Below are 72,089 nucleotides of genomic sequence, written 5' to 3'. Positions count from 1 at the left end.
AATTATAAGATGACCCAAACGGACAGAAGATATGCGTTTCATTATACGCACAAATACTGCGAAACTCCTGAGTAGGTCAATAATATCCCCACCATAAAATATCCATGCCCTGTTTCGAATACAAACCAAGCGCAATAAAATACCTAAATTCGGCAAATTCTAATTTTGAATTCTGTCCCGTCGAAGCAACATAAAGCCAGCTATAGACGGCACTGCGGTAGTAAGTATTAAGGCGTTTTATGAATTTTGCCCCGCTAGGTTGGTACACATGCGTTTGCCTGGCCAGATGTCGCACAGTTAAACCGTTTCCTTATTAAATTTAGGGGCATTTAACGTCCCGCTTAATATAAGACATTTTGGGTTATTAAGACTTCCGCGAAATCTTCCGCTTTTCCTTGAGAGTAATCGTGCGTATAAGGCTCAAGAGTTTCTTTGAAGTTAGAAATGAGAAAAAAACCTTAAGAATTGGTGCAAATCGTGATTTAACTATATTTTATATTCAGTATAGTTAGTACTGGGCTTATTAAACATTTTAACATGTTAATCTTTAACTTAAACAGTGCTACTTAGCAAATTACTAATTTTAAAAGAAAACGCGTTTCCGTAGAGATAACTGTGGGACTGTAAGTAAGTAAGTAAGTAAATATTCTTTATTGTGTACCATACATTTAAAAATAGACAAGAAATGAAAAAACACGTAAAAGTTAGGTAACAACAGGCGGTCTTATCGCTAAGAAGCGATCTCTTCTGGAACCTGAAGACAACCTTTGGGTAGCAGGAAACAATGAACTTACAACATTGAACGGGTAGTGCCGATATACATATAATTCAACAAAATGAAGACGCAAACAATATAATACATACCTACATACTAATAAAATAAATACATATATACATACATACATTATATTATTATACAATCATAAATAAAGGCAAGTTAAGGCAGCGAAAGGTAGTGAGTCTTCAAAAGATTTTTGAAAACGGGAAGGGATTTAGCACGTCTAATGTCTAATGGCAAAGCATTCCACAACCGAACAGCACGAAAAGAAAAAGAGTTGCTATAAAATTTAGATGATGAAGGTGGTGGAGCAAGGAGATGCATCTCCGCACAGCGGACCGAGGAAAGATAGTTGAAACGCTTTTTAAGATATAGAGGGGTGGAGGGGTTGAAAAGAATGTTATAAAGAAGTACAAGAATATGAGAGTTACGGCGATGACGAATAGGGAGCCACTTGAGCTGGGTACGAAATTCAGAGACGTGGTCATATTTGCGTAATCCAAATATGAATCTTATACAGACGTTTTGAAGGCGCTCAAGTTTATTTAGCTGGTCCTCTGTAAGATCAAGATAGCAAATATCGGCATAATCCAATATAGGGAGAAGAAGAGATTGAGCAAGCGCAATTCTGGTAGCGAGCGGCAAGAAGCTACGAAGCCTGCGAAGTGACCCCAGAGAAGCAAACATCTTCCTACTGATCTCACTTATCTGTGGTACCCAAGACAGTGTGCGATCAAATATAACTCCAAGATTTTTTACCTGGCTCGATAATGGAACCGGGACACCATCAAACACTATGAAAGGTAAGTTAAGAAAGTCAATCCGAGAAATGAGTTGAGAGCTGCCTAAAATTATAGCTTGCGACTTACACGGATTAACTTTCAGCCCATAGCGTTTGCTCCAACTGGAAATGTGTTCCAAGTCCCGATTTATGGAGCCGATACTCTTAGGTAGATCGTTAATTACGCATTGAGAGTAAATTTGGAGGTCGTCGGCATAGAGGTGGTAAGAAGAAGAAATATTAGTAGTAATGGAGTTGATGAAGATGGAAAATAATAGAGGAGACAGCACACCGCCTTGCGGAACGCCGGCCAGGGTGCTGCTCCAAGAAGAAATGGAAGAATCTACCTTTACTCGCTGCCGACGACATTCCAAATAACTACGGAACCAGCCAATTGTCACGGGAGATATGTTAATAGCACGCATTAAACTGAGTAAAACATCGAAATCTACAGTGTTAAATGCATTGCTGAAGTCTAACAACGTCAGTACGGTGAGCTTACGGTTATCCATACCGGCACGAACATCATCGCTAATTTTTACTAAAGCTGTAACCGTACTGTGACCGGAGCGGAAGCCAGATTGTAAAGGATTCATGAGCTCATGCCTGTTTAAAAAGGATGTAAGCTGGTGATGTACAAGGCGCTCAAGGACCTTTGAAAGGAATGGGAGGATAGAAATAGGTCGATAGTCGGAAAAAGTGGTAGGATTTGACTTTTTGGGTAAGGGAACAACGTCTGCATCTTTCCAGAGGGAAGTACTGTCATTTTGTATAATGATATTCTTTAATATTTATTTGTTAAGTGTTAAAAAAAACTAGTTTTCTGTAACGCCTCGGTGATAACGCGTTTTTACTAGTTAAAACTAGTTTTTACGTCAGTCCGCCAGAGTCAAGAGTTAGGCTTAGCTGACAGTCTGAACCGACTATTTAGTATTTTATAATTTTAACTTAAAAATATAATCTTTTTGTAGATAAAAAGAAGTTATCAGTTAAATAAGATTTTTTGAAATTAGTTGAAACTAGTCTTCACCAGTGCACTTTGCGTGCGTCAGGACGTTTCGAAAAACTAGTTACATGAAAACGCATTTTCATCTTGACTTTAAGGAAAACCAGTTTTAACAAGGCAAAATGCGTTTTCACTAAATACAGGTTATTAAGATTACATACGAACATTTCTTTATTCAGTAGAAAAGATAAATTTACCACCTATACTATAGCTACCGCTGAACTAGGGGTTCTGCCGCTAAAGCCATTTATTCAGACTTAAATCATATTAATTCAAAAAAGATGATAAATAACCAGAAATGCCAAAGAAAATTAACGGTCCCAATGCCTTCGGTAATAAAAGTAGCCCAATCTTCAAATTTTACATTGTAAATGGCTGTAAATAATTTCCTGACAGAGAATATCACGTTGCCATCGAGAAACAATCGGGAATGTTAAGAAAATTCCAAGGAAATTCAATTTCCTTTCCAAAATAGATATTTGCCGTTGATGCAGGTTGCTTTTAAAATGATTTCGTTTCAAAAATTTACTTTCCCGGCGTATTTAATTTGAAGAAAGCGTTTAAAATAAGATGTTAGGGAACGCTGGAAATTGCAAGTTGGGAGACGTTGAAAAATTTTCGTTGCATTTAATAGTTTTTGCATTTTAGCATCACAGTACAATATTGTTCAACACGATGCAAGGTAAGGCCATACAAATCTGTAAAATACCCTGCTTTTATATAATGCGTCTGGTAGCTTTTATTTATCAATACTTTCAATATACTAAGATGGAAGGTTACTTTTTTAAATTAGGTAAATAGTTTAAAATATATTATTACTGCCTCATAGTAGGCAGGTGCTCATGAAATAAAACATAACGCTCTACCCTTAGGGTCTGTTTCAAAAAGTGAAGTATTGGATAGCTCATTAAGAAATAAATTAATCGTTAAGCTTTATTTGAAGATTGGAAAACGTCGACGATGACTTTATTGGTCAGATAAGCGGCAAGCAGCTTGTTCAGGATTTTACTTGGACATTATGAAACAGATCCTTATTATTTACGTGCCCATTTATGAAAAATTATAATGCCAACTTTAGAAAGTAACAGAACAATATTGAAAAATTCGAAAAAGGAACGTTCGAATTAATCAATGTTTGCGCTCGCGACGTACTACCACAGTTTTCCATTAGGTTCTTTTTGGTGTAGTGCGAGGAAGGGAAGTTACACAATTTTGACCTACTCTGTCTGGCAGAGACTAGTGCACTATAAATATACTCAGTTGAGTGGCTCTTGAACGGAAGATCGATTTGGCGCGTACTCGCAGACACGATTTCATTTCAAACAAAATGTTTTGATGGCTCTTTTATACGGGAATACTATTCGCTTCCGAGAGGTTTTGGAAAATGGGTTTTGCTTTAGGTGGGAACATGTTTCCTTGAAGTACGTTTGGAGGAGGAAATAAATGGAATCTTGTAGTTTTACTGCGTTTATCTAGAAATATTTGCAGGCACATTAGGCAAAATGTCATAACCCATTCTGAGGGCTTACCACGAAACACGACAATCGAAATTTCGTTATCTACCCCTCCGAAACTGCCAGATATCATGTCATAGTAAAAACTTCTCAAAAAACTATTTAAGGTCTATGCCACATACACTATACATACTATTATGTATAAGTTACTCTATGGTTTATGTGATGTGATAGTGCTGCTCTCTGGTGGCAGAACATAGCAGTAATACTCCCAATTAAATGTAAAAATAATAATTATTATTACTAAACATACAGTACAAAATGGTATCTTATTCGTAACGCAACTTCGAAAATATTTTGTCCGCTGTTACATTTTACAATTTCTGAAAGCAAACTTGTTTTTTTTTTAAACCAGTCTACTCTTTTAAAGGGATCCCGTAGAAGCTAGTACGTTTGGCTTGGTTAGATTCTGAAAAACCAACTGTTTTTGGAAAAAAATGCGTTCGGTCTAAAATGACATCGGATTTTTTTTCCAAAATTAACAACTTATAAAATCCCTAGTAATAATCTTAAACAATCCAACTCAACTTGGTAGTTCTGATGGATTCTTCTCTAATTCAATAGGTCTTTAACCTGCCTTAAAAAATTAAGACATTTTTAATTTTGCCTGTACAATAAATAATTTAAATACCTCCCGCTCAATTCCGCTGTTGACTGTACATTGAAGAGAATGCTATCCACGCTGCACTGCACGCTCTGCCCTTCTGTCACTCCCCCAACGGGAATCGTAGGTAGTTAGAATCTAATTGTACAACGACAGATCGCCACTATTTGTACACGGAGCGCACGAAACATTACCGTTCCTGTACCGTATACAAAACTGTCTCCGATTCGTAATTAGTTTGTAAATACATACGTACACAACCCTAATTACAGTATAGCTACTTTATATTCACATCTGCGAGGCTTGAATTGCCGAACGGAAGGGGTTGGACCCCTATGCTAATTGCTAAGGGTTGTGACTAAAATAAGAAGTAGGTGCCAGTCCTAATGGCCTTTCATTTCTGTTATTTAATATTTCATAGGAAAAAGTGGATTTGAATGGAGGGTAGTTAATGATAGGAAGGGTTAAAAAAGAGGTCGCCGAAGCGAATTCTATATTTCCTCCTTAGTAATTAACGGTAAAAATGCTGGTGCCTCCAGCTCAGCGGGCTAACTTCGTTCATACTTTGCCAAATAACGGGCCCAAAATGTACCTACTGGTCAATATTATTTAAATAGATTTAGATTAAACATCATTTATTATACAACATACGATTGAAGTACAAATTACATACGTGTTATTTTATAAGTACTATATCGACAGTGGAAAGACAAGAACCCTTGAAGCGACATTTTGGTCTTAATTGAGTTATGTTACATATAGTTGGGATCGGTGTTTTTTTCTGCGTTGAATGAGGCTTTCATAGCGATCTAATGACTAAAATATCGCTTCAAGTAAAATGAAAACATGCCTCAATTTACAAACTTTTGCGTGAAGCGACACACAATTTCATAAAAAAATCACCCATTTCATAGGATTTCAATAAATAAGAAGTAAGTACTTAAGTTACACGTATTTTTACGTAATGGCGCTAAAGTGGTTTTGCTAGTTATATATTTTATTAAATATGGCACTTAAATGTTTCTCCCGGGATGCTTTTATCCGACAGCAATTTCAACGTGGCAGGGATAGCCCAAATTTTGAGGTGTCGCTTAAAGGGTTCTTTCGAGAGCATCGGTGAGTATTCAACGAAGCGACAATTATTTCAGATGTTTCTTTGTTTTAGAGAATAACAATATTTTAAATAAAAAGCTATTATTATATCATATGATTCGTCCTTAAAACGCATCTCTCTAAATATGATAGAAATAAAGTTACGTTTTTTTTGCTCGAAACAAAACTTTAAATCACTTTTCTTTAAAATTCGCAAAATGTCGCTAATATGGTTCTGCCAAGCCAAACATAACACAAAATAAATAATAACAAGATAATTCAGATAGTAAAAGTACATGGATGCTTGGCCAATATGTTCTACTAATATTCTATGTGCTAATAAACATATACTTACAAAATATTACCTACTTATATTTTTATAATGTCAAAATTTTTAAAAAGCCATTGCATAATAACTCAACTTCGAGTCCCTTACTATTTTTAGTCTTATTCCCTTATTATTTTTATGAATTGGGTAATAAACCATAGTCGCTGTACAATCAGGGTTCCGAAACCAGGATAGAACGACACTAACTCATGTCTCACAGGTCCCAACTTCGCCTAGTTGGGTTTCAACTTACCTACTGTTACTCGTCTAATTTCCATGGACCAACTGCCCGGTCTGCTGCCAATTAGTAAGTTTCGAATGTCCTCGATACAAATTGTTAATTGATACAGCCCGAAGAAACATTGCAAAACTGTTCGCCAATTAATGGCTGATGTTTGACAGAATCGAAAAACGGCAACTTGATATCCGATACGAGTATGCGATTTTGTTTCAAGTTTTTAAGCAAATTTGGGATTAAAAATAAACTGGGAAATAGCTGCAGAATCCGCTATGTATTGAAAAATGGCTTATGATTTTTTACACTGCAAATATCACAAACAGGCTAAGTAAAAGTATTAAATCAGTGATAAACTTGACTCGCTGACGTTGCAAATGCATTGGGTAAAGTAGGTCACAGCAGAATCAGAAAAGGTGTACCTTCTTTTGAAGAAGCTCGTCTTGAACACCTGTACCAAAACGTCTTTTACGGAAACTCGATCTAAGCTGTCTTGTATTTATTTACTTTAAGGAGAAATTTATATACGTGCAAGCCATGCCTATGATATTTTACAAGTTAATATTGCTATTAATAATAATACACGAAAACTCTGTCATGGAGGCCAATTCAGACTTATATTTTGATGTCAAAATTATATATTTTTTATTATTAGTCGCGGGTGCATTTCACTTATCCGTACATATTTTTAATACCGTGCGTGCGAGATGCACGGGCGATTTATAACAAAATGACATAAATTTTGACATTAAAAATATAAGCTTTGACTGGCCTTCATGTTTTGTTATTTATATGATTTGACTTTGACACGAATTATAAAGTTTTTATTTTTTCTGTAGTTTGGGGGTAATGCGTCTCAAATCTCACTCAGCATGCGATACCCGCGACTCCCTATCTCAAGTTTCTAGTAAATCACCTATATTTTAAATTACAATATCCAAATACTAACTTGCAAACAATTACCGAGGCAAATTTATGTTCCTCAATACAAAGCAAATCGTTTACTTACAAAAGTCACTAAAATATGTCTTTATTACTTTAATAATAAGTTCCATTTTGATGCGAACTAATAAAACGGAAGCCTTGGTGCATTAAGTGAATTTGCACATAAATCTCCCGCGTCATTGCCACCGAGTGTCACCGGAACTAAGAAAGAGATGGGTGGAGGAGAAGTTACCAAACTGCGCTGGGGTGTTCTATTTATAAGGTAAACTAGAAATACCACTAATGAAGAATTCTCAAAAAAAAACCCATATAAAAGAAAATAAAAATACTATTATATTGAAACAACTCGACGAAGTTTAAAGTTAAGGTTAAACTCGAATTCTTTTTTAGAAACATCTCGTGATCTGTGAAACTCTTGTTGTATTAAACTAAATATTATGTTATAATATAAATATAGTATTATAAACATGTCTGGATGATCAAGAGAATATTTACATTTTATAACATATCTCTTCCCTCTTGGAGTCACGTCTTTCAAGTATCTGCTGCAGTGTTATTCTTGAATACTTTAAACAAAAAACTTGTATGCAAATGCATTAACACATATAAGTACAATTTTTGTCCATTTCTGTAATTTCCGCGTTTCTAACTATGAAATGTAACAAAATTATCCTGGGTCATTTTGAATTCTGTTTTCTCAGGAGAGCAAATTAAATGTTATCAAGTTATGAATATTTTATAGATAGATTTGGGGATAACCTCGTGAGCTTATGGTTAGTGTTGCGGTTTTGAATTTGGAACTTTCTTTAATTTCTATAAGAGTTCAAAACTCAAATTAGATTTGAACTTATACACGTATGCGGGGACTTCGAGGATACAACCTTATCCAAAACCATGTTCTTTATACATACATGAAGCTGCATGCGACGGAGTAACGGATTAACTTCTAAGAAAAGTTGGCAAAATCCATACCTGAATCGTAAATCACGACGACGGAGCTGAAATTAAACTTCAAGCCAACTTATAGGATTTTCCTAAGTGCTCCTAAACTACTTGATTTTATTATATACAATCACAATACCCTGCAATGAAAATGATTTGATTTGTATTCATTTCTCCAACACTTATTATTGCAATTAGTGTGAAACTTCAATTATTTCTCAATATAAAAAATACCTTTTAGCCAATATAATTCTAATAATTCTGACCGCAACTTGCCCTAATTAACAAAATATCCTCGTCGTAACCAAAAAAAACGCCGACTAAAAACGCTGAATGGTCTACTAAATAATTGGAAAAATCTGATTTATTTGCTGCTAACAGAACAATGGTTTTTGTGTTAAATTTTGATTGCGGTAAACCAAAACCCTGTAAGTGATTAACTTTCACCAAATGACTGTATGTACCTGTCCAAAAAATGTTGAGATGGTCTGATACTAATAGTATATTTATATATTCATAAAACGTACTGTACCCATTTATACCCAAAGAATACAAACGACGGTATTCCATTGTTAAGTCTACGCCGTCCATTTGTCAGTCCTGTTTTTATAAGGCTGGACTTTTGTAATCTTAATAAATACCTACATAGTTTTTATCAGTCACTGATTTAGCAAGAGCTAAATGTACCCCTGCATACTCGACTACTCGTATGACATATTATGTACCTACAAATTAAGGTACTTATGTAACATATATGCCTATTAATTAATTGCCTTTGTCTTTGAATTTTATTTAGCTTAAATAATTATTTAAAAGATGACGAAGCGTGTTGCAGATATCATCGTTGGTTTGTTTGGGACGAAGCATGATGCTGAGTTGCGAATATCTCACATCCAAATTGGATTATATTTAAGGTATTGTTTTGCTTATTGAAATTTTGAATTGAGTTTATGCAATAAATTATTATTGATATTTATTAAGAACTAAATAAATAACCTTTAATAATAATACAAAATATTGACATATATGTCACATACCAGGTTTTAAACTGCACAGAATCGTGTTGAACAAATTAGCGGAAAGCAAACTGTGCTTTATCTGCTATTTGGGTACCATAAACGAATATTAGCAAACAGCCGAAAAGGCTTTCCGCCGGATTTTCGCACGCATTTTTGAGAGCTTTCGTTTTTGTTTTAAGGATTTTGTTTTTATTGAAAGCAGTGATTGCGGCAGATGTTTGCGTCACTATTTGTTATGGGTTTTACTCACTTGTTTTATTTAGAATTAAAATGTTTAGGTATTTTTGCGAGGCCTATTTTTTTCAAACGCCTGCTGGTTGCTGATTCATCGGAATTATATATTATATACACTTCGGTTTTGGTAATCGATTTTAGTCCGTTTTTTTTTTTTCAAATAGTACCTCAAAAGTAGAGACAATTTGTTTCCTTCAATATTATATCTGAGTAACTATGCACTGAATTATAGTGACTTGAGACACGGTGAAACTTTCAAAGCAAAAGAAATATGATATTACGTACAAGTAAAAATCCTGTTTTTGAATTGAGGAACTGTTGAAAAATTCATTTTATAATGGTGTATTGAAATGAATGATTGATTCCCATCTGTCCTCGGCGAGAACAGATAGGAATAGTTTATTCCCATCTGTCCCCGGCGGGTACAAATAGGAAGGCTCCATTTCCATCCGTGGCCGGCGGGGAGTAATACGACGGTGACCGCCTCGGTTTCTTCCTGTCTTTGTTATTACACACATGTCGATTTTGATAGTTGATATTTGAACAATTACAATTCCAATTCGTGAAATATAAATCATATATGTCATGTAGGTAATCAAAATTATATATGTCAAAATATAATCAAACTTGCTTCAATGAGACTTGACGCAGTTCAGCATAAATAATTTACCTCATAAATGTGAAAAATGTTTACAGGTTTCATAATAACAATTACCTATAGTATACAAGTATAGAGTTATGTAGCAGATTTGATCAGTATTTTAGTATTAAAAGTAAAAGTATTTCATAAATTGAAATTGATAATTCTTGTATCAAAGTCGACATTTGTATAATTTAAAAGACAGGAAGAAACCGAGATGGGCATAGATGGGAAGGATTCATTCCCCTTTGTCTCCGCCGGCCAAAGATGGGGATACACCTTTTGAAACAGTTAATAAAATAATTAGCTTTGTCACCACTGTTACCAGCTACCATTAAAGTAATGGTGTTTTTCTTACTAAACAAATTGCTTTACATCAGGAGAATATCAAGATAGAGAACAGAGGTACCATCAAAGAGGCGTAACAGAGCGCAAGCCATATCAATACATCACACAAATTAGCTGACTCCCTTATCAATGCGGAGCTCACACATAGCCAAGAGCCAAAAAATGAAATAACACAGGGAAAGTCAACAAAGCACAAAATTAGTTTTATACGAAATAGAAGGAAAAAAGCAACGGAGCGAATTGCGGCAGAAATGGGAAATGTAGAGGCCTGCGGTTTTGTGCCGGTTGATGCGGACGCGTTGGACGCTAATTATCGCGTTTTGGATTTTATTTTATATTTTGTGGCAGTAGCACCGGTTGGTTGGATGGATATATTATGTTTATATAAGTCGACAAAGCGCAAGCAAGCGACTGTTTGTAACGTTCACCGTACCAAAACTGCGAAGTTATATTTTTTTATTAAGTGAGTATGCATCCAAAAGTTATGGTTTTAAGATAAAGTACATTGTCTGACGAAGCTATGTGTATAAATTGGGCTGGAAATTACAGTCGATTTGACGCCGACTGGAACTAGTTTATTAACGTGGATGTATATTTATGCTGAAATATATTATAATCGGCCCGTTTCGAAGAATAATTATAACACGTTTAAGATTTTGGAAAGATCTTTGAAATATCGATAACTAAACGACATGTCAAAATTGACGTTTATTTTGATTCCGCTGTGATCCCAATAACATCTATCCACGATATTTCTAACGTCAAAGTGACATTGGTTGCCCGAATCGATCTGCTTCTGTCAATTATACGACATGCAAACGATATCTAAATGAGAACTTGGGCCCGATTCGAAAAATGATTAAGAGATGCTTAAGATCTTGGAAAGATTGAAAAGATCGATAACCAAACGATATGTCAAAATTGTCGTTTATTTCGATTCTGCTGTGATCTCAATAAGATCTATTTACGATATTTCTAACGTTAAAGTGACACTAGTTGCCCGTGCTGCTTCTGTCAATTATACGACATACAAACGATATCTAATTGAGAACTTATCTAAACCAGAACTTATCGTTATCGTATTTCATTATTCGAATCGGGCCGAATGTTTTGAGTACACGACAAAATTTGAATCAAAAGTGAAGTGAACTGAACTGAAGTATAGTTAGTTACGAGTATAAGTAGGTTAGGCCGAACACAGAGTCATGATCGCGAGTACCCATCATAAGGTCGCGATGCGCGGCCCTCCGTCATCTCAATTTGACGCGACGGAACAACCGTCTTCGTATATAGTTTTAAGGTTCCGCGGAAATTACATTACTGAACCACGATTTGTCTTTGTGACGTTTCGGGGAATTTTACGCGTGAAAGGGCTTGGGTTGTTGGAATCTTAACGAGGTGAGGTGTGTGCGACTACATTAGGGTTATGATACGTTTTTAAATGTAGAGGAGAGGGCTGAAAACAAAGGTAAACTTTTTATCTGGGGTAAATAATCAGTGAATTTAATCTGACGCATTTTTATACAAAGCTGATTAGCAATATTCCTTCTAAATTATTTTAACATTCTTTAATTTTCTCATAAGATGTTCTTTTAAAACCGCGTCGGTGTCAACTATCTACAATCAGCCTAATGCTAAACAGATGCCGGATCCTTTTAATGTTTGCAAATCTAGAAGTGTCGCATGAGCGCCATCTGTTTATAACCTATATATATATATTTTTTTTCACTCTTCGTATTCCGTCTCGCTTTTCACCGTTATGCGGCGTCGACTTTCCCAATCATGCGACGGCATTTATTCCTTTCTTGGGTGTCTTGTTCATAGATTCCCAACACCTTCATGTTCTTTCGGACATTCGTCATCCAAGTTATTTGGGGCCTTACTTTCCCTCTTTTTTGGAGCGATGGAAAGTCACTTTTTAACCACGTTTTTTTTTCATTACGATAGAGTAAAGCTGGTCTCAATTCCTTCACTGTCTTCAATAATTTCATCATACAAATGAGATGATTTTTCTGCTGATAGGTAAATAAAAAAATATATATAGGCAAATATATGAAGGCATCTCTATTAGAGGTGGTGTAAAAATTAGACTGTATGTGAATTAGTTATAGGATTGAACTGGCCGCGTGCCATCGCGCACTTGCCAACTCCAAATTAAACACGTGAATTTACATGTAAATATTTAAAACCACAGACCTTTTGTTATCATTTGCATGCCTAAAAACAAATACAACAAGCACAATGAGGTACATCATTTTGCTATTTTATCTTGCTACACGGCCCGATTCGAAGAATGAGATACGATAACGATAAGTTCTGGTTTAGATATGTAAATTCTCATTTAGATATCGTTTGTATGTCATATAATTGACAGAAGCAGCTCGAGTCGGGCAACCAATGTCACTTTGACGTTAGGAATATCGTAAATAGATCTTATTGGGGTCACAACGGAATTGTAATAAACATCAATTTTGACATGTCGTTTAGCTATCGACTTTTGAAGATCTTTCCAAAATCTTAAGCGTGTCTTAATCATTCTTCGAATCGGGCCGACATTTTCAACAACACCACCAATCTTGTACAATTCTAAAACTTGATAACCATCAGCAATCTCCGTTACTCCCAAAGTAACGGTAAATACGTACCTTTTGTTCGACTATAAGAAAATGAGTGAGTTTTTAAGAATCTGAAAATAACTTACTTATATAGCATACATATAAGAAAGCGTTCACATAATGTTAAATTGTGTAGTGTACTAAGTATCTACGTTTGTGGGCGCCGTTATTAAAATTAAATTAATTGCGATATTATCTTTTTAGAACTTATGAGCGCTTGCAGATTCAATACAATTTTACATGTTTCAGGTAATGACGAACTCCTAAATTAAAAGTGCATTCTTAGTAATGAAGAATTTTAATTTGACTTCAATTCATTGGACCGACCTAAGTATAAAATATAGTTTTTTTATGTGGTTTAAGGATCATCGGGTTATAAGGATCTTGAACTGGGTCAAACTACTTAAAAAGCAAACTATATCCATTGACCGACCTTGCCATGAATCTAACACACGTGGGTTGTCATGCATGCAAAGATGATAGAGTTTGTCAGTAAAACTTATCACTTGTTCGAAGGAAACCGGTAGTTTCCCGCCAGGATGCGTGTGAGGGTTTCTTCCGGTGGTTTAATCAAACTTGCTTCAATGAAGACTGAGAGATTTTCAATGAGAATGAGACTTAAACTTTCTAGATGAGCCGGGGGATAAACAATGAGTATATTGCGACAACTGGAAGGTTAGGTAAGGATATATGGGCTTTTAATTGTGTCTGATCTCGTCCTCCTGCAGAAGAAGTAAGTTTAGCTATGAATATAAAACCACTTGATATTTGGTCAATCTGAAATAAATTAGGAACACAAATATTTAAATCATAAGTTAATAACAATAATTTTTATATTACCGTTTTCATGTTATCGGTTTTGACAATATAACTTTGAATTGCTTCCTGTGCAATAAATTAAATCAAACTCCTTTTATGTGGGTACCTATATATTATTTTAACTACGTGAGGCCCTATGATAAAAACATAATATATTACATAGGGTCTGGACTTTGTATACAGAGTGCTAAAGTTTGAAAAAAAATGACGTCACCACGCCCTAGGAGTTTAATCCCAAAAAAAGTTTTGTGGAAATTGTGATTGAAACACAATTACCAGATTATTGAAAATTAAAAGAGTTCGAAATGACTTTCACTAGAAGTCAAGGTCTATTTCGTTTTGTGTTATTACATGAAATCCTTTGAAGCAGTAAAGGTACTAGTCGTTCTTCGTCAGATACGTATATGGAAGCTTCTCTATTTAAAGACATTTATTATAAGTTTTTGTTCATCCCATGTATTTTTTTGTGTTATCTCCTCAATAAATAAATAAATAGACGTAGTTTTAGTAGCTCTATATCTGCGTTGCGTTAATCGGCTCTTAGCGAGGATCAAGTGATCACACGATCAAAAGCTGCCGACGTCGCGGCTTAGGGCAACCACCTGCTTACAGCACAACAGTTTACGGTGTGTCGCCAATTGAGCACGTGCGGTGTAAACAGTTTAACGCCTTCTTTGACAGAGACAACTTTGTTGGTATCATTTATGATTCGATAAAAAGAGTGAACGTTATGTTTACGAGTATTTCGACTTGATAGTCAAGTGACCAAAAATGCTATCACTATTACTAATAAATGTCATACTGAACGTTAGTTAGCAAGCAAGTTATCTACGCAATGCACGTTACTACATAAGTATACTCGTATACAATTATAGTGATAAAAGTGTTAACACAATTCTACTTCACCACATACAGCAATTATTTAACTTACGGGTAGGTATTCTCGCACAACGCTAAATTTAATGGCTGATACCGCTGTTATGTGTGCTGGGACAAAATTTACGGTACTTTTAGAGACTGATTACATTTTTAATTCAGTTTAAACTTATGTTATTAAATGGGTTCAAATTATTTAAATTTTCTGTTGGTGTTTTATGGAATTCTCAGTGCTGCTGAGTGAAAAATAAAACGAATTTTAGTTGATATTATTACTAATTTAAGTGACTAGGCAAAATTTTACAAAATACATATTTTATATTCCTCACATATCGTAAAAAAATACAACAGTCAAAAATCCTCCTAACAATCTATACATAAAAATGCAAATCACAAGTCTACAAAGCGCTGAACCAATGAAATCTCTAAAAATATTCGAAAACGTCGTAATCTTGGCGATAAAGGGTGTAACCGACAACAAGACATAAAGTACATAAGTTCTTTTTATATTAAGGTCACACGGATCTGAAAAACAATTGAGATAAGTTAATTCGAGACACGTACGGCTCCTGCGACAAATCTAAAAGGCCGAACGCTTAGAATTAAAATTCTGCGTGCGGGGGTTTTACCTATTGTCTACGCAAAATATCCTTTAATTATGTCGACCGTTTTGTTCTAAAGTGGGCTGAAGACACAGGCTGTGGCGGATTTGTTTATCAGCATGAAGATCGGCCTAAAAACCTTGTATATTATTTTATTTGATTTGTTAACAAATTGACGTAGGGACACCTTATGATGACTATTTGGTTTACTCTGCGGTTTGTCACCGTCATTACAGACATCATTCGAATAATGAGTTGAATTTCGGTCTTATATCCATGTATCAAATATCCGAATAGGTAGAATGATGTTTACTACTGAGTAAGTTATAAAGGCATATTTTTGCCTCGTGATCTCGTGTTAGGCCATTCTAAATTGTTTGGACGGTCAAAGTACTCTATTAAAGGGAGAGCCTATGATGATGGTCAAATCTAGTTTACGAAAATGGAACGTAATGTCACGATACGCTCAGAAGCACGATCGATTTATAATTTTATATCATGACTCGTACCTATAGTTGTATGCTGACATTCTTATATTATTCTTATTCTTTTATTCTTATTCTTATATTATTTTCTTAGCGCTGGTGGCCTAGCGGTAAGAGCGTGCGATTTGCAATCCGGAGGTCGCGGGTTCAAACCCCGGCTTGTACCAATGAGTTTTTCGGAACTTATGTACGAAATATCATTTGATATTTACCAGTCGCTTTTCGGTGAAGGAAAACATCGTGAGGAAACCGGATTAATCCCAACAAGGCCTAGTTTACCCTCTGGGTTGGAAGGGCAGATGGCAGTCGCTTTCGTAAAAACTAGTGCCTACGCCAAATCTTGGGATTAGTTGTCAAGCGGACCCCAGGCTCCCATGAGCCGTGGCAAAATGCCAGGACAACGCGAGGAAGAAGATTCGTATATTATATTACAACTTATATTACAAAGTTGTTGGTGACAGCTGTTCGAAATGAGATGATATTAATTTGTCATTTCGAATCCTCCTAAGCACGGTCGCATTTTTAAAGCCTGTTACCATGCTTGTCACGTTCTAACAAGTATATAAGTGCGACCACCGCTGGACTAATTGAAATTTGAAGGTCTAGATTATGTACCTACGCTAAAATAAATGATAAAATTAAAAATAAATTATTCTCAAACCCCGCTTACCGCTTCTCTATAGCGCCACTGACATGTGTAAAGGGAAAGCACGTCCTCCTGAACAATACCCGCGTATTTCAGACGCTCAAACAGAACGAATGGTAACTGACACGCATGGAATCTTAATTGGTGTGAATATGTGGCTTCTTAGCCCGTAATCGCTCTGTCGCTATTTTACACGTTGTGAAGTTTTGTGGTTTAAATGTCAATTGAGTATAATAGGCTGCGTTGTACACTGTCGAGGTGGTCGCTGCTATTTCTATGGCACAAAAATTAAATAAAAAATTAAGATTAAGCCTAAAACCACCATCAAAATGTGTGTAACTGACGAGCGGGAAACATATGTATATGGTTATTTGATTACTATTAAACTTTTGTATTCAGAACTAGAAAAATCACACGTAATAAAATCAAGACATTTAATAAATTAATATCGCCATTACGAATTATAGCTATAATAATTTAACATTACAAAAACTATTATACCCAAAATTATCCAACCCTTTTCATAGTGGAAGGGATAACAGCGCACTTAACTTCACTGTCAAATATTACTAGTTAGACTAACTACAAATAGGGGAACAGCGGTTAAGTAGGTAAAGCGGGGGTAATTATTATTATCTGCAGGTGTTATCTCTTAAATGGGGATATTAGGGGGATATTAGACTGGAGACGTGTTGGTTTTGGCAAAGATTACAAAAGACAATCAGACCGATTCGAAGAATGAGATACGATTTCGATAAGGTCTGGTTTAGATAAGTTCTCATTTAGATATCGTTTGTATGTCGTACAATTGACAGAAGCAGCTCGATTCGGGCAACCAATGTCACTTTGACGTTAGAAATATCGTAGGTAGATCTTATTGGGATCACAGCGGCATCGAAATAAAGGTCAATTTTGACATGTTGCTTAATAGTTATCGATCTTTTAAAGATCTTTCCAAGATCTTAAACGTGTCTTCTTCTTCGAATCGTGCTGAATGTTCTAAGGGAAGTGTCGTAAGCGACAACGCGACCACGACCGTTGTTGTCGTCATTATGAAAATACAGTTGTCACTATCATAGACAAATATGTTAACATAGAGTGCTCACTCCATAAGCCAGTTTTTTTAACGCTAATTTTCAAAACGCTTATTATTCTCATAGTCGACATCTGGCGTCAAGTAGCGGATTTATCAATACTTGATTCTTGATAATAGATGTCGCGACGAACGAAAAGTCATATCCCTTTAGCTCAATAATTTTCAGCTAATATTATAACCAGGTTAACCGGAACTTTATTTTCAACTCCTTCTGCTTGTAATATTAATTGCAAATTGTTGAGCAATACAGTTTTCGTCAGTCGCGACACTCGTGACATCTAGTGTCAAGTAGCGGTACTGATAAAGTCGCTACTTGACGCTAGATGCCGACAACGAATATAATAAGCGTTTTGATAAGAATACTGATGTATGGAGCGAGATGTATTTCTCTTTTCCACTGTCAAGTTACAAGAACAGGGGGCCTAGCCAAGGTGGCAATCGTACATGAGACATTACACACACATTACATTATAAGATATTATGCAATTTTAAAGCAGTGTTAGAATTTAGGATTATTTTGTAGAAACAAGTTTAGTTAGATATATGTAATTTTTTTTTGTAAGAAACAATGCTTTTTTAGTTTTATTTATTTATTATTTATAAATTATCAAATACATTAATATCATATAGTATAGAAGTAGAATAATTATTTTCCGTGACGCTTTCTATATAAAACATAAGAATCAAATTGAGGATCTGCTTTTTTTGAAGGCAGTTAAAAAGGAGGTGTCGAATAACGATACGGTGGTTTGTGAGTTGCACATCTACAAAGTACATGATCTGTGGACAAGCTTTCATTTCGGTGCAGAGTCATGCAAAATTATGGAAAAGGTTGTTTACCAACGTTTCTCTACGCGGTAGTTATAATAAAGGATGCCATAACGACGTTTAAGCGGTTAGATAAATAGCAATAAAAAGATGTTTAGAATTCTCTAAGTCGTGGATACGGGGTGAAGGGTATTAAAACGTAATTTAGAAGAAGTTTGACGCCCGCTTAAAATCTCTTTTTCATACAACCGTAGTTCTCTTTTCCTCGTTATAGTAACCAACAAGTGTGCCTCTTCATTTTGGTTTTTTTTTTTAAATATTGTTAGAGTTAGGACCAAAGAAGCGCTAGTGGCCTAGCGGTAAGAGCGTGCGTCTTGCAATCCGGAGGTCGCGGGTTCAAACCAATGAGTTCTTCGTAACTTATGTGGGTACGAAATATCATTTGATATTTACCAGTCACTTTTCCGTGAAGGAAAACAACGTGAGGAAACCGAACTAATCCCAATAAGGCCTAGTTGACCCTCTAGGTTGGAAGGTCAGATGGCATTGGCTTTCGTAAAAACTAGTGCCTACGCCAAATCTTGGGATTAGTTGCCAAGCAGACCCCAGGCTCCCATGAGCCGTGGCAATAAGCCGGGACAAATACTAGGAAGATGATGATGATAAGAGTTAGGAGCAAATAACAAATGACAAAAAAAATTTCAAAAGTCGTAAAATAATATATCAGTATAGGTAAAAAACTTAAGTACGAGTAAGTCACCTGTTGTATGTAGTTGTGACGTGTTCGAATAGACATTTGTTTTGTTTGTGTGTGTCTTTTAAACATGTATTGTCTATTCGAACACGCCACAACTACATACAACAGGTGACTTACTTAAGTTTTTTACCTATACCTACATGACCTGTCTTAATATTAAAGTAATTAGAAATCATATTACTTAATAAATCAATCCCGAACTCCTACTGTAGTCCATACTTCTTTATGGCATCCTTAAGGCGCTGAACTTTGATTAAAGGCCGGGTATAAGTTATAATTGAAACATTATAGGCTTTTGTGCTATTGGACAAGAAGGGCTATGTAATATCAATAGAATCGTTACTATTGATTAAGCTTGTGAACATGCCAAGGGTCTTTCATAGTATGATAATGGATAGGTATATGGTGTGTTATTGTTGTACTAGCTTTGTTTCCAATTAGTAGCTATGTATAGATTGTGAACTGCTAAAGGCTTTATAAGGATTTACTAATTAACCTCTTGTCTGTGTATGATATGGATACTGGCCACGGACCAAGGATTTTAACCACGCATTTATGAGGCCTAAAGAAGCAAATATGTTAGATGAGTTTAGGTAAATTTCGCGTATTTATCATTGTTTAATCTATTCGTACATAAAAAGAAATTAATAATAAATAATAATAACCTGTCACTTAAAATGAAATTTTACTTTTTTATTCCTAAAACGTAGTTTATGCAAAGTGATATTTATCACTTTTTACAAGCTTAGTTTCACCTGGCCCGTTATCTGTCGGTCTGTAATCAAATCTTACAAGTTAAATTCGATCCACTTCCCGGTTTCCGAATGAGCTGAAATTTTGCATGAATATGTAAGTCGGGTGACAATGCAATATTATGGTACCATCGAGCTGATCTGATGATGGAGACAGAAGGTGGCCATAGGAACTTTGTGATAAAACAACGCAACCTAATAGTATTTGGAGTTTTTAGAATTAGCTCGATGAGTATTAGTCACCTGTGTTAAAAAAATACAGTCAGCGATAAAAATCTTGTAACAAAAATGAAATTTTTGCCAAAAACTTATTTTAAATCTATCAATGAGGATATTAAGACTACGGCCGATAGTAGCAACATCGCCATCAAAAAGTCGTTTAGCACTAAGTAGCAATAAAAATGTTTTTTTTTTTTCAATTGGCATTAATTCTAAAACTAGGCGAATTTCAGAAAAGTTTATAGGACATTTTAGTCTTTAAATGTGATCAGGAATACACTATTTATTAAAATCTTTCAGGTTCCTCGTGTGACACAGTGAATACAGCACAAACGAGATTTCAGCCCACGATTTTTACCACCTCACACATACTATAGTCTATTTTTTTATCCCGTAGACTAAAATGAAATTTCATGTGTTGCTAGTTTTTTACGTCTTATAGTGATGTGCTACAACCGGTACTAACCCAAAATAAACTATTGGGAGTTACTTATATAGGCATGTAACACCATTTTGAGGCATTTAGAAAGGTTGTATCCAGGTCTATACACAATATTTCTAATATTTAAAAGCGATTTTTTTGTAAGATTAACAGTCACCTCGAAGCTCATAATACAATTTTTAAATGTTTGAGTGAATTAGTAGTGAGTAGATTTTATTTATTGTCATGTAGTGAGTAGAATTCATTCATTGTTTCTTTTGAATCTAAAATTAATTTAATATTTATCAGTTATTCACAAACCGAAATCAAAGATCAGCACTATTTGTTTTAAGCTGGTCACATTATTTCTACGTTTGACATTTCTGGTTGTCATTTTAGTCTACGGAATAAAAAAACAGACTTTAAATTATATATAACTTATAAAATTCAAATATATTTATTACTTACATGACAATAGGTAATTTATTGCACTTGAAGAAGTAATGAGTTACATTACGATTACTACTTCAAGTCAGTTTTGTATGATGATGTATATGATTTAACGCCTCCTAGCCCAGCCGGCAGTCACCCAGCTCACAAAGCAGGAGGTCCTGTGTGTGGAGCATATATTTGTGTGTCACCAATATTTGTTTCTAAGTTGTGGATTTATTTATTTATTTATTGCACGTTAAATGGTACAAATGGCGGACTTAATGCCTCATGGGGCCAAACCGACAAATGTCAAGGTGAGTGCAGTGGGAACCGTATCAAGTATTACAGAATACATAACTGTACCTTATCTATTAACTCTTAATATATAAATATTAAGAGTTACTAATACTCGTATAGTAATTCCTACTAGTCCTGTTCTAGCAGGTATTTATGAAGTAAGGGTTTAAAAGTTCTTTGTTTTACAAGGGAGCAAAGCTGTTGTGTATAGTGCTTGTGCTAATATTGATACCCGAGCAAGCAAAAAACTCCAGAGTTAAACCACGTGCGTAGCAAGCGGTTCGAAAAGTAGAATCTTGAGCGTTGCGAGAGTGTCAAGGCACGAGGGTTAAACAAACTGCCTCTGAGTGAAAAACAACATTTCTCGCCACGCCAACGCGAGGAAAATACTTACTATGAAATACCAAAAAAAATCCAATCAAATCAAATCCAAATTAACGTAATAAAAAACATCATTCAAAATCATCATTTAAAAGTCAATTCTGCCAGCTAACATAAGGAAACAACTCAAAATTTTGCCCCGCATGTGGAAAAAATGCAAAATTCTCATTAGTTTTTGAACAATCAAGAGGGCCTTTACCAGTTGGTGTCGTGAATGAGTTATTTTGCTTGGGGCTTGTCTTAATCGTCAAAGCAAGCGCATTCCAAAGACAAATAGCCTGAACAGCGAAGAAAGATGATATAAAACCACTATGCTGAGGACTGAAAGCTTAAGAGATCGGGAGGAACGTAGTTCACAGCCCGGACGAGTCACAAAATTAAATGTACACTGTACACGATGGCTCAAAAAGGGTTGAAAATAACAAATAAAGAACTCTGAGAGTCCTTCGTTAACGAACTGGGAGCCAATATAACTGACGATGGTAGAAAGAGATGTGATCGTATTTGCGCAGACAGAAAATGAACCGCAAACTATTATTAATTAAACGATCATGTCTATTTAAATGGGTTTTAGAGATATTCGTAGTGCCGCGTAGTCAATGAGTGACAGAATTAGTGCCTGTACCAGTAGTTTCTTGGTAGGTATCGGAAGGTTTTCTATGTATTTAAGTACATATTTATATGTTTTGTATGTTGTCGTCCAGAATCTACAAGACAAGCTTTATTGAGCATATTCTGATGCATGTTATGATATTTATGATGTGCTGTTTCAAAATCGCAAGACTCATTTATTTAGAAAGTCAAATTAAGTATCATACCTATTTATTTTCAAACCTAATTAATTTTATTTCATATTTCACACCAAATATGCCTTCTGTGTTCTAAACAGTCAAAATTAGCATTCCACCGTCATTTGTCTCGAGTTGTAATTATGCGAGCTAAGCCGTTTAGCGACAGTGATAATCGGCTGTATCTCAAAGTTACATAATCGGCCGTCAGCGGCACATGTCGCGTCACTGGAGTTGTCACGTAGCCGAGAACAGATGGCCAGAGCGAACGACTTGTGCTCGGTGCCCGTTGTCAAACGAGACGGGATGAGATGTTAGAGTACGTTTAGCTGGGTTAAGCACAAATGTAGTTTCTATCATAGATTTATTTACTACGTATAGTAGTGAAGGAGTATTACAAAATCTAGACGATTTAGTTTCATTATTTAACTTTTTATCCGATGTTTCAGCCAGGTTGCACTAGTCACGCAGGACTGACGTGCCAGCAAAATGTCAATGCATATTTAGGTAAACAACACTAAACTACCCGATATTCGTTTAATATGTTCAGTCAGTAAATTGATCTACCCGTTTTTGGTTAATGTTTATTGTCAACAGCACGACACGTAACACTAAAGGCTGGCGTCCACTAGGCTCGCCGAGGCGAATCGAAGCGCAATAGTTCGCGTTCCATACATTTACTATGAATGGTAAATTCGATTCCACGCGTCGCGGCTCTTCGTCAATAGACGCAGTTTCATAGTTTATATATAGAAAGCGAAATATTGCGATTCGCCTCGGCCGGCAAGCCTATTGGACGCCAGCCTTAACAATACCCGCACTCGGGTCCGAACCAATATCTCCATTGACATTTTGCTGGGACGTCAGTCTTCCGTGACCGTGACCACAGTTAGTGTAAACTGGCTGACGAAACGTCGGATTAAAGGTAAAAAAATGAATTTGTATTGCCCTAGACCCGTTAAAGACATTAAATATACATACAAAACACAAAATTTTAACGTGTTATATAATAATAATGTTATTAAATAAAACAATGTCATTACTTTGCAATATGTCTTAATGGAAAAAGACCGCGTAATAGGCTACCTATGCGTTGGACTACCAAATCAAATCTGCCATGAAGGGACCCCTGAACGCATTTGCCAGAATGACATCCAACCGCGAAAAATAGCAAGAAACCGTACGGCAGGTTGACCACGACGCTCTGCAAAGAGTACAACAACAAAGAAGAAGATGTCTGAACATGAACAGACCCAGGGCCCGATTTAGATTTAATGACTTGTGATAAGTTAAGGGGAAAGATTTGTGATAATTATTCCATAAAAATGTTCTCGACATATTTACTCTTTGGATTTCGGCCCTACATGAATATTTTTTATATGAGTTCAATATTACCAGTTGTCGTCAAGCTCACCATACTTATTAACCTATCGAATGAGCTAATGCTTTTACGGATACTGGAAAGCGATATGTAAATGTACTACATACCTATACGAGGCCTGGATGTTAGTGAGATGACGATATGAGTTGTGCTGGTGTCCGACTTTATTACCTACATATAACATGAGTATCACATGATTATCCACCTGGTTTCTTGAGCTTAATAGTCGCCTCCAAACTTCCCCTTATAGCGACCCCATTCCTCACACAAAGTTTACCTTAAGTTCATATTAGTCTCACTGGATCACTGTTCACTCTGAGTACTGATAACGTTGGTCACAATATACCAGAGACACATCATTATTCTACACCATAAGAACGTTCTTGACTTGATCTAAAAGCAAATATCACTGCCGCGTCGATCTGTTCGCACACAACCTCCTTTTTCCTACTGTCGTTCTCATCTACCCTCTCAACTTCCCTCAAAAAATCCCAATAACCTAGAAGCGGTTACTTAAGTTAATCGTGACTACTAGCGCCATCTACTCCATGACGTTGGCAAATATTAGCTGGTTCGCAATACGTTCGCGACACCAGTACCTGTGTCTGTACGTTTTGCTTTTTTTGATATTCTTGTTTTTATAAGTACTCGGTTACTTCAAACAGCGCTAAAAAACGGCTACATAAATGCGCCGTAAACCAGACGTCTAGCATAGAAAATCGGTAACAATAAACGCAAAAATCAAAACGGTCACACAGAAAAATTCTTTATTGGTTTACTTTATTGGCGGAGGAAAATGTCGAGAACGGAACCTCGATTTCTGAAATTTTTACGCAGGATTTTTCACCTAAGCTGCAGTTGTCTTTATCGCACTAATTTGAGAAGCCGCCCCCATCAGCGCGACGGAAATATTTACCTAAAAATTCACAAATCTGAAAAGGAGTTCAGCTAATCAATCTTTCGTCTTAAAAAATCTAAATTGGGCTAGTAAGAAAGAAAGAGTATCATTCATCACGTTAAGTTAATTTCAAAACAAAATCATACAACGAAAACGAACCCCACTTTGTACGTGTGTTGTGAATATTATTTGCTATAGCGATGGCGCACGTAAAAATGGCTATACCCGGCTAGTTTGCTCCTGAAATATTTGGGATGCGGACGTGATGGCATACGTCTTTCGATAAAGTGGCCCGCAGGTAAATAATCTTCGGATAAATAATGAAGCTCATGTTTATATTTCACTGTATATCTATAGAAGATACACTACAACGATCTCGATAAGTAAGTATTAAATAATTTACTGTGTTGTCAGGTTTGAGAGTCACACAAACCTGCTGCCAAAAACAGCCCCTATACAATCGAAGTTACGCTCTAATTTTAAAACGACATGCTTAAATAACGTGAAACGTGTCAGGAACATTTATTTACGTAACTTTTATCTATGGCTGGTACTAGTTTTGGTTGCTTAATTGTTATACAAAGAAAATAGAGCTAGTAGAAGTTATGTATTTAAAATGTATGCTCTCTGTAATTTCTTATTCTACTCGTCGACTGTAATGGTTGAATTAAGTTTTCGTATACCAAACTATAATTGCGTAATTTTCATGTATGGGCTCCCAATTTTGGATACGCTGTAGTCAACTATAAAGATTTTGACCAATCACGTGACAACGCAACTGATTTCATGAGCATATTCATTTAACGCGCGTTTATGTCTTTTGTACTATATTTTATCTGCCTGAGATACCAATTTTCATTAATTATTCAGGTTTTATAGTAAATATTTTAGATGACTCGTAGAAAAAGTATTGTATAGAATAGTGATATAATCAAACATTTCAATCATGTACCTTACTTAGGCAATTCTGCAAACTTCGTTGCTTAAACACGGTAATCGACTGAAAAACTCTGTAGTATATCACGAATGTATAAAATACAGAAATATTAATATTACAGTTTCCTGCAGGATAAACTAGTACCTGACATAGATATATGCTACTAGAATGTTCATGTCAAATTTATGTTATTTCAAAATGTCATTTTGAAATGAGAGCGTGCGAGTAACTTCGATTTATGGAAGCAGCTAGGTTCGTGTGACGATTGCTAGTCCTCAAATCTGAAACTAATAGTATTTTGCTCATTACACACGATACACAATACTAGATTCATAATTCGTGTTATGTGGGGCTACCATGTCAGCTTATTAAGAGGCAACGGGACGGCCGTTTCTCCATACAAAAATAGTCCCCTTTTTCTCACTGGATATTGATAGTATGAAAAATATTTTTACATAATTTGATGTATATTAACCATAGCTATGCCCGTAAATTTGACTTTTCTCGACTTATTGATTATTGTAAAAATTTGGAACGAAAAACAGATTTCATGAAAATTTTTAGATGCTCCTAACTCTTAATAATAATTAAAAATTCGAAAAAAATCAAATGTAGGGACATGGCTGTAGTTGATTTACAACAAATTGTGTCAAAATATTTTCAGTAATGTTAATATCCAGAGAGGAAAATGAGGACTCCATTTGTATGAAAAAGCGATTTTGCGCGGGTCCTCTGCTTTCATCTAAGCCTAAAGTCATGTATCAGGTATGTCAAATAATATAAAACTACAGTGTTATGAAAAAATTACCACTACCCCAATTTTAAAATATAATAAACCTTTTATCTGTTACAGTTACTTATCCGTGCACCAAAAACACGACGATATTGAATTTTCCATCCATGAATACTTTGTTTGTTGTATTTACAGTTCTCGGGTTACAGGTTTCAATGTCGTTATTGAACTCGACCCTTTAACAAGGTATTATTTATTTTGGAGTCCATGAAAATAAAATCTCGTAGAAATCTTTCCCACAAAATTCAATAGCTTCGTTGGTATACAACTATCGTAATATAGAAAACAAATATATGTAAAACTAAATAACTAATACAAAAAGCCTCATTATTCCAAATACTTTATATGGTGCATTGGTAACTTCGATAGCAGACCATTTTGCCACAAAGCACATTACAATTTTGTCAGTTATAAAAAAATTGCCTATATATACGTCCTGCTGGGCACAGGCCTCCTCTCATGCGTGAGAGAGCTTGGGCTATAGTCCCCCCACTAGCCCAATGATAGCGAATCAAAGGTGTACGTGAAGTCCCCAATCTGCGGTCCCCATTCGTCAGTAACAATAGAATAAAAGTAAATAAATTTACTCATGCCTCTCGTTGCGATTTTAATAATAGCTTAAGAAAAAGAAATTATTATCTTCGCTGCCTATGCTCTACTGACAAGCATCTCTTGCCAATTTTTTTTATTCTCACTTAGCAACAATCCTTACAGGTTAACCCTAATACAATAGTGCCTTATTAAGTATATCATTTATATTAACTTATAATAAATAACAACATAAAACATTTAAATAAATTCTTACAAATTCGGACATATTGCATGAAAACAAGTTGATCAGCTAATAAATTTTGTGTACGGACGGTGCGACTGAGAGGCGCCTTACGAAGCAGGTTGGTTCTACCGATCGGCTCCACCAGCAGCCGCGGCATCCGCCTCCGCTCCACTTACCCGTCCGGCACACACAGATTCATTTGTTCTAGAATCCCCGGGATGTAAATGCTACCGGAAAGGATCTGCACTGAGTAGCATGCGAGTGCTAGATACTTGCGTGCTTCTAATTTTTTATAACCCACCATGCCTAGTACGAACAGTGTGCGTATCAGAAGATTATAACTACTTGTAGAAGTTAAGTCACTGCAGTTATCTAGAATGCGTTTTCTTGATTAACTCACCGAGACAAGACACTCGTAAGGAAAGAAGCTCAACCTTCATATAATGAATTCTCTCTCTGTAACGGTCCAATTCGAACACTGATTATAAGATGTCACAGTGATATGATACTGAGTATCAAAAGTGTTATTTCTTCAACTACAGACGTCACTTTTGACACTGACAGATCGGTATCGTATCGCGTATGGGACATCTTATAAGCATTGTTCGAATTGGGCCATAAAAGGCACTATAGTCTACCGACGTACCGCTACGAAGATGCCCCTACGGCGTAGTCGCGTAGCAGCGTAGCGTTTACACTCCGTAGCAAATATCCGTTCCGAAGATTGCACTTACTATTTACCGCTTTCGCTGTTTTTATGAAGCTCTGTACCGCAAAAATGGGCAACAGTTTTATACAGTATTCGAGAAATTTTCTAGGACCCAATTTTAAAAAGTTAGAAGCTTTAAGCGGTTGGATAGTGCTTTTGGTCGAGAGCCTTTTGACCTACACTTCCGGTTTAAACTTGAAAGTTGTAACTTATAGCTTTTAAACCAATCACAAGGAAACATAATTATTATTTTTAAAAATCTACTAGACATTTTGAAGGTTAGATAGCAATTGTTTTCTATAAAAGCTTTAGTGCGGCTGCTAGCACCAAATTATTTTAAAATAATGTACGCGAAATCTAATGGGGCCATTAGATAGAAATTATGAATCTTGTTTCTACTTTAAATTTTATTTCTGTACGTTTACAAATCGTTTACGAATTCGTACTTTAAGCTAACCCGGACTGTAAAACCAAAGAGAATTTGTAATAGAGGTGTATTGTCAAAGGAAACTTTATAGCGACATAAATTTACAGCCATCTTTCGACACATGATTGAAACTTTTAGAACGCCATTTGGTTTGATCCTTATACTTTCACTGATAAGTATATGTTCAATTTGTTAAATATCAAAAAGTGGCGACATCTAATGGATCAAAGGCCAAAGGTATATCAGCACCGTTTCGAGCGATGGCGCCATAACCTTTAGTGCCCGGTAAGATGGCGCCACTTTTTGATATTTAACAAATTGAACACATATCAGTGAAAGAATAAGGATCATAGTCAAATTGCATTCTAAGAGTTTTAATTATGTGTCGAAAAATGGCAGTAAATTTACGGCCCTACAAAGTTTTCTTTGACAATACACTTATATTTGAAAATCTCTTTGGTAAAACTTACTTTGGTACGGTCACGGACTTTAACTTTGATCCATGACAGAGCTCAACGAGGGGAGGGGGGGGGGCGGGTTTAGGGTCGGCAACGCGCAATAACTACTCTAGAGTTGCAGGCGTACATAGGCTACGGAGACTGCTTACCATCAGGCAGGCCATATGCTTGTTTGCCACCGACGTAGTATAAATTTGGCGTAGGCACTAGTTTTTACGAAAGCGACTGCCATCTGACCTTCCAACCCAGAGGGTAATCTAGGCCTTGTCGGGATTACTCCGGTTTCCTCACGATGTTTTCCTTCACAGAAAAGAGACTGGTAAATTTCGTACATAAGTTCCGAAAAACTCATTGGTACGAGCCGGGGTTTGAACCCGCGACCTCCGGATTGCAAGTCGCACGCTCTTGCTGCTAGGTCACCAGCGCTCTAATTTTCTAATTTGGTTGTCAATACTAACGGTATGAATGAATGTCCAATGTAAAGTAAACCCTAAATGACTCAGCAATTAAAGTCCGTGACTATACCATAAATTCTTGAATTTACCAGCTGCCCTGTAAAAGTGGAATATTAGTGGAAAAACCCAAGTTACCTTCTCTCTCTCACTATGGAGGAAGACTAACTTATGGTGCGTAGGTTCAAACATTTCATTATGATAAAATCTTGCCGCCCCATAAATGCGCACATATTATATAAACACGATTAGTTGCTGTCAATCAACGAACATGTCCGGACGAGCATTAGGCTAAGCGCACGCGGTGACGCTATTAAGCGCAAAATGCGTCCACGTAATGAAGTTTATATACAGCAAATATCCAAATATGGACGTGTTTCACACCGAAACAGACCGGCCAATTCAAATTGGCATGAGACACTCGGCCTACTTTAAACTTTAAGATACGTCAATTTCCTTAAGTAAAAGTCCGTTTTTGTTTGAAGAAACGTCTCTTTTAACACTGATTTTTAGCAAATGTTTGACGTATCTTAAAGTTCGATTCGAGCCTCATGTTTCGTTACAATAAAAAAGTAAAAGTCAAGTAGGTTTAGACGATTCTGTATCTGTGTGAGCAATCATGTTTTTGTACTTAGGTTTCTCTTTACACGATTTTTTTTTTATGAAATTGTAAGTTTAGAGTCTTGATCCAGTCGACAAATTTGATAACTCGAAATTTTTTGTCCTCAACATGTCCTCCATTATCAAAGAGAGAATTCCATGGAATTTAGGTGATAGGGTGATGTCTTGAAAAAATAATCTCACGAAACTTGTTACCGTAAGCATAGAGGTATAACCAAACTTAGAGTGCTCACTCCATGGGCGTTTCTCACAGCGTTTCAACCGCCAACAGTCCCCTGCCCACATTTATGATGAAGTTCTAGAAGATCGGGGGGTCCGTTTTGTTTATTTTAAATAAGAAAGGTACCGTAACCAAAAATGGTATACTAATCTTGGGGAACTTCGACATAAACAGGAGACTATCAGCGGTTGAAACGCTCTGAGAAACACCCGCGAATACATTTAAAACGAGCATATTAAACAACAAGTAATCTCAAAATGTATTGAGATTATTAAGTTTTAGTAAAACTTGATATTTGCATGTTTTTACTTCACTTACAATGTTATATATATATGGAGCTGACTGACAGCGGTTGAAACGCTCTGAAAAAAAGAACCTATGAAAAATAAAAATACTATTTGAAATCATCCTATGAGTGGCTTGACGTCATCGGCATGATTTGTTCGCGCCCTAGTCATAATTAAATGGATATCATTGAATGTGTTATGTAATTTTTGAATATTATCATCGCATCACATTTAATTATTGATAATTTCCCACCACTTTCTCATGGTCTTTCCTGGCTCACGCCGTACAATAATTTATATTAAACAATAGTGTCGGTGTGACAGACGACCGCCTAAATACGGGTCACGCATCGATCAAGCGCCACGCGCGTTGTTTCCCTTATTATGGCCATTCATTCGCGTTCACTTTGTCCTTTTATTGAATATCCGTTGCGATAATGTATGGCCGGCCTTTCAAAACAATAGAGTTTGTTGTCGGACAAGGGGGTTTTCGGGATTAATCTCACTAACACGAAATAGCCACTAATGCTGGCCTTATTTTGGTAATAAGCATGGTTAGTTAATGAGTAAACATTCTAAATTATACACTACAAAGTTAAAATTACACAGAAAATGTAATTCGGTTAAAAGCTAGGTAACAAAAGGCGGTTAAAAAGCGAAAACCTAGTTAGGTTTAGTTAACGAAACTTTGGTTGTGTCTTATCCGTGTTATTGCTCGAATATTTGTAATTTACTTATACGTGCTTTTATGTTGTGATGTAATGTTTTTTTGTTGGTTAGTAAATATCTCTTTAATTATATTATTTATTACCATTATCTAAACGAATATGATTGTCGTATTTGTCTACGTGACGGCATGATAATGAGATTGTCTATCCCTTTCAATCGCGTAGTGTTAAAATGTGATATTTATTATATGACGTAGATAGAACGGTTAATAATGCGCCCGCTGGCATTCCAGCACAAATGCGACTAATTGTAGCTATCGTCTCACTTACGACAAAGAAAAAAACTATCGCTGTGTTCCACACAATATAAAATTACGAATATATTTTCCTAACTCCTCAAAAACTTAATTTTTGGCCTTGCCGGAGTCACACTTCGGTTCAAATAATTCGTGCGACTGCACCGCTTCAAAATGCATCCTCATTAATAGTCTCGTCTGCGGCTGACGTTCTAATTTACGCGACATCGCCTCGATCCGGCTCGGGGAATTGGCTGAATTAATTCCACATTTCCGATTAGGTTTAATAAGTCTTATTTCATTAGTTTTTTACAACATGTACAGTCAGCTGCAGAGATCACTGAGCCCCCTTGTAACTTCCCCTACCTACCAAAATGTACCTCACCTTTAAAATTGATACCACCCTTAAATTCTACCCTCATAATTTTACCCCAACAATAATTTTACCTTAACAATAATTTGGCCAAGTGATCGTCTAGTTAAGGTTAGGACCCCTCGAAGTGAACCGCGGAACCCTAATTCTTTAATGAGTAACAACTAAATCTTGGACTCTTGATTCTACCTAATTATTTATTACCTAAATGTAAAGGAACTGATATTTACTGTACTACATAATTTATTATGATAATAGGAAATAATTTAAAGGATATTATGTTAAGTCAAAACACCGTAAAACTAAGTTACTCTAAACCGATTTTATATTAAGTAAAACACCTTATGAGTAGAGAGAAAATATAGGTATAATAAACTAAAAGATATGAACAATGTCACGGTTAAGAAGATAGGCTCCGCCCACACGCGCGAGTCGTTGACGTCGGGTGTAGCCTTAAGTTACAGATACAAAAACGTCAATGTGATTTTTGAAGTAATTTAAAATAAGCTTATATTAAATCGTTAGAAAAGTAATGCAGCATGTAAGATAATATAAAAATAGTATTGCAGCATATATGATAATATAAATAAAAAAAATATTTTTGGTAAAATCCTGCTACTCCTATTAAGTCTTCGGGGTAACATTGAAGCAGCACTCCTGGGTTAAGCCCATTTACACACAATTCTTTTAAAATGAAATATTATTTATTACCTATTATCTTCTAAGCGAGGTGTGAATTATTCACACGTGCTGCCTCTAATGCTAGATGCAGGTCTGAAGACTCTTACTCCGATTAGCAATATCAATCGGGCCACCTACTCCTATCTTATTAGCCAGACGGGCTATGACCAACGCTTCGAAACCTATGCAATCCTAGGGGCTGACGAAGAGAAGCGATAAGTATGCGTCAGACACCATTTACTTATCTTTTTTCATATCCAAAAACTAAGGCTACTAAGCCATTACCCAATCCCCATAGCTAAAGGAAGGCTGAATTCCCAGGCCTTTCAAATGTATAAACGAAGTACAAGTTTAGCTCATTATTGTACTTTATGAGATCGAAATATCAAGGTGAGCATTATTCCACTCAAAGATTCCAATGGACTGCGCTCGCCTGCCAAAGGGTCTCTAAAACAAACCATTCCTTAATTCCAGAATAGCCTGTGTTCCTAAACCCAACTTGATATTTAAGAATTGAATTTATAAATACCTTAGAACCTGATTGTAATACTCAGTACTTCGTCTCTACACCAAAAAAAAACCAGAAATGAAAATAAATAGATAAAAGATTTTACAGGTAACCTTCAATTTTCCACTCAGGATAAGTAACAGTCTGGAAGATTTAGGTAATTAGACTCCATTACCAATATTTCACTTAATATTAGCATTAGTACAAGATATAAAACCATAGCTTCTCGTCATTAGAACCTTTAAAAGAGAAATATACACCAACCAATCAACTTTATAGACCAAACCTAAGAGAGACCCTATAACAGTGTGTGTGACTCTACCCTATTCCTGCCCTTAGTCCCTAATCTAGTATGTCCAGAACACAGATCGTACTTACCATTGATCTAGTGGTTCGGAACATACACAAGTGTATCCCTAAATCTAAGCTGTAAGCATTCGGCCGACAAAACCGAGGTATAGCAAACCCTAGTGTCTGTGTGATTGCCCCCCTCCTCATCGCCACGTGGGCACGGTGGATGAGAATAGACCGCCCTAGCATGTATATAAAAATATCGGCAACCTAGCCCACACCCGCACTAGCCACATGGGAAACGCTGCCATGACTAAGACTTTGTTTGTGTTTGGTATCAATCACGACAGAAGTTTTCCCTGCAACCAGCCCAAGCACGAACCAGAGTACCGAAATATATAAATATATTTAATACGGGACCTAGCCTCAATTACTGCAGACTTCAGTGAGTAGGGATTACTCCCAATGGCACGCACGTGATGCCCTCACATTCATCTAACAGCTGGACTTTGAGACTAGGGAGAGTATGCTCGCCTCTTATGTTGGTAAAGAAGAGACGCCAAGTCCTCTCAACTTGGAGCAAGACTTCTAAACAGCTGCAATTTGTCACCGTTAGGGAGAAGCTGCTTAGATGGACAAACTGTTAGTCCAAACAGTGATCTGGCTTTATAAAATAACAAACTAACCTCATAGAAAGGTAGTAAAATAACAAAGTTAGATTTTACTAACAAAAAACTCACAATATAATAACACAGATAAGGAAGTAAAGAATCTCCACCATAGCCTAAGCTTAGCATTACGACAACATTGTCCCCGCAATGCCAAACACAGACACAATCTTACAAGTTTAAATTCACCAGGATAATTCCCAGCAAACACAAACAAATAGAAAGAATAGTAGAGAAACTTGACTTACTCAAAGCCAGAGATACTGCTAGTCTGATAGTCGAAGAATGAATCCCCCCCTACCGTACTTTCCGGCCCTTTTATACTCTTTAATAGCGACATATTAGCGACTGGCGACAAAATAGCGACATAACAGCGACTGGCGACAATATAGCGACATAATAGCGACACAATGACGACACATTGGCGACTAGCGACAATATAGCGACACAATAGCGACATAACAGCGACTGGCGACAATTTATGACGTATTTCTAGCTTTGATGTACCAGGGCATCAAAATCAGAGAAGAGGTTGTTCGCTTCGCGGCACGTAACGACATACGATTCATGAAGAAAGGTCATAAGTTACATCTTATTTACCAATCCATACTCCCTATACAATAACGTTCACATTAATGCCAATTATCAACTGTGTCTCTTTCGCATACACGGCTCAGAGAAAGACGGAGATAATTTCAATGACGTTTACGCACACTACCTTGTTCACGCACACAATGTCGTTTACGCTCACAATGACCGCATTTGCTTAATAGTCAGTTTAAGTAGACCAAAACAATCGATAAAAAAGGGATCGTTCCAAAACCGGTCAAACATGAATATGCTAACACCATTATTTGATTTCAGGTATTATAGTTTTGTTTTCTGAAAATAACGCCTGTATTGAAATATTTTATGTTTATTATTAAGTAAGTCAATGTTTTTTGTACCAATACTTATACCTTTTACATGCATGTAAGACTACAAATATTCTTTTCAAAGAAAACTAATACCAGGTAACAACTAGCGGTCTTAATATTATTTATTATTTTCGCGCATTGATATAAACCAAAATAATGAATATTTACTGTATGTTACGTATTTAATTGTCATCACAAGTGGTGAAATACGGAAACGTGTCCTTCAAGTCGTAATTGTCAAAATACGCAGTGAAATTATGAATGAAAAATGCAAATGAAGAGGACTTGTTTTTACAAGGTATTTCGTTATTTTTTTATGTATTTTAATATAAAATCGAGGCTAATATAATAGGCATATGGCTAGTCACAACCGCCCCCAAATTTAAATGTTTTTATGACTTACAGAGAAAGTCATAAAAAATTTCAATTTCCTCTAGATTAGTCGGTAAATTTCCCCCTTTTTTTTAAACGTGTAGTGTGTATTCCAATACTAAGTGACTGTTAACGACTCAGCTTTGAAATCAGTTCATCAGAACTCCGTCAATGAACCAAGACAACTTTTTCCCCAGAAACCTCGCTCTGCCAGAGATACCAGATTGTGAGTCCGATAGGTCCTATTAACCCGTTCTTGCCAGCTCACCCCGGTCTCGGCGAGATCTTTTTCTCTGTGGACCGTACACTTCCGTAGAAGAGCATCTAATGAGACAGCAAAAACTTCCCATGCAAAACGAAGAATCCTTTAATTTTTATAAGTACGAAGCTTTCTAGTTCCATTGCCAAAATTCGAACCAAATTTCACTGCCTTATCACTCTCAGCCACGTTTTCTTGGCGAGTGTCTCATACTTAAATAAGATACACCGACCTTTAAGTTTGTTTGGGTGTTTTTTTTTTCTTTTTTTTTTAAACAAACTTAAATTTGACACTAGTGAGTACCTCAATATGGTACAGCAAAGATATTTTTGTCTAAACCAAAGAATTATTTAACCAAGTTAAATGAGGTAAAAATATTTGCTGATTATTACACCTTACATCAATAAAAACAATAAATATGTTTAATTAATTCTTAAAAAGAGCCTCGTCCCTTCTAGACGCTCACGGCCCATAAAACATGTCGAATGTCGGATATATCCCATCCAAGATGAGTGTGTGAGTTTCGTAAGTATATTCATACCTTGTAGAGTACTAACTAGAAAAATCTACCCTTTTAAATGGGTCTAACCCAATGGATTTTAACCTACTGATAAGACTTTTCCAGTTAGTTGTGTTTCCCCTTCCCCCCCATTCTGTTCCCCTGCAAACACCGACAAATCTAGTTTGATTACCCTCCAGCCTTTGTCTATCTGTATCAATCCATTTTTTCCAATATAGGTACATCCGTCTACTTTACGTCCATCATCTGATATTCATACATCTCATTCATAAAAACCTCACATATTCATAACTATAAGCACTCATCATGCATATACATTCCTCCTCAGTTACGCATTCACACGATTTTTACAGACAGCCAAGACTCTTGAGACGCAATCAAAAACTAATTAAAAAAAAACCGCAAAATTTATTATTGTACTCTCACTTGTAATATAAAAAAAAAATTAAACGAAAAAAAAAAAAAACTCATTCTGTCCTAGCCCCATACCAGCCCAATGCCCTTTTCTATTTATTTAATAATTACTACTTGAATATATTTTTAATTAAGTATTTAATTCTATTGACACACGAAGTTCTTTTTTTTTTTAATTATTAATTTTTATAATAACGCTTCGCAACTAATTCCCCTGCCCTTTACTCATTAATACCGTTGAAAAATGTCGTCCACCCATTATACAGTAGACCATCGCATCGTGGACATGCACAATCAACTGCCAAAAAGTACCCTACCCTGTATTAAAGTTTGTATGCCAGAATGCTATGCCAATATGGAAGGATTAAGAATAATGATCTACGCAGGCGCTTAGCCTACTATTACGAAGGCATTGTGCAGAATGAAAGGCCTCAGTGGACCAAAGAATGACCTCAGATGGCCGGGACCCTGAGTCACGAGGAGCCGAGCAAGAACACAACCGAATAGTATTGCTAACTGTACATACATAATATAATGAAGAATTAATCTCGAAACACGCCCAACCATTCCACTGTCTACCCCAGAGAATCGATATGATGCTCTTGATGTCTAACTATTGCTCTAGTAAAAATAAAAACCACGTACTATTATGCAACAATTACATATCAGCTAAATGTCACACAATTTTTGTTCTCATTACCTTGATACCGGGAAAACTGTCCCACTGGGAAAAAGCCACTCATCTACAAAACTTGGGTTAAATTGTAATGCTATGGCAATAAAAACCTTAAATTGACTCTAGATGTACTCTGCCTCTATATTATTAAGCCATATCCTAGACAGAATATTTCAAAATATACTCAAGAATCTATTATAAAAACAATCCGTGTGATAAAATGAAATATTAGGTATTTCTTCCCAGTAAAATTCCGAACATTTCTCAAATAGCAGTTGAGATGATGATGATGATAAATAATAAATATTAATTAATCATATATGAATATTTAAATAATGAATTGAATTAAAAATGTTTTCCCGCACAATGCATTTGACATAGGTCATTGACATGTCACATTTTCATTACACCAAATATACCTATGTAACTATTACACCCTAATATATAACCAAATTACAGCAAATATGTTTAACAAGATTTGAAACAACAATGTACTTTACTCAAACTATCCGCTTAATTCATTACTTCATAGTAAAATGCAATATAAATTAAAAATGTTAAGAGCACAAAAGTTCCATCTATAAAATGTCTAATAGCAAAGAAAAAGAATTTTATAACAAATTTTTTTTCATACTTACAGTATCTGCCTTTGACTAACACAAGTTGCTTGTGATTTCACACATTAATGTTCTTCATTTACCAAGATGCTCAGTAGGCCTTAGGACAGTTGCGACAGGAAAGTCAGTGATTGTCATTACTTGGTTTCCCCAGCGGCTCCAGCACTTGAAGTCTGGCTATGGTGTCTGTTCTTCTCCAAATTGCCCGGCATTAACTAATAATCTAGTCCCGGTATTACAATATTCACTTGAATTATAGTTCAGTTCAGGTTTTCATTAATTCACTTCAATTATAACCACATTAACACTTTTCACACTATAAGACACTCCACTTTTCATTCAGATACACATAATTTAAACCCCTTTTTTAGAAAATGCGTGCATTTGATATTTAAAATCAACTTATAAAGGTAAAGTTTTTCTTAAGAATATTAAACGGAGAAAAATAATAAGCCACGTAACTACAACAAACTAAAAAAAAATGAAGCCCTAAAATGATCTAAAATATAGCAATGTAATCGCAAAGTTAGCTAATCATTTAATACTGATTCACAAAAACAAAAAAAAAATAAACTTATTTACTCACAGTGGGATTCGAACTCAGGCAAAAAGCATTTAGCCTACATACATTAGGCAACCTACAGAACCATTACGCCACGGGAGAGTTATTGTAAGAGGTGAATTTAGCAATAGCTTTTTAGCGTAACCGTTCGCTGATTTCCTTTTGTTATTCAGGTGTTTCACACACGTACTGGCAAGTTTAATTTTTTAATGAAGAGAAAAAAATATATATATATATTTAAAACGCAAATACACATGTTAATTAACAATCCGAAATCTCTAAAGAATTTGAGTAAATTATTATTTGACTTTATATAACGCGAACCGAAGATTTAAAATTTGTTTCATATACAAACAACCTACAGATGTTCCTGTGAAAATATTCTGTACTTACGTTTCCAATGCACATTCCTTGCTAATGTTTCCACTTTTAACCACTGTTACAGCACTTATAATCAATCTCTGGGATAATATCTATATTTGTTTTTGTTCTAAACAATATCCAATTTATTTTAACACTTCCTAATGGCATATTTCTGTCTAGACAAATACTCCCGGTTACAAACACCATTTTTTTATTATAATTAAGATCGACCACACGTCATGACCTCAGTTTGCTAATACACATAATATCCTAAACTTCACAGCGATTTTTATTTCTTTCAAATACGGATTTCCATTATTAAAACGACCTAGGCTTATTTTTACGATCACTTGAAAACAAAACCAATTAGACAGTCTTTACTCCATCTTCACGGCTTCAAACTGTCAAACGTATCGAAAGCGTATTTTATAGGCGGCAAACTCAAAAATGTATGAGCGAAAAGCTGACTTCCCTAAACAAAACTTGTACCCGGTGCATCCTGCTGGATTGTATTTTATATTACTGATTTATAAGAATTCATTCTAGGAAATAAATTTCCTTATTCTTAGCAAAATATACAAATAATTTTGACCATAAATTATCCTAATCAATTAATCGATGTTGTTGTCACCTAGTGCCAAATAGCGACACCATTACGGTGGTTATCTACGTATTCACTTCCGCACTCTAGTAATGTCACAGTTCGCCGTCAGATGACGCCGTAAAGATAAGCTGCCAAATTTCATTTCACGATTCGAAACACAACAGATTGCAGCAAATAAATATTGAAATACATGCTACTGTATGATAATCGATGAATAGTACTAGCCAAAGATAAAGTAAAATAAAAAACGATGATAAATAAAACCTCCTGACTAATTAAATTACTCTAGTATTTTTGATTTTTAGCGCCACCTACTAATTAATTTTAGTCATCGATCAATCATGGAACGTCTAAGTACTTCTACTCGACACTAGATGGAAGTAGTACTCGGAATTTATACATTTTGAGTTTATTCAATTCTCTGCCAAAAGATTATTTCGTATCTGACCTGTTAAAAATAAAATGCAATATTTTATTAACTATTTTTAATACTAAATTAAATCGATCGTGTAAACCCGCTTTTAATCATAAACAATGTTTTCTAGATGTCGGCCATGTGCGACAAAATTAAAAATACGTCCTAGCATCCCTGACAACATACGAAACACTGCCTACATGATTTAATCGGATTGTAGCCGACTTAGTTAATGTTCCCCATAGTTGGCGTGTGTAACTAGAAATAAAAGAAAACAATGAAATTTGGCCGTTTTAAGATTTAAATATGCATTTTATATTAATATGATAGTAAGGATGCATTTATCCAATAAGTAAATTAAAGTAATTGATTCAATCATGTCATACCATAAACGATTCTAGACGTACAATGATATTTTAATCATGGCAGCCCTAAGCTCTGACACTTTTCTTACTTCCGTTCATTTCAGTTTTTTTTATTAGTATTTTCTATTAAGAGCATTTATTTTCAATGCCTAAAACTTGTTATTAAATCTCGAAATTATTAATTAAGGTCATAAATACCAAAGTTACCTCAACTATCAGTGTCACCGTGAATTAAAACCTTAATAAGCAAATAAATGACAACCATCTAACCGCCATATTGTAAATAAATAAGCTGTATGGAGAAAGTTGACAAAGCATTATCACGACAGAAATTTTAATTGTACTGGAAAAGATCGTCCTCGAGTGTGCTTTTTACGATTCTCTAAATATTCTACCCATTGCCAATCGCAAGAACTGTACAAGACAAACGAAATAGAATTTCGGATTAAAACACGATCATGTTCTTCACTTTCGTCAAATTTTATAAATCTTCAATGAATCCAGTGCCCTACGATGACCTATGACCTAAAGTTGGAACTGTATAGAAACAAGGATGTTTAATTAATGTGCCTAGTTCCTGTTCGAATCGATATACCGATTGAAATGGGCTCAAATATGAAATCTGTTACTCCTAGCAAGGTAAGTTTCTATTTTTATTCTGTCATTTAGAAAAATCACTGCTATTGAAGCCCTGTCGTCAAACATACTCACGTACTTAAAGCCTGATAGGAAATAATTACCACCCACAAATTGACCTATTTATCAATAAAACTGCTTTTCCAATAAATACGAGACAATACGAGTACTATCTGTTTCAGACTAGCATTAAGTTTTTCCCAATTTGGTATTATTCTACTTATAGTGGCCTAGAGTATTGTATTGCCTTATTTTTATTGTCTTGTTCACCAACACAAACACATTTCTTATCGAATAAAACTGAAAACAATCAAAGTACTGACAGGATGACATTCCTAATTTTGTTTTAATCTGCCTATCTAATGTTATTTTGATCCTCTATGCTTACAAACTATGTGTCTTTTCAGCAACCTGACAACTCTATTGGAATAGTCCCTGTTGCCTAACATACATGAACTGTTAACAATGAAAATGTATTGAAATTATGCTGGAGAACCCTGCTTGCTGGATTTGGTGAATCTTTACATAACCTTAAAGAGTATGTATGAAATTTTTAATACTACTACTAGACTACTACTAAACAAATTCCCTTAGGCCTTACTTGCCTGTATTTGGAATTCGAAAAATGTTATTGTTCTATAAGATGATATGGGTGTTTTTTTTTTTTTTAAATATGATTTTTTTTTTAATTTGGAAGTGCAATATGTTATGAAAATTTAAAATTACGTAATGACTTCAGCTTAAATATGAATAGGATTTCTTGCGTTACTAAAAATTTGTTAGTGAATTTGTAGTTTTCTTTCTAAAAGGATCCCGGCAGTTGTCCGGTAACTCAAAAAAGTGAACCTAAACTTGAACCTGTCATAAATATTCCTCTTCTTGCAATTAACCTTACAATATATGTTTAATTTTTCAGCAAACAGAGACAAGTCTGATGGCTGCCTATATATACCCATACCTAGTGTTTGGTGATGTTTAAGCCGAGCGGAGCAAATTTCCGTTTGCTGTTTTCATGGACTTTTCCGAGTCTCTCGATAATCTCCAAGTAAGTTCAACAACTATGTCACTAAAAGGAAAAGGTTTTTTTCTTAATCCTACTTAAAAACAGAAATTTTGGAAAAAACTTTCTCGCTTTAAAAATTTTTAGGACTAAAATTTTTTTTTTTTAATATTAAAACCTTTCTAGTTTAAAATAAACACTTCTAATAATACTTATAAATAGCTATCCTCAAGTTTATATAATTTCAGACTGACTTTTGTATAAATCCTATTACAGTGTTATTTTGAACATTGACCACGCGCAGTACATTGAGTTGGTCATTTTTATGTTTGCTATCTACTCATTTATTTTTATCGGTCTCAAATATCCTACTTAATGCAATAACATGTACAATATACATATGTTTAAATTTTCAGCAAACAGAATGGTTTCCTGATACCTGGCCGTTAGGTCACCTAGCAGTCAGTTAAACTTAAGCCAAGCGAAGGAAATCTCTATGGTTATTTTCATGATTCCTGTTTCTCCATGTCTTACCACAATTTTCAAGTAAGTATAGTAACCAATGCCACCTTGAAAAGCTATCTTTAGACTTAACCCTACTTAGTAAAATAAACAACTTAATTTTCTTCATTTGTCATAAAGAAATCTGAACTGTTATGTATGTGAAGTATCTTATAGTAGAAAATAAAACTTATAAATAGGTTTCCTTAAATACCCTACTTTAGCTAACATTTTGACATTTTCTATTCCAGTGTTCCGGAGAACTAACAGTGCCCCGCAGAGTCAATACATCTACCCTCAATGTACACTTACTGAATGCTTCTATTTATGAAAGGTAATTTATCTTATTATAATATATTGTACAAAATGTATTGTTATGTATGAAACTCATGCCTTTTGACTGACATTATATTTTAAATACCTAAACGGCGCGTTCTCAATGAATGAGCGAAGAAATGAAGAATGTGCTTAGCCCTACATAACCTATTCTTATTCTATTGACTAATTCGACTTAACCTAGCTTATTTGTGACCTAGATTAAGGAAGTATGTCCTGCAAGGCAAAGATTTTCAAACTTTTTAGAATTATTTGCAAAATTTAAGTACCACCTATTTTTACATTATGAACCCTAATATTTCTATAAAATGGGTTTATATATCCTTTTATGTATTGAAAATAATAACGCGCCCCCGCGAAAGGATGCCTTAAGAAAATTGTTGATATATAGCCTAACTAAAATTGACCCTCAAAAAGGAAAATATAATGCTACCTATTCCTCTTTAATTTTAACAGATTTTTTTCTAATGCTTGCCTATTTATTTCAGATTACGAAGGACCACACCTCTCCAGACTCCTGTTCAATAATTTTATTTCATCACTTTTGCTGTAACAATGGCTGCTGTCTACTGCCACTTCAAAGTTCCTGTTCCACGGCTCTATTTCTAGAAACCTGCACCCACAACAGCAGTGGTCTACATTGAATACTACTTATAGGGAAAACGACACTCGAGATCTTCTTTTATGTTAGGTACTTAGTATGCTAGCTTAACCAATCATGTACTATTATTCGACCGTAGTCAGAATATGATGGAAAAGTACCGTCAACAGATCAGTACTGTAATCCTAAGTCAACCTATGTTTAATATACTTTCATACTACAAATAAGTATGTTTTTGTATATGCGCCGTTAGTCAGAGCAACAACGCATTAAATATCTCGGTCGATTTTCATGAAAAACAAAGCACTCGTACAGGCCCTAGTAAATAATAGCAATGACTGTAGATAGTAACTATGCACATATTTCACAGCTATTCTTAATAAATATAGTGAGGGTTCTGAAGAAGGCCTATGTAGCTAAATTCTCATACATATGTATATGTACTATTAATCTTCTAATAATTATTATATGACGTACTATGACTGTTTGCTTTCCAAGACTAAATGTCCTAACATGTGTGGTAAATAACTCTGTTTGTCAAATGAACTCAAGCAGATCCTAGTGCATACATACATACATGATTATCCTACAGTAACCAATGTATGACGTTCACATACAATAATCAAACCAAACATAATCCTAACGTATGTGTGGTTGTTACTTAGACCCACGCTTATACAGATTAATTGTACCTAACAGAATGAACTGTTTGTTGCTACTATTCTATGAGTGACAAAGCTGTGCTTAACCGTCAGATAATGCATGAACTTTATTATCCGATCTGTAGGTTATAGGATGATATTTTATGAGTTTATAAACTTTCTAATAACAACTCGAACTCCTATATTATCACATGCGCGTAGCTATTTATATGATATAGAAAGCAAATTTCAAACAAATCGCCCAATCGTAAGTCGAGCGATCGCAAACCCAGAGGGATTGCCGGCATATAAGATAGAAAAGTAAGAAAGATGCGGAATACGCCCCCTGTTCCTTAATATTTTTAGAAAATCTACGTGAAATGGAACTATTTCACGCCCCCACGATTTTTCGAGTAAAGCACAACTTCTAACAGACCTGTGTCTTATCTAGGCTATACCTAACCGCATCCTAGGTAGACTTCGGTAATGTTAACTTATGTCTAGACTATTGGCACTAGCCTCCTAGCTTACTAGGTAGCGACCCTTCCTATGACAGCTGCCTAACAAAAGCATCCACTTGCACGTCTACTGCGCATATGCGTTGCGGGTCTACCACGAATATGCGTTCCTAAATCATGGATATTATCTATTTATCTAAGTTTTAAGTATGTACTTATCCATAGAAATATACACTACGCCGCATAGTACCTATAGCACAAACTTTGCCTAATTTGAGACACGGTCGATATGTGAAAGACTGACTTGAAAATATTTATTTATTTATTTCATTATTGTTATTGGTCCCTGCTACAAATATAATTTCTTAACAAATCTATGACGCGAAAGAAACAAGTATGATTATTTTCGCTTAATATAATCGTTTTATGTACTAAAGTTATACTACATAGGCTTTAATTTTGCTATTATTATTTTTCAGGTATCAAGGCGCAAGAAGATGGAATTATAATTGATTATTTTGAGATGACACGTCTCAAATATGAAATAAATCCCCTAACAACGGCGAGAAGAAAACGAGTAAAGAAGACTGATAAACTTATTAAATAGAAAATAACTATAAGGATTTTTTATTAAGTAGACAATAACTCTAAGGATTTTTTTTGTACATAATAACAGTTTGAAAAATAAACGTTAGATTTTATGACTTTTATTTAAAACACAATAAAAACAGAGTCCAAAATTCAGTGTACCCACTCCGCTCTCACGGCAACAAAATGTAGCCCTAATGGCTACTTTTACTTTCTATCCTTGGTGTCGATTCCACTAAAATATAACCATCGAGGTTACGCTGCATACTGGACACGGCCTACCAAAATGTAGCCTGAATGGCTACTTTTACATAGATATATCTTAAAAAACCATAGTAAACCAGGTAAAATAAATCCTGCGTCGCGGCTCACCAAAATGTAGCCTGAATGGCTACTTTTACTATTCTTTATTTTAGAACCCTTGGTATCCAAAATGTGCCCCAAAAGTGGTACACTTTAGAATCCTGGTCACGGCACCAAAATGTAACTTCCCCTACCTACCAAAATGTACCTCACCTTTAAAATTGATACCACCCTTAAATTCTACCCTCATAATTTTACCCCAACAATAATTTTACCTTAACAATAATTTGGCCAAGTGATCGTCTAGTTAAGGTTAGGACCCCTCGAAGTGAACCGCGGAACCCTAATTCTTTAATGAGTAACAACTAAATCTTGGACTCTTGATTCTACCTAATTATTTATTACCTAAATGTAAAGGAACTGATATTTACTGTACTACATAATTTATTATGATAATAGGAAATAATTTAAAGGATATTATGTTAAGTCAAAACACCGTAAAACTAAGTTACTCTAAACCGATTTTATATTAAGTAAAACACCTTATGAGTAGAGAGAAAATATAGGTATAATAAACTAAAAGATATGAACAATGTCACGGTTAAGAAGATAGGCTCCGCCCACACGCGCGAGTCGTTGACGTCGGGTGTAGCCTTAAGTTACAGATACAGAAACGTCAATGTGATTTTTGAAGTAATTTAAAATAAGCTTATATTAAATCGTTAGAAAAGTAATGCAGCATGTAAGATAATATAAAAATAGTATTGCAGCATATATGATAATATAAATAAAAAAAATATTTTTGGTAAAATCCTGCTACTCCTATTAACCCATTCATTGCCGAAGACGCGAATTCGCGTCCTATGTATGTGTAATCGTAATGCCGAGGACGCGATTTCGCGTCCTCGAGTTATTTGTTTTTTTTTGCTAGAAAACAACTGTACTTAAATGCTGATACCAAAATGTTACTTTATTTATGAAGGATAATATTATACTGTTGCTGGTTTTTGGATTCAGTGCATCTGTAATTTTCATAATTCTTATCTCGGATGCCGAAGACGCGAATTCGCGTCCCATGTTATGTGTAATCGTTATGCCGAGGACGCGATTTCGCGTCCTCGAGTTGTGTTTTTTTTTGCTAGAAAACAACTGTACTTAAATGCTGATACCAAAATGTTACTTTATTTATGAAGGATAATATTATACTGTTGCTGGTTTTTAGATTCAGTGCATTTGTAATTTTCATAATTCTTATCTCGGATGCCGAAGACGCGAATTCACGTCCGATCGTACCAACCAGTGATGTTTTTAAATATTGATACTAATTTGCAAAAACATGATATTAGTCTAATTACTAATAATATATACCTATATCTATCTATTATCAATAACTGAACTGCTAAATATTTCATAAAACAATATCAAAATACTTACCATTTTTGTCCATTATCTAAACACTTGCTTTAAACACTTTCTTTAACTTTTATAATCTTACTAAAAACCATTAAAAACTCATATACGTCTGAAGTATACGGCCGTCACGTCTATACTGAATACGTTTTCGACAAAAACTGTTTTTAGGCGCAAAAATTTCACTTACGATGCCGAAAACGCGAAATTGCGTCCTTGACAACGTAATGCCGCGGACGCGAATTCGCGCCCTTGAAATAGGTTAACCTAATGCCGCGGACGCGAACTCGCGTCCATGAAATGTTAACGTAATGCCGCGGACGCGAATTCGCGTCGTCGCGTGGAAGGCGGCGGCACTGCGTGATGAGTAAAAATATGAGGCGTCGGCAATGAATGGGTTAAGTCTTCGGGGTAACATTGAAGCAGCACTCCTGGGTTAAGCCCATTTACACACAATTCTTTTAAAATGAAATATTATTTATTACCTATTATCTTCTAAGCGAGGTGTGAATTATTCACACGTGCTGCCTCTAATGCTAGATGCAGGTCTGAAGACTCTTACTCCGATTAGCAATATCAATCGGGCCACCTACTCCTATCTTATTAGCCAGACGGGCTATGACCAACGCTTCGAAACCTATGCAATCCTAGGGGCTGACGAAGAGAAGCGATAAGTATGCGTCAGACACCATTTACTTATCTTTTTTCATATCCAAAAACTAAGGCTACTACTAAGCCATTACCCAATCCCCATAGCTAAAGGAAGGCTGAATTCCCAGGCCTTTCAAATGTATAAACGAAGTACAAGTTTAGCTCATTATTGTACTTTATGAGATCGAAATATCAAGGTGAGCATTATTCCACTCAAAGATTCCAATGGACTGCGCTCGCCTGCCAAAGGGTCTCTAAAACAAACCATTCCTTAATTCCAGAATAGCCTGTGTTCCTAAACCCAACTTGATATTTAAGAATTGAATTTATAAATACCTTAGAACCTGATTGTAATACTCAGTACTTCGTCTCTACACCAAAAAAAAAACCAGAAATGAAAATAAATAGATAAAAGATTTTACAGGTAACCTTCAATTTTCCACTCAGGATAAGTAACAGTCTGGAAGATTTAGGTAATTAGACTCCATTACCAATATTTCACTTAATATTAGCATTAGTACAAGATATAAAACCATAGCTTCTCGTCATTAGAACCTTTAAAAGAGAAATATACACCAACCAATCAACTTTATAGACCAAACCTAAGAGAGACCCTATAACAGTGTGTGTGACTCTACCCTATTCCTGCCCTTAGTCCCTAATCTAGTATGTCCAGAACACAGATCGTACTTACCATTGATCTAGTGGTTTGGAACATACACAAGTGTATCCCTAAATCTAAGCTGTAAGCATTCGGCCGACAAAACCGAGGTATAGCAAACCCTAGTGTCTGTGTGATTGGCCCCCTCCTCATCGCCACGTGGGCACGGTGGATGAGAATAGACCGCCCTAGCATGTATATAAAAATATCGGCAACCTAGCCCACACCCGCACTAGCCACATGGGAAACGCTGCCATGACTAAGACTTTGTTTGTGTTTGGTATCAATCACGACAGAAGTTTTCCCTGCAACCAGCCCAAGCACGAACCAGAGTACCGAAATATATAAATATATTTAATACGGGACCTAGCCTCAATTACTGCAGACTTCAGTGAGTAGGGATTACTCCCAATGGCACGCACGTGATGCCCTCACATTCATCTAACAGCTGGACTTTGAGACTAGGGAGAGTATGCTCGCCTCTTATGTTGGTAAAGAAGAGACGCCAAGTCCTCTCAACTTGGAGCAAGACTTCTAAACAGCTGCAATTTGTCACCGTTAGGGAGAAGCTGCTTAGATGGACAAACTGTTAGTCCAAACAGTGATCTGGCTTTATAAAATAACAAACTAACCTCATAGAAAGGTAGTAAAATAACAAAGTTAGATTTTACTAACAAAAAACTCACAATATAATAACACAGATAAGGAAGTAAAGAATCTCCACCATAGCCTAAGCTTAGCATTACGACAACATTGTCCCCGCAATGCCAAACACAGACACAATCTTACAAGTTTAAATTCACCAGGATAATTCCCAGCAAACACAAACAAATAGAAAGAATAGTAGAGAAACTTGACTTACTCAAAGCCAGAGATACTGCTAGTCTGATAGTCGAAGAATGAATCCCCCCCTACCGTACTTTCCGGCCCTTTTATACTCTTTAATAGCGACATATTAGCGACTGGCGACAAAATAGCGACATAACAGCGACTGGCGACAATATAGCGACATAATAGCGACACAATGACGACACATTGGCGACTAGCGACAATATAGCGACACAATAGCGACATAACAGCGACTGGCGACAATTTATGACGTATTTCTAGCTTTGATGTACCAGGGCATCAAAATCAGAGAAGAGGTTGTTCGCTTCGCGGCACGTAACGACATACGATTCATGAAGAAAGGTCATAAGTTACATCTTATTTACCAATCCATACTCCCTATACAATAACGTTCACATTAATGCCAATTATCAACTGTGTCTCTTTCGCATACACGGCTCAGAGAAAGACGGAGATAATTTCAATGACGTTTACGCACACTACCTTGTTCACGCACACAATGTCGTTTACGCTCACAATGACCGCATTTGCTTAATAGTCAGTTTAAGTAGACCAAAACAATCGATAAAAAAGGGATCGTTCCAAAACCGGTCAAACATGAATATGCTAACACCATTATTTGATTTCAGGTATTATAGTTTTGTTTTCTGAAAATAACGCCTGTATTGAAATATTTTATGTTTATTATTAAGTAAGTCAATGTTTTTTGTACCAATACTTATACCTTTTACATGCATGTAAGACTACAAATATTCTTTTCAAAGAAAACTAATACCAGGTAACAACTAGCGGTCTTAATATTATTTATTATTTTCGCGCATTGATATAAACCAAAATAATGAATATTTACTGTATGTTACGTATTTAATTGTCATCACAAGTGGTGAAATACGGAAACGTGTCCTTCAAGTCGTAATTGTCAAAATACGCAGTGAAATTATGAATGAAAAATGCAAATGAAGAGGACTTGTTTTTACAAGGTATTTCGTTATTTTTTTATGTATTTTAATATAAAATCGAGGCTAATATAATAGGCATATGGCTAGTCACACCCTGCATTGAAATTTGTTTGCATGGGGGGGTCAACTACCTTTGCAGCTGACTGTACTCGCTATATGGTTGTCCTAGAATAAATGTTTGATAGCGATTCGAACATACTCATTACTATCAGTATTTTTCTTATTAAGTGTACCTATACGATGGTTACCTCTACTTTGTGAATTATCATAAAATCATTGACATAATTATATCTAAGGACGGGCCTTACGGGCAACAAGAATGGGGCCAGTACAGCGGTTTCACGCATACTTATAGCCAATCATGCAGTCTAACGCAACTAGTTGCGGCCAATCGTACACGTGATGCGTACTCTTCAACCAACCGCGTTGTGGCGTTAGACTGCACAATTGACTCGAATTCGAGAGTAACACCGTTGAACTAGCACCGTTCTTGGTGCCCGTAAGGACCGTCGTTATGTATATGTCCATGCAAAAAAAATGGATTACAACCATAACACTCTTTCGAATTGGATTGGGAATTTTTATACATATTAGTACGACTAGAATCCTTGACAAATTAAATAAATTATGGGATCATGTGACAATAGAAGAGAAGAATAGAATTTATTTTTTTTATTCGTAAACGCAAACAAGACATAGTAATAAAATGCCACGAAATTGCCCCATCTCAGCATCTTACTGGTGGCTTTCAGAGCTGGTAATGTTTTAACATATTCAGCAGCATCACTCGGTAAACGGCCACCTTCACCTTAGAGATTAAATAAAAAAAAATAGTATTCAAATATTAAAAAACTAGTGCTGGTTACCAAATCTAAAATGTTTTTGGGTATCGCAATGGCGACAAACAATTTTGTTTTATTTAGATACACGGGTAACACGGTTGGGAAAATGCCTTTAGTTTCGGATCAACCAAACGTTTTAGCACCATATATATCTGTTAGAACCGAGCACGCATTTGGCACGGCATTGGTTGAGCAATGTTTACCGCAAACGTTATAAACGAATACACGTAACTGCCACCACAAATACGTTCAAATCAAATTTCACACATTCAATGAATACTCTGCGCCAATACACATTAGTTATTCTGTGGTATTAGGCAAATTTAAGTAGGTTCAGCTGTTCTGTGGCACACATAAAATAAAATAATAGGTACTTTTTATAACACCCAAGTTGATGAAGTGTTATCATATTGATATTACACGTAAGGAATACTCCAAGTAAGTACCTTAGTAATTTGCTTAGCCATTTTTGTGCAATTAAGATTAAACATTTAAACAATTTAAAACACAAAGTTTGACATTTGTATTAATAAGAACTATGTTAAGTAAAAAATTATATCCAAGTAAAATATTACTTCAAAAAAAAATATCCTAGTATAAAATTATATAGTAATATTTTACTTGGATATAATTTTTTACTTATCATAGTAAGAAGATAAGAAGTAGGTATACAAAAAATCCTATTGCAGACAGTTTAACAAATGTTCGAAATTAACTATGTGCTTGTATTTTAGATCTCTGCATTCCCCGACGTTTGAATCGATTAATATACAATTAATTCGAAGTAAGGACTCCAGCAAACATATGCAGCCGAATCCACACGTGCATGGTTAATTCGGAATTGATAGCCCCGACGACGGGAAACTTCGCAAACAAGGAGATTGTACGACCAGTGGCGGTAGAGCAATACAATAAATCATTTTTTTGCGTAAGAAAGATACGTGTAGATAAATCGTGAATACAAATATTTATCAAGACGTACAATAAATGAGCGATGAGAGTGATGGAAGCGATCAATTGAGAAGGAGCTGCCTCAACTAGACTCGGCTGGAAAGAGCTGGAAGTAGCCGCTCAGGATCGCGACAAATGGAAAATTCTTCTGCCAGCCCAGTACCTATAATGAGGAATAACAGGATTGACATCATCATCATCACAATCAATAATCACTAACTAACTGTCCACCACATCACATCGAATACTAACACATTGCATCGAATTATTTTCCTTCGTATGCGAAGACAATACTCATTGTTACTCAGTTCTCGCTGATCGCTGCTTGTTAGACAGCTGCCTTATGCCAAAGAGATTCTATCAATGTGCGTTATTAAAAATCTATTTCTTGTCGGGGATACTGAAGGTCACTGACGCCAGTACGAGTTGAAAACCTATGTCCTTACTATTTTCTAAGGACATGAGGTTATAGGCTGATAGAAAATGACCTTGAGCGATCGTAACTCTTACACGCGCGGTCTATATATATATATATACGCGGTCTATAGGCTTTGCTAGGGAGTATCACGACAGTACCTATCTCGCGCTCGACTACCTTTCTTTTTTTAATTGTATTAAGTAGCGAGAGACGGGTAGTCTTTCTCGTGGGCGAGGTATTGTCGCAGTCTTCCTGTGCTAAACTTACAAGGGCCGACTTAGATGCCAATCATTTATTGACAAACTGCAATCGAAAAGTAAAAAAGTATAGCGGCGGTAGCACGGTCACATTTTTATCGCCTGCCACCATGTCAGCATGTCACCATGTCTGTCAAAAGGGTTTGAACAGTCAAAACCAGCTGAGAAAGTTGCATTTTATCCACATGGGGGGCAAAGTAATCAGATACAAATTTTGAGTTGATTCTTTATGTTAGCTGGTAGAATTGTCTTTTAAATGATGATTTTTTCATTGCGTTCATTTAGATTTGATTGGGTTATTTTTTTTGGTATTTCAGTTAGTATTTTCCTCGCGTAGGTGTGGTGAAAAATTTTGTGTTTCACTCGGAGGCAAAGTTTTAAGCCTTAAAACCCTCGCAACGCTCAAAATTCCACTTCTCGAACCACTCGATACGCTCGTGGTTTAATTTTGGAATCTTTCGCTTGCTCGGGTATCAATATTAGCACGAGCGGTTGAACAACAACTTTGCCCCCTTGTAAAATAAATACCTATTTCTCGTATCAGTCTCGTAAATAGTAACAGCAAATATATCAAGACAGTAAAGAGTTTAAATTATTGGAAGTCTCAAGGTCAGGTTAGTGCCTAAATATTCGTTTTCATCATGATATATATAGAACAAATGACCCTATTTAACACACAGTAACCTAACTACGACAGTTAAAAGGGTGTGACCGCAATTAATGGCCGACTGTACGCCAACCGCAATGGACCTAGGTCCGAATTGGAACAAATATCCTATTTTAGTTAGCAGGCTGATTCGAACGTACACCGATATCAAAATGACAGCTAACTTATGTCATTCAGGTATCGTGTATTTCGCTCGCACTTGTCCGTACATGTATTGATGCGAGTGAGAAGAAAGATAACTACTTAATTAACTTTATTCGGATATCATTCTGATGTCAGTTTAAGCTCGAATTGACCTGTAGGTCATTTTCAACAACGAATCAATTGTATCATTGCATGTAACGGGCTTTATTAGGCTCATTTAAAAAAAAAATAAGGCATGTTCTAAAAAAGCTAAACGATGAAAGCGTTACAATAAACCCAAATTGTTGACACAAATGGCATTTCGTGGCATTGTGTCCCAGAATATCGAACTTTTCGTCGAGAGATCAAATTTTCGAATTCAATCCACGATTAAGCATACGCCTCTCTAGTACGCCAATTGTCGCGGGCCTGAGCTGATCTCATCCAGAAGTCAAATGTAGATATAGGGTTAGGTTAGGTAAACTTGAAAAGTTATTTCGGCGATAGAACGGCGTGGCCCTGTTACGTCCTTTTCTCCGAATATGGCTCAAATGATATTTCATTATATTTTTAATTTACTCCGTAATACTGGACAATAAGACCAACCAACAACACTATCACAACATATAACATAACCGACATGACAATTGCGGGATAACATGTTTACATCTAAGTTGATTAGCTCTCGGTCAATATAGCCAAACCTTGACCACACATTCAATAATGCATAGGTAGTATACTAGTGCTTTTGTTGTAGGTATTAAAATGACGAGTATATGTCAACTTAAATCATAGATGGTTTGCAAAATATTTGGTTTACAATTGATTGTGTTGCGCTCGCCTTTTCATGTACCTTTTTTTTGGAAGATGAGTAGCATGATGCACTGAGATATCATCAAACGAACTGATATTGGTATCACATTTTTACGAATACCGGTGGTACGTTCTCCGAAAATTAGGTAATGTTTTTGACGAGTTTATCTAATTCATTAAAACTTTATGTTAATAATTAAATAATAGTTTTGTATTAAGTTCACACTCACTCCTTACGATGCTATATATTGATGTAATCTCTCCCTTAACGCATATCAAATATGAACGAAACCCTAATAAGCTATTCTTGCCCCGGACACAACATGTAACAATGTAAATGTGACTGCGGGGTGATTACAATGAATGTGCCACGCCCAAACCAAACATTGCTACCTACATTAAAAACAATGGGTCCGACATTAGCAGGGAGACTCTCACACCGATATCGTCTTCTAATTTCTAAACTAATTTTTATATCACTTTTAATAGCATTATAATGAAACAATACACTGCACTGGTAAAATAGTACACATTCAGTTATACTTTTCATAAAAAGTTTTTTAACTTAGAGCTACGGGAAAAACCCCTTACGGGTGGCCATGAAATGCACGCATTGTTAGTTAACACATTGAGTACCGGGAACTAGATCGATGGCTGGGAGTCGGTTCTACAAAGCTGGAAAACGCTGGGATCGGCTATGAACGTAACTTCTACTAATACTTATAAGTTATTTCTTTAGCTACCGTGTGATAGACGGACTAAGAGTGTAGAAAAAATACTAGTACAGAAAAAGAACATTACACTAGGTAAGTACTTTCATTCTAGGTTATTAGAGCCAAGATTTAGAAATAGTACTTGTCTTCCATGTTCATTTTTCTTTTGGAATGTTGAATCACACTATCATTGTGTAAGTTAGTAATAGATTTCGATTTCTAACTTCGGCTCCTTAAAATATTTTTTATTCCACATACGACTAACACAAATTCTTGAACAACGTAAACAGCTCAATTTGGACTTCACCGTTAACGAGTTTACAAGTTAATTTAATGCATATTAACCCAAGATTAGGAACAGTCGTTTAGGCGGGCTAATAAGTGCCACATATCACAGCCTGTACTTCGCCAACTGTACTAGTTAGCGAGCGAGAAATGATCGTACGCTGGGCGTGTAGTACAGTTCATTCTGCTCTAGTCTTATTTATATAGGTAGGTACTCATACTTCATGAAACGCTCGTACTTTACAAAACGTATTTGTTTAATAATATACAAAGAAATATATAGGTTGATGCAGCTATTAAAAATCACTTTAATTCAGACAAAAGTCAATAATACATTAAAATAAGAATAAGAATTAAAATATGATTAATGTAATAACTTTTAATTTTATCGTATTTTAATTCTTATTCTTATTTTAATTTATTATTGACTTTTGTCTGAATTAAAGTGATTTTTTAATAGCTGCATCTATCTATATATTTCTTAGATGTTATATGAAGAATGCAGGGACTTATGATTAATGTAATAACTTTTAATTTTATCGTAAGTCCCTGCATTCTTCATATAACATCTAAGAACGCCGGTTTTATTATTTACTTACATATTTATCTACGTGCAGGGCGAAATAAATTTAGCTAGCTTCTATCTCAAGGACGCGAGGATATGGCACTGACAGGTCTTAAAATAGGCAAGTCTTGGAAATGGAGTTCAATGGACGCTTCTCTGCTAAGGATATAATAGGGTAAAGGTAAACCAATATACTCGTAGGTAAGTACTTCTTAGAAATCCTACACCGTATAGTGTATTTAGATTTTCTTTTAATTTATGCCTGATATTTTGCTTTATCACTTTGTACTTACCAACTGCAAAATGAAATTGCCTGGGTCGGGTTCAAAAAAGACTTGTAATCAGGTATTGCTAATTTCCAACAAAAACATTTTTTATAAAGACAGACCAACAGCGATTGTAGTTTACAAGTCTTTTATAAAATGTGACACCAATAAAAATATCCGGGCCACATAAAGGACGTAGAAGACAGCTACTCGAAGCAAGTGATATCTAATTACTGTTAAACATTAGGACAGGACAGTTTAAGCTGAGCTGATTTGAGATGAGCTGTTTAGGATTTAGATCCTTACGTCCTACAACTTACGCCTTATTTTATAGCCATGGTACTTGCAGTACAACCGTGAGCTATAGTAAATTAAATTCTCAATACTTTAATACAGTCCTAAGTTAATAAAAAATGAGCTGAAAGCTCGACCAGCAGCGGTGACCAGCTATAATTATGTTGATGGTGTCCTCTCGTGCCCGTTGTGCGCACGGGTCTTCGCCAACAAGATCGGCTACGTCAGCCACACGAGAGCACATGAACGCCAACAAAGGAGTTGAAGCAGTTGCCGTGGCTGAAAACGGTCAGGGGCATATATATAAGTGAACAAAAGGTCTTCTTTAAACTCGTGCCATAATTGAATAGGCATTGATTATAATCTGACGTATAGCCTATTCATTATACCCTAGTAACTAACAAATTTGACAGATGTTATCGAAAAATACCGATCGACTTTCGCTGTTTCACTACCATATTCGAGCATGGAAACCATTTCGGCGTAACGTGTGTGTCAACCTGCAAATAACAACTACACAGATGCTGTTTTTTTCTCAATTATCCTTCCAATTATCGACGTAAATTGTAATAATTTATAACCATACATCGGGGTTTTTGGTGCGAGAATGTTTCACACTAGCCAAAAAATAGGTAAAAATTGTGAAAATCGACACTATTTTAGCATTTCTAAGCATATTTAGGGCTTACTACCTTTTTTTTTTACTTTGGTAATTATTTTAAAATAAACAAAGTTATATACTTACACGAAATAATTCCCACATGTTTAAAATATATTGGTATTACGTTAACTTCAAGCAAAGCTTTGAGAGAGAAATCATTGGATCAAAAAAGGCTTATTTTATACAAAAGTAAGTTTTAAACATAATACCTACAGCCGACTGTACCATACACAGCGTATTTCGACACAGGCCACAGTTAATTAAGGGTAGTCGCAGATCTCGCGCACTTAAGGCGGAATGAGCAAAAGGCGGGCCCGGCCGGAGCGAGTGACAACCCTACATGGCGCAATTAGACAGTAGCTTGAGATTAGGATATCTATTTAAGGTGTACTGATTTTATTGTTGTATCTTGGACCAGAAATGTCACTTTTGACAGCTGACATATCATATTAACATAAGCCTTATTGAGCTTACTGTGAGATTGTCCTATAAAAAAAGCGTTTGTGGCATAGAGGTAAGATCGTGCGACTTGCAATCATAAGGTAGCGGGTTCAAACCGCGGCTCGTACCAATTAATTTTTTGGAACTTATGTACGAAATATCATTTGATAACATAAACATCGTGAGGAAACCGGACTGATCCCAACAAGACCTAGTTTACCCTCTGCGTTGGAAGGTCAGATGGCAGTAGCATTCGTAAAAACTAGTGCTTACGCCAAATCTTGGGATTAGTTGTCAAGCGGACCCCAGGCTCCCATGAGCCGTAGCAAAATGCCGGGACAACGCGAGGAAGAATTACTATATATCTAATTGTGAAATAATGTCCTATAATTAAAAAAAATACAAAAACAAAATTAAGGAATTTAAGTTTTTCATTCATAATTTCTTTTTATTCTATTTCATTTGTTTTATAAGCTAAGCGCCACTTGCACCATCCCACTTACCTGGGAAATAACCGGTTAAACCTGGAGCTACCATGATTACCAGTGGAATTTGACAATGGGTTATCGGTTTAACCGGTTAACCCCAGGTTAGTGGGATGGTGCAAGTGGCGCAGACACAGAACTAGATATACCTCATGACATTGTATGTGTAAAGTTTCATTACAATCCAACGCGTAGTTTTAAAATGAGAACGAAACTCCGTTTGTATGGGAAGGTGAAATTCGACCGAGCTTGCGAGGGATTCTTAAGAGCATAGTGAATGACCGCTTTTTCATCCAAATGTAATAGTCCCTATTTCCCTCCCTGGATGCATAGCTGTGGTTAATATACACGGTGTAACACCAGGAACCCGAAAGATTTTAACCACGTACTTCTGAGGCCAAAAGAAGGGAAAAAAATATAGAAGTAAGTAAATTTCGCCAAAAAAAAATTTTTTTTCCCAAATTTTTGAATATATTTGTATATAAAAAGTTAATATTTTGGTAAAAATGGCAGTAAAAATAAATATTTTGCGTTTTTTTTTTTATAAAACCTAGTTTTTCCAAAGGTTACTCGTCACTTTTGACATCTATCAATAAGGATGTTTAGACTACGCCCCATATGGCATCGTCGCCATCAAAAAGGCGTTTGCCACTAAGTTACAAAAGGATGTTTTTTTTTAAATTGATATTATCCCTGAAACTAGGCGAAATCCAGAAAAGTTTATGTAACATTTTAGTCTCTAAATGTGACTAAAATGTCCTCACGTTACACCGTGTATATTGCATTGTGTAAAAATATTTTCTACAATGTTAATATAGAAGAAAACTTTTGTGTGAAGAAGCGGGCCCTTTTCACCTTAAATATCTCATTATAGCGCAATTTGGCATTAATTCGATGCAGTTTACTTATACTAAACCTTTATACATATTCAAAAACACGTGAAAATTACACTTGAAGCACATATTTGACGCAAAATGGTATGTAAAGTAAACTGTTCGAAACACAATATAAATATTTATCAAGATTCAGACCCGGGACCAAGAGCGAACAAAGCGTCGGTGATTACAGACATCATTTTTAAACCCTGTACAATGGGCCTCTCAAACAGCTACGCGCTTTTGAAGTTGCTTGTACCTTATTTGTTTAAACTTTACTTGTAAAATCGAAATATAACAATCGGTCAGTGTTTTCTCAACTGCACGGGAAAATAGGATATTTTTCCGATTAGGAAATGACTTCTTTATACGGCCTATGGACACCTGCAACTCCGGAGGAGTTACATGCGCGTTGCTGACCCTAACACCGCACCCTCGTTGAGCTCTGGCAACCTTACTCACCGGCAGGAACACAACACTATGTTATTTGGCTGCGGTTTTCTGTGCGGTGGAGGTAGTGGTAAAGACCACACAAAGTGAGATGGCATTCACAATGCCCATACCTCCCTTTTAGACCTAGTTTAAAAACATACCCGCGTCCTGTTGATATTATTTTAAAAGCTATTTCGATTATTCAGACTTAACTGTTGTAGACAGTATTATTCATACATAATGATGTCTGGGTGTATCTTGTGGGTATTTAGAAGTGAATATTAACCAAAGATTTTGTGGGATCCTATAGCACGTTTCATATTCTTTTATGGAGTTATTCGAAACGTGTCTTGATGGTCCAGACCAGAGAGCCTATTGCGAAAAAATTAAACCCGAAATTTCCTCATCATCCTCTGTACCGCTCTTGCTCTTGCTCTTGAGAGGCCGATAAAGAAATTTAGGTTTTTGTTTCCTTGTGGTAGGACTGCTTTTCTCGCTCTGTTGTAAGTGATTTTTAAAATGAATTCAATTATTTACTGTCGCTACACTATTATATATCGTCATGAGGGCAGTTCGTCGTCGTTTGGGGTCATTATGAGGGCACAGAACATTTGTTTATTTGTTTAGTTATAGTAATCATATCTATATATCAATTATGTATATTGTTATTGTAAATAAAGAAGTCAGAGAATAAAGCAATATGTAAACACCTGTGTTTTTTCGTTAGTATTAAAAAATAATAGCAAAATAAAAACTTCCAATCTTTATAAAATCCATTACAATTTTAACAGAAAATATCAAACAATTTATTTGGTTTATATTATCGGTCGTATTTTTTTCCACCAATTGGCAGAGGGCTTTTAGTACAGTTGGATGCAAACAGTCATTATTTTCGTTTGGCTAACAAGGGTTCCGTAATTAATTCAAGGGTTCAATTAGAAAGCTTATAAAAGAGAATCGGAATTGACGCTAATGTAAAGGAATTAATGACTTTTAGAAAAAAACACGATTCCGAAGAACAACTGTTGCATTATAAACAGTAAAGAAAATAATCACAAATACCAAAATTTTAATGGGAAATTAAAATGGCTAATACATATTCACAGTTTCTTCAGACTATCAGGACAGAATATCAGGATATGTTAGGAACTACGCGCTAAATCAGTAGAACTTTTTCTGCGTATAAAATAGCAAACATACCTATGTCCTACATTTGTCTTTGCACACTATTTTTTTGTTGCTAAGCGGGTTAAATTAGTAGCTTTATTACATTGAATTTATTTATTCCAGAGAATTAATAAAAAATAAAAAAATATCTTAAAAATATGCACATTAAAGAAGGTCTTGGTTGGACTCGTGTAACTTGTGAAATGTTTTAACTAGGGCTATCATTTTGATGTTAACTTATAGCTGATATCCTGTACTATCATTTAATAATACAAAAAAAGTACAGGTCAACGACCTTTGACTTTGACTGACCAAAGATAAAATGTAAAAGAAATTAAATTATTATCTTTGTTATTAATTCTCTAGTAATTATGGAAAATTCTTTGAGACAAATATGCTTGAAATTTATGCCCTAATTCATAAGTTATCGAATGATTATTTTTTAAATGTGTGATAACTAAATAGACAGATGATGGTACATCACCCAGGTGCGGTCGTATTTGGCGCCATAAAACTTTGAAGGGGTGCATTTTTAAAATGGTTGCGTTAAACATAGGTATGGGGGTTGATTTATTGATAAAATTTATCGTACTATACTTTGTTATCGGCTCCACTATACATGTACAAACACATTGTAGAACTAATAAACCGGCCTACAAATTTAAGGCAAGATTATAAGAACTTAAACTTGAAAATAATGAGCCCACAATACCTATAATAAAAAAGAACAAATGCCGAAGCAATAAAAAACCAAAACAATAAAAAAAGAGTCATGAAAACGATCATAAAGTTGATGTAAGAAGTCTTTCAATTTGGCTTTTATTGATACTAACAATTGAGAAGTTTTATTAAATTAGAAAATAAAAGTCTACTAACTTGGGCAATTTAAAAACGCGTTATCAAAATGATTAATTTTATTTACTTAAAAAAGCAAATATTATGTTTTGTATTAATTGTTAATTTAAACGCAAATATTTTTATTTTAATCTTAAAGATAAAGATATTTTATTATTCAAGTAGGCATATTACAATGCGCTTATGAACGTCAAATAAAGCTACACCGGCTCTAACCCTACACCTCTGATCCGAGAAAATTTAAATCCTCCCTCAATTGGAGGATGGTATCCCAATAAGGACCGGCAAGAAACTCGACGGGACACATATTTTCAAAAAAATACATCTTATAATTACACAAATAATAATAATAATGTTTTATTAATCTCCTGGGATTTCACGGGCCTATAAATCCCGGTCTTTTGATAAGCCTATCAAGCGTGGGGATATAGATCCACCACGTAGAGGCCCCTTGGAGGTCTTTAATGTCATGTAGAACGCCTGCTGGAACCCGTTCACAGGCGCAACAATAGACACCCATGCAGCGGTCGCAGCAGGCCGCAGGACTATTGTAGTAAATGTGAACAGTATAACGGTCTATGGATTGAAGTTTGGGAGGATAATGATACTGGGTTATTGCAAAGACGTCCGGACACCTGCCATAACAATGTTTTCATTAGTTATCGAGGCAGGCGGTGGCTCGCCGCCCACTAGATGGGCCTGAAAATGCCGTCGTGAAGACGACCAGGAGCAACACCGGTGTGAGCGGCTCAGGGGTGTCGAGAGGTGTACGCCGCTTTCTACCCAGTGGCTGATAACAACCACTGTGGCAATTTGCGTCTTATGCAAGTTTTCACTTCCACCCTTGGAGCATTTAGCTCTAACGACTCCTCTCTGGATGGCCAATGAAGGCAAGCAATGAGTCCAGCGGGTCCCCTTGGGGTCCACTCCGACCGACGAAGACACGTCGGAGACGGAGACCCTGACCGACTCTCTCCGTCCCCTCCCCGACTCCCCTCAAGTACTCAGGTCCGTGGGGTCGTTACTCCCTAACAGCTCGCCACAAGCTGCCCTGCGGATTAATCTTATTATTAACAAAGAAGTTATACAAAAACTAAGCTAGAGCGCAAAATGTTCAAGTTGATAAACAAAAAAAATCTTATAATTAACATGCATTACATAAGAAAAAAAAAACGATGTATTACTATAGAAATCATGCAATTACATACAGTAGCTACTTTTCTTTATAGAAATATGACATTTACATTGCTTAGCATTTTACAGCAAGCAGTTAGGTAAGTATATAACATCGTGGCAATCGTGTGACAGAGACAACATGATAGTATTGATAGTGTTATATTATGCTATCCCTGTCACACAATGTTATATTACTTTATATAACTACCCGTATAGGAGCACCACAAAATACCAATATTAAATTCAACGCAGTCTCATAATTAAACATCTTTATATAAATTAGAGCATAAATTAACAATACCTTTCTTTAAATATCAATATCATACAAAGACAACTGAATAATTATTATGTCAATGATAACCGTAATTTAAGGCTTCAATTCAAAATGATAAATCCGAAAACGATTATTCCCAAAACAGCCAAGAACAATAATGTCCAACTTAATCAATCAAAGTTTGCTGAAACCATTCATAGAATGAGGACTTGAGTTTACTCAACGAAATAAGTGTTTAATTTAAATCAGTATTTACTAAGGCTGTCCTAACGTTGGAGTTTCGACTCAGAATCTAATTGTTAAAATTATTATGAATTATTTAATGTACCCTATTGTCCTTGTATAAACAAATATTATGTATTAGCAAGAGTTTAAAAAATATTCATTTTTTTATGATACAGGTGGCAAACGAGCAGAATCGCCTGACGGTAAACAATTACTGCCGCCCATGGACACCCGCAATACCAGAGAGATTGTAAGTGCGTTACCGGCTCTTGAGATGGGAATACGCTCTTTTCTTAAAGAGTCGTAAAGTCGTCAAGTGCGGGTAATTCGAAAAACTCGCGCGGCTAGATGTTGATGTCAACTTTAGCCAGTCTTCTCCTAAGACCACGGGGACAACGTCGGAGCAAAATTTAAAACTTAATACACAATTAAATCCCGTTTCTTGGAGTTGATAATATACAAAAGCCTCTTTTCATTTCTTCAACATAAACCCTTCATTCAAGAAAGGGCCTTACATAATCCATATTTCCACCTACACCTCTTTCACCCCTCCACCATTCTTTGTCGTCTATTCGTAACGTCTCTATTTAATACCTAATATTGGTTTAATACGGCCCGTATATCAGTGGTCCGCGGTGATAAAGAAATAAGGATGGGACTGCTTTAGGTAGTTTTACATGATACCTGTTGCTTAGAAAGTAACTTATCATATACCTAGTTAATTTTTTAACAATTTGAAATTATTAAACATGATAAATTATTTTTGTTCTTTTTTTGTATTGATTCGAGTAATCTAAAAAATATTGTTATTATTGATTGGATATTACTTGCAGTGCATTTATTAGCTCGTAGTGGTAATAAAAATATAAATTATTGTTATTAAACTGAAATGAGTTTCATGGTCCACAGAAAATAACACTTAGTCATAAAACTTAGTATACCTTGGTTACATTTTGTTTTTTTTTTTCTATCTAAACACAAAAGTGGTAATGACAGATAGGGACAATCGATTATCAACAGCTTGTTAGAGTTAACAGATGTTTATAAATAATAAGTGTCTTACACGACTACATAATTTAGTTTGACATGTTTTATGTTCTTAAAAACTGAGTCTGATTTAATAACTAGCTGATCCTAAAAGAAGTCGACCATAATTGTAGTAATTTTTCGCACCACTCGCCGTTGACAGGGTGCTCATTCTCATATCCTTGGACCTGTGCGGTTTAAGAGGAACTTCCTGCCGCGGACGCTCCGGCTGTGGAATGAGCTCCCTGCCGAGGTTTTCTCGAGGGTCTACAGTACTAGGTTCTTCAAAAAAGGAGTGTACAGATTTTTAAAGATCCTTACGCACTTAACACCTCTGGAGTTGCAGGCGTCCATAGGCTAAGGTGACTGCTTACCATGAGACGGGCCGTATGCTTGTTTACCACCGTCGTGGTATAAAGAAAACCTAAACTTTACGGTCAAAATAGGTACGGACATTCACCAAGTATTTTACCTCCTGTTTTTCCCCGCTCTCGCTTCCCAGCAGGCCTCTGCCCTAAAAGAAAAGCCTACTCGATAATATGTTATCGATAGGGGCCATTTTCATGTTATCGCTGCAATAATGGTTCATTCGGGTTCGGACTAGTGTGTATCAATCAATTTAGCTAGATTATTTAGTCTGATAATGCTTTTTGGAATACTGGGAATAGGGAAATTGTAGAATATGTCTATTTTTGCAAAGTAGTGACTAGTAATTTAATTAATGTATTTTTCCGAACTTAAATTTCGATTACACCAATGCAACCACACCAGAGGGGAAAGATCTTCAGATGTACCTACAAATAATTACAATTTAAAATGTATTCACGAAGACACGCGGCTTGACTCATATTGTCATGTTATTAAAGATTATATTTGATAAATCTGCGCATCATCGTGGATGACACGAACACTAATGTATGTACCTTTGCTACTAGAAATTGTTGTAAGTAATGACAATGAAGTTAATACCACTACCGCAGAAGCTAACGCAAATACAATTATTTTTACGTATTGTTTGCGCCACATAAAAATCACCTTTTCTTTATTATCTGTTCTGATCTTCTTGTCGGGTTTCAAATAAACGGCAAGGCGGAAAAAGAAGTATGTGTACATGACACATTTCAATGTCTGAAGTAATATTCATAATACGAAGTGCATTCCAAAGAAAATAATAATATATAATAAAAGAAAAGGGGATCCCTATAATTCAAGCAACATACAAAAGTGCCACCGCCTGTGGACGCTCAACAAGGAGTAAACCAGAATTAGAAACAGTAGAATAATTTCGGTAAGTGATTCCGCATCTCCACGTATATTTTTCGATTTGAAGCATTTTGCTGAGCATTCTGAATTTGCCCAATGTTTGCTTATTTAGTGCGTGGTTTTGTTTTAAAAGTAAGTTCTTCTGGGGTAAAAAGGTCAAAAATATATTTAAATAAAATGTGGATTATCATCAATTGTTATACCTACTAATTTTATGCATTAAACTTATGTTTAGGGGAGCCTTAGTCTCCTTTCCGTAAAATTGGTTTAATGTTAGTATGTCTCACGACAGTCTAAATTCGATAATTGAGTGTGTTTGATAAGTATTGTCAAGTTAGGAATAAAAGATTTTACAACCTAGTTAGCTTAGGTTAGGTTGTTGGACTTTATTCAATGTCTTATAAAGGATTCAAGCCGTGAGCGTACATTCTAATTGATTGCGGGCCTTTATGCATTTACAGCTCTGTTTACAAATCAGGCAATGTGTTTCTTCTGCTTGCATAGGTCTTGCTTTAGAACTAGGATATATTTGATATCAGGTAACGTATTACCTTATGCGTTACCTGTCAAATTAATGATGATGGACACATATAGATAAATGTTAACATGTTGAAATATATAAAAATATTGAAGAGGGCAGCAAAAATAATGACAAGGTGGACGCCGTAACAAAAAATACCGAAAGGCAGCCTTAAGAAGCGTTGGATAGATGGTGTAGAAGAAGATATCAGGAAGATGGGAAAGTTTACCAACTCGAAGAAGGTCGCCAGATACCGCGACAACTGGAGGAAGATTGTAGAGGAGGCCAAGACCCACAAGTGTTGTAGCGCCAATGGAATTGAATTGAATTACATATTTCAGATATTTTTTCATAAATATTAAATAAATAAGCAGTATATTTCGACCAAAATAGTTTTTTCCAATCATTTTGTACCTCAATATCACAAGCTTTTCAACCACCCAATGTCTTGGAATGCATCTTACATGCTGATGTTTTGGTTGTTTGGTAGAAGTGAGGGAGCTCTCTTGAGTAAGGGACTCCTGATTTTAATATTTCGCTTACGTCTTTTGTATTCCTTTAATGCAGTCGATGCAGGCATTTGATTCTCACACGAATCAATTGACATCATAAAGATCGTCAACGTTCAAATCGATCATGATGCCACAAATTTTGACTTCGCACTGGTTTGTCTAAGACAAGTGCTCAGCAAGCGGTCGTAATACAAGGCCAGGCCGAGCAAGAGGCTGAATAATTAAGCGGTACTAAGTGGGGCGTATACACGCTCTAACTAAGGTCGGAGCACTGGTTTGTGCTCAAGGTTAGTATTGATGAATCTGATGAGACTCAATCAACTATACAAGCTCTTACTAGGTAAGCAGAGGTCATGAAAACACCGGTGCAAGCTACGTGCTAGAGACGAAAGAATATAACTTGTGAAATTAGCAAAATCCATTGAAATTATCTAGCAGCAAAATTGTTTTTTTTATCGTGATACGACCTTCACAATCTTCACACCAGTCGCACGGTCGCAATGTGTGCGAGGTGCCTTATGGCCTGACACAAACCTTTTTCTGACAACGAGTGATTGACAAAATGAAATATAGTTAGTTATTAAAGATGATAGTTAACGCGATGTAGAGGACACGTCTACTGTCTTCTTTAATATATTAGTAGTTTTATATGTCTGGCATCTGTATACTAACAGTAGGTATTCTTTTTTATAAATTATTAATATAAAATATAAGTAACAAGGAATAAACCTGTGGCCCTAGTGAAAAAGGGTACAAGTCTCTGGCAGCGCAGGTGTAAAGGGGTGTAAGTTCCACGTAACACTTATGCCCTTATACACCTAAACTGCCATAAACTTATTTAATGTATCGATATGTACAGTCAGCATCAAAAGTAGCGGATGAAACAACGCGCCAAAAGTATGTGATATTCCGGATAACTTTTCCAAATATAGATATTTTTTTTAAATTCGCGCTCAAAAGTATATCTATTACAGTCTTAGTTATTCTATATTAAAGACATCATTTTTTGGTAAGCTGTTACAGAATGGTAGATACTTATGAGACGTTATTTGATCCGCTACTTTTGATGCTGACTGTACAACGATTTATGGTTTTGAAACTTCTCGATAAGTTACATCACATTATATGATCTTCTATGTAATATATACTGTAAGACGTATCGATAACTTTATCGATGGTTCATCTTGTCAAGCACTATTTTTGCTGCGAAATGTTTATGCATGCTTATGGCACAACTTGCAGTGTATCTGTATCAATAAGCGTGACTGTAAACCAAATTATAATCGTATATAATAAGAATCAATAATAATTAATAATCAAACGAACTTACCTGTGAAGTTTGATTACAATTATGCGAGTATCCAAATCCAAGACAACAAATATAATTTACTAGCAGCAGTACACGTTATCGTGCAGTCCAAGTCACACATTTTAGAGATTATAGTATTTAAAAAACAAGTTCGCGCTGTCCCTCTCACTCGCTACGCTGCGTTCCTGCTTCGACATCGCTCCTCCAGTACTCATTATTTCAGAGTTATTTTTGTGTTATTAACAGAGACTATTTTATTTTCATTTTTGGGGATGGGGGGCGGGTCTTTGTTGTCTTGGATTTGGATACTCGCATAATTGTAATCAAACTTCACAGGTAAGTTCGTTTGATTATTAATTATACTTCGTATCCAAATCCAAGACAACAAATATAATTTACTAGCAGATGTTCAGAGCTTTGTATTTAAATTCAAATCCTGAATGCGAAAATAAAATAAAATATCGATATCAAATCAGTATGTTACGAACATACTGATATTATTGATTTTGACTAAAGAGAACAACGTACCACCTAGAAGTTATTAATTTATATCCAATTTAAATAATTATTTATGTATCCACATAGTATAAATGTAAAATGTATGTATAGCATAATAAAATTAAGGAGTGAAATTGCTCTTGGTATTTCATTTCGTTAATATTAAAAAGTATAAAACTTTCTTTGATTTCACTGTAGTATATTGATAAAGTTGTATATATCTTAATATTCACAAGGTACAACTATTTTTATGTCATTTACAAGCCAGGACGCCATTAAGTGTAAATGTGTTTTCAAGCTTTAGTTGGCTCTAAATAAGTTTTAGATGGGCATTTTCTGTCTGTAACCATATAAACAAACCATTTTGTATAATTTAGAATTTACCAACCATTCTCTGGATGTAATTACAACGGAGACAAACAAGCATATGGCCTGCCTGATGGTAAACAATCACCGTAGCCTATGAATGCCCGCTACTGCAGAGGTATATTACATGCGCGTTACTGACCCTAAAATATAATCTAATTTTATGTTACGACACTTTAAAGTTAATTTTGAATACAGCAATCAATACTTTCCTCGGTAAATAGCCTTTGAGTGAGGTAGATAAAGGAGAATTTTCTTCATTGTAAAGCTACCATAAATATCAAGGCTATATGTAAGTACTTTAAAACTAAGTCTGGACAATTACTAGTAGAGTATCCTGTAGGTATTAAGTATTTGAAACTTATCACTTTGAAAATATAGATGGACTAATTTTAGTTATTACCACAGATCAAGAAATAGTAATATGATATTATTTATAACTAAATAGCTAATCTCATCTGCTTATGCGTATCTGAACGATGATGGCTACTACGCTAACAAGTGGCAAGGAACTTAGGTAGATTATGTGTTGAGTTATGATATATTTGTGAACAAAATATCTGGCATGACTTGTAACTTGTAATTCATTTTAAGGAGTAACATTTTTTAACGTTACCTACAATAAAACTGTACAGTGTGCATTGCGACGAAAAATGAAAACTATTTAAGCTTTCTTTTACAGCAAGACAATATGACAACCCGAGCATTTACATTTCAGACAATAATAATGTTATTGTTAAAGGATTTCAACCCTTTATTGCGATTATTAATCTAGCTACTTAGCGCAAGCGACTGCAACACGTGGCAGCATAACTCTAGTTGCATGGTTGCACAATTTACAGCACTTATTTCGCGTCGCGGGATAGTGCATCAACGGCGGTTCACCTCTTGTTTGATGCGGCGATGTTCCCCTGAAGTTTGGAGCTGAGAATCCGTAAGTAAATTGTACCGGATTTATTACATTAGGCTCGTTGATATGGTATATTCTTGACAGCATATCAAAGCTGACGTTTGAAGTTATTAGGAGTATATAACAGCGTGATATGAGTACGAATCATAAATTTGGGTTAAAGGGTTTACAGATATATTTTTTCCTATATGTTGTTTACATACAGCATTTCTTTGTCTGTAAGGGCAATGACATTGCGTACATTTTGTTTAAGGTATTTTAGGCCGCATTTAGGTGTTAACTATTAAATTACCTCAGCGTAACAAGAACCTCCTTTATATTTCATTATTTTTACAAGTCCTGTAAACTTTAGCTCAACCTTAAATATTTTTGCTCTTTAGTCCCTTATATTTACATGCGTAAAGCTACTTCCAATACTATTAAAGTCTTCAATCATTACATTGGCATCAACACTGTTATAGTAGAGCAACGTTATATATCTTTGACGATATCATTTTGAGATATGTATAATGACCGACTGTAGACCGAAGAGCGAAGTGACCGAAGAGCGTAGCGACCGAAGTGCGAAGCGACCGAAGAGCGAAGCGACCAAAAGGAGCAAAGCAACCGAAGAACCAAATGACCGAAGCATTATAACCTCGACACTTAAAATGAAGCACATATAGCCTCGACGCTGCGGAAATGGAGGCCTCGATACGATTATTGTGGAATTGTATAGTACATATAACTAAAAGTGCGGCATATATCTTCGTCACTGCGACAGCTGCGACAGCAGACCCCTTGACACAATTATTGTGGAGTAATGATAGCATCCTCACTATGACGTGGGGCAAACTTAGCCTCAACACTACGACAGCAGAGCCCTCGACACAATGATTGTGGAGTAATGATAGCCTCCTCACTATTAGAGTGGGGTACATATAGCCTCGACGCTGTGAAAGCGGAGCCCTCGACACAATATTGTGGAGTAATGATAGCCTCTTCACTATTAAAGTGGGGCAAATATGGCTTCAACGCTGTGAAAGCGGAGCCCTCGACACAATGACTGTGGAGTAATGATAGCCTCTTCACTATTAAAGTGGGGCAAATATAGCTTCGACGCTGTGAAAGCGGAGCACTCGACACAATGGTTGTGGAGTAATGATAGCCTCATCACTATTAAAGTGGGGCAAATATAGCTTCAACGCTGATAAAGCGGAGCCCTCGACACAGTGATTGTGGAGTAATGATAGCCTCATCACTATTAAAGTGGGGCAAATATAGCTTCGACGCTGTTAAAGCGGAGCCCTCGACACAATGGTTGTGGAGTAATGATAGCCTCATCACTATTAAAGTGGGGCAAATATAGCTTCTACGCTGTTAAAGCGGAGCCCTCGACACAATGATTGTGGAGAAATGATAGCCTCTTCACTATTAAAGTGGGGCAAATATAGCTTCGACGCTGTTAAAGCGGAGCCCTCGACACAATGATTGTGGAGTAATGATAGCCTCATCACTATTAAAGTGGGGCAAATATAGCTTCAACGCTGTTAAAGCGGAGCCCTCGACACAATGATTGTGGAGTAATGATAGCCTCATCACTATTAAAGTGGGGCAAATATAGCTTCGACGCTGTGAAAGCGGAGCCCTCGACACAATGGTTGTGGAGTAATGATAGCCTCTTCACTATTAAAGTGGGGCAAATATAACCTCGACGCTGTGAAAGCGGAGTCCTCGACACAATGATTGTGGAGTAATGATAGCCTCTTCACTATTAAAGTGGGGCAAATATAGTACCACGTCGACATCTCATTTATAAGAAAATATTTATTTAATATGTGTTTTAATTTTGAACTATTAATTAATGTGCATTATAAAATTACATTAAAACTTTAATCAACACAGTTAATACCGATTTTCTGTTTGATGAATATCTTGTTGCACAGTAAACCTAAGCTTCTAAGTACTCACGGAAAGGAGAATTATTATTAGACGGAGTCCACAATATTACACAAATCAAGTATATCTTTCCATAATATATTTCATTTTAAAATTATATTATATTATGTTAATCAAAGCTGTCTAATAATAACAAAGCGGGTAACTAACTGATGATCAAATTTAGGAGGCGACCACATCGATTGGACCCAAGACTCGACGATACCGCGATGTCCGATTAAAGCCTACTACCTAATCCGTCATGATCCATACGATAGATTCACTATGGCCCTCATATGGGGCATGGGGCGCACGGTATCGGAGCACGCATAGCACGTCCCGTTTGTATACGTCGATTAATGGCATTAAACACTTTAAACTGTCAGTCAGACTAAATAGTCTTCCAATGTCTTATAGATTGTGTACTGATTGACATTACTCCTGTATATTTCCTACCTAAAGGTATCCTCATAAGACGCTCATTAAACTTGTTGGTACTGTGTATGTACATTTGCATAAAGACGCGTTTTGTTATCATTCATAGGCACTTATTACCAATCGGCAAGAATTACCATTGTTATCTGTTTTATTGTATGGTAGGGTAGATCGGACATGGTAAAAGCCGCTTTCGTGAAACGATTACCTAGTATATATTAACTTTATTCAGATATGGTTTGTATATTTAAATCTGTACGCGAAAGCATCTCGTAAAAAAAAAAAATTGTAAGTAAACATTGCATTTTATGCAATCATAAAATGAAATCTAAATAATATTATATTAGTAAATAATACTATAATAGTACGTATTACAATTATTTAAAGTTCAAATTGTAATCTATTTGTAGCCCCATACTTATTTTTGCCGTAATTTATTTATTCAAAAAAGAAGGTAGTTGTAGTAAGTGATTTCGTATGGACGTAAAAATTACTTACTTGATTTCTTAGGTAATAAGTTTATTAAGCTAAACGAATATACCTACAATTTCAAATTGAAAGTTTAACTGCCATGTAAGTATGGCAAACGAGACTAGACTTGCCGAGCTGAATAAACATCAATTTTTCGTTCGAGGGTACGGCGGTCGGCAGTTCAAATAATGTTTTGATTCTATACTTCTTATTCAGCGCACAATAAACATTAATCGAAACACAATTAGGTACACATATTTAGAGGAACACTATTTTGGCGAAAATACGTGTGACTCGGACTAACACAAAAACATGTAATGAGTACTGGAGGAGCGATGTCGAAGCAGGAACGCAGCGTAGCGAGTGAGAGGGACAGCGCGAACTTGTTTTTTAAATACTATAATCTCTAAAATGTGTGACTTGGACTGCACGATAACGTGTACTGCTGCTAGTAAATTATATTTGTTGTCTTGGATTTGGATACGAAGTATAATTCAGCCTAAATAAGTCACACTCCCGGGCACAGGCCTCCTCTC

The 72,089-nt window shown here is 35.7% G+C and overlaps 1 long non-coding RNA gene across 2 annotated transcripts; it reads left to right on the top strand.

Annotated features, from left to right (window-relative positions):
* Positions 1–40,075: 40,075 nt before the first annotated feature.
* LOC133528595 (uncharacterized) lies at positions 40,076–44,726 on the top strand. Of its 2 annotated transcripts, XR_009801024.1 has the most exons (7): positions 40,076–40,586; positions 40,991–41,121; positions 41,500–41,628; positions 42,000–42,129; positions 42,336–42,418; positions 42,909–43,111; positions 44,600–44,726. It is a non-coding gene; the product is annotated as an uncharacterized LOC133528595 (long non-coding RNA). The 2 variants fall into 2 exon arrangements; XR_009801023.1 differs by lacking the exons at positions 40,076–40,586; positions 40,991–41,121 and having other exon boundaries at positions 41,207–41,628; positions 44,600–44,724.
* Positions 44,727–72,089: the final 27,363 nt, after the last annotated feature.

The sequence above is a fragment of the Cydia pomonella genome, chromosome 19, assembly GCF_033807575.1.
Source record: "Cydia pomonella isolate Wapato2018A chromosome 19, ilCydPomo1, whole genome shotgun sequence".
In the NCBI taxonomy this organism is placed as follows: Eukaryota; Metazoa; Arthropoda; class Insecta; order Lepidoptera; family Tortricidae; genus Cydia; species Cydia pomonella.
Note: the sequence above shows the minus strand (reverse complement) of the source record. Positions and strands in the feature narration are given on the sequence as shown.